Below are 72,089 nucleotides of genomic sequence, written 5' to 3'. Positions count from 1 at the left end.
GACTTCTTCTGTTGAAGCGACACATCGCCACTGCTTCACAGATCAGAAATAATGCATCACTCCTGCCGCATGGTTCAGAATTGGTGCATCGCCTCTGCTACGGGGATCGACACAGCACATCGCTGCTGCTGCTTTGATCTGACCTGATGCATCGCCTTGGGAACCACCACTTTGCAACACTCTTTCTGCTTCAGGGTCCTCCCTCGCCATTGATGGCAGCCTCGACGACAAACCACAGCATCACATCACCCCTTCTCAAGGGAGCCGACACATTATCGCTGCTGCACGGATAAGGACCATCGAATCACCATCGCTGTGTGGCTCTGCACCGGCACATTGCCTTTTCTGCACCATGCATCCTTAGTGTCAACTCAACTAGGATTAAGATACTTTTGTTCAGTGGGCCTCACTGGATCCCTGTAGCCAGCTCGTACTCCATTGTGGTTGGCCTGAACTTTTGATTTTATCTGATGCACTATCTTCACTTAAAAGGTTTGAAATTCAATATCTCAAGTTCAGCTATTGAGTTTCAAGTTGTATCACTGGACTTTTGTTGCTTTGGTCATGTTTTACTTGTTAAAAAACTCTTAATTTTTCTAAACTAGTGTGGGATCTTTTTGTGTGGTGTTTTCACTGTTGCTGTTTGCTCTGTTGCACAAATACTTCCCACTTTACCTTCCAGGTAAGCCTGACTGCACAGTGCCAAGATACTAGAGAGCGAGCACAGATTAATTTTGGGATTGCTGGTTCCTTACAATAACTAGGATTGTAGTTACTGCTTGACCAAGACTCCTACTCCAGTGAACCTGGAGCCTACAATCTAACAAGTCCCAAGTGCTTCAGTTGCTACTAGATTTTGGTTAAATAAAAAAATTAAAAAGTAGGGTTGTCAGTGGTCATAATACATTTCCAAATGACTTCCCATGGCCATATGTAAATCTAGGGACCATGCTTAAATTGTTTTTGAGGACAGAGTTGCAAAAACGTTTATCTGCTCTAAAGTAGTTTTTCGCTTGCACATCAGGCGTAGTACAACCATTACGGATAGAAGCCTACGTGCAGCCGTATTAGAGGAAAACTACATTCTCATGTTACTACCTCTACCCCCACTCCATATTAGCCTCAGATACCCACTAGCATACTTTCCCTGTGTTGTCACACTTGCTAGTGTCACTTTCACAAGGTTACATTTAAAATCAACAATACTACTATGATATGCCGGTGACATTCAAAAAATGAATCCTCAAGATCTCGATCCTCGAGCCTTGATGACACTGGACTTCCCCTTTACCACTTACACACATGTTGTCCACATGAATAATGTTAATCATATCCTCACCAAACTCTACCCCAGATAATCTAATCTGTAAGATGTTTTCAGGAAGGCACGGGATACTAACAGGCAGCATTATATAAGAACCAAATAAAGAATTCACCCATTGTTTAATATATGACCTGATACCCTTCAACCCTTCAACCCTCCACTGTTGCTGAATTTGTTTATGTTGGATTTATGACTCTGTGCTCTTTACCACTGCTAAACAGTGCTAAATGCTTTGACCTTTCTTTAAAAGTGGGAAGGGTATGCCCAGATATTGATCGCATGCTCACTGTGCGGATGGATTCAAGTAGGCCTGGCAGATGAGGGGTGATACCCCGAAACCATTTCCATGATGCTTGTTTCCAGTCCAGGGAGAACCTTGCTTTGGAGTTTGGGCTGGACTGTTCCCATGAGGAGCAGGGTCAAGACTGGTTTGCATGAGGCTGGGTGCAAACTGGGATTGCAGCGTGAGCAAACTAACGATAAATTAAACCCCGATCTTTGTGACTGGGGGTGAATGTTTGCATTGTTCAGCATTCCGTCCATCATTTGTTCTTTTTGCTTTCTTTAAAACAAGGCACAATTGCCCTACACGTAATTGGCACATTTAACTTACTGGCAAGTCCTTATTACATATTACTATATGTACCCAGGCCCGAAAATAATTGCTTGAGTAGGGCTTTCACCTCTCTCAACCAGTATAAGCCAATTTCTTACAGTTATGCTACACAATTTAGTGGGGGAAAAAGTGTTATGTCTATTTAACATGATTCCCAAGCTTCATGAACACAACATTTTTACATATTGCAACCTGTTATTGTTGCGTGAGCGCAAGACTCTACTACCATTTACCTATGACCATACATCCCATGCTTATCTAGGCTGATGGATCTTTAATGTTGGCAGAGATTTAGGGAGCTGAAATCAATATCAATCATTATGAATTGCCATTTCTTTTAGCTCAGTCAATAAAGAGAGTTAAGTTGAGTTAAATGGTTTTATTTTCAAATCTTTTAGTTTCTCATTCTTTTATAAAAGTATTTATTTTCCCGGTTTTGTCATTAAAGGTTAACATAATCAATAAATCAATTCTTGGTAATAAAGTAAGTCATTTTAGCATCCAAATAAACATTAATACAATTAAATGTAACAAGCACATTCGATTAATAAACTTTTGTATTCTAATCTATATCACGATAAATGTGTGAAGAATTAAAGGTATCAGTTAAGATTCCCATGAAGGGTTCTGATGAGTGAATCCATAATAAGCATGAAGCTTTAGCAGAATAAGCTGAAAATATTTCCGCTTCCAATAATAGCAGATCAATAAATAAGCTAAGACCTCTCATAAAGCGATAGCTAAGAAAATTCCGTAAGTAACCTCCTCCCTGGAACAGGGGACACATCTAATGTGCTCTGCCAAAAGAAGTTGTGGTAATATGCTAAGAACACAAACTAATATAAACACACTTTTTCTATGTTGCAACATTAAAATTCTTTCTTCTTCATGTTGATGAATACAATTTCAGCAAGCTCCTTGTAACAGGTCTACTCCTCATCTTTTCACCACAGTACAATTGTCTGTTAATCATGTGTCCTTGAATGTTGTGGCACAGCCTTTCTTGCTTCACAAATCTTCTTCCCAAAAATCATTCTCATTGTCATCCACATCTTTTACTGTGAGAACTTTATCAGTCATCTAATGCAACAAATTCATTAATTTCAGTCTATTCATGAATTAATGAACAGTAGCTTTCGAAATTGCAATGTCTGTAGCACAGAGAGGAAAAACATCTTGCACAACTGTCGTTTAAAATGAAAAGCAAGCATTCCAGTATTATTGGACCTTCATGTTAAATCATGAATTCTAAGGCAATATCAACGTAATAATAATACATGCTTTATTGTTATATAACAGGCCTATTATATTTAAGTATGGTCGCTTAGTAACATTTTTGCATTTAACACACTTCAATTTTAAAAATAAATTCTACATATTGAATTTCTAATAAAGCATTTTCTAAATAATAATATTAGCATTAGCAGTTTCTTCCAATATTTCTCGCAATAAAGCAATATCCACAATAATAATATGTAAGGAAGATGCATGCGAACTGTAGGACATGTTTATTAAGGTTTGGCATAGCCCTTGCTCTATGCAAGTGTATGCAAAGGTGATCCAAAACCTAAGTTTGATTATAAAGCCACACAAGGCCACCTTGCAGGGCCCTGCATGGCTTGATAAATTCAGAGTAATTCAAAGCAGCGCAAATTGCTGTATTGCGTTTCTCTGCCCCATGAAAGTGCTGCATTTGTAGAGCATGGGTGTTCTCTCGCATCTTCTCATGGATCTTGGTGCATTCCTAGATTTACCAACACTGGTAAACCTGGGAATGCATCAAAATGCTTCGCCGCCCCAGAGGAAGCATTACAAGGAGAAATATGTTCATTTTTCCTCATTATTTCCTGTTTCTGTATGTGCTGCATTCTGCAGCACACCTAAAGAGAGGGATATACCTTAGGGGATTGTTTTTGTGTAGAAGGTACCCTTCAAAGAGGTGGCATGATCTCAAGAGCAGGGGGAAAGAGCTTGCGAACAAGAACCATGAGCTGGCTACGAGGACTGGCGGTGGCCCTCACATTTCACCACTAGCATTCATCAAATGGGAGGAGAAGGTGCTTGCCATACTGCATCCAGAGAGTCTCACAGGAATACCTGAGAGAGTGGAGGCTGGTAAGTTCCAACAAATGTCTCCCATTACACTGCTATGTACTGTCTTGCACAACAAGAAAGCTACACTTCCTAGACCTGAATGCACTTGCATACAACACACTCTTCCCAACACATGTCTTACATATCTAACATTTCCTTCCTCTGAATTACCTCAAAGGTAGCTAGCAATATTCCCATGGGGACTTGTATACAGGCAGCCTGCGCTACAAATCTCACCAGGCCTTCTTGTCCCACAGCAAGCAGGATGGAAAACTCCCCCATCCAGAACCATATGGCAGCCATTTTATTGCCCTCATCAAACTTAGAGGTAGGTAGCCATCTTAAAAGGGAGGTGTGTTTGTGGGTAGGAAGCCAGCACTGCAACTCCCACTAGGCTCCCTTGTCGAACAGCTGAGCAGGATGGAGCACTCCCTCCACCCAGAAGCATGTGCCAGCCATTTCATTGCACTCTTCAACCTTACTGGTAGGTAGCCTTCTCATGCTCTCTTGTCTCACTGCTGAGCAGAATGGAGTGCTCCTCCGTCCATAACCACGTGGAACCATTTCATTGCTCTCATCAAACTTACAGGTAGGTAGCCATCTTAACAGGTAGGAAAGTTTGTAGGCAGTAAGCCAGCACTACAACTACCACCAGCCCCCCTTGTCCCACAGCTGAGCAGGATGGAGCACTCCCTCCACCCAGAACCACGTGGCAGCCATTTCTTTGCACTCCTCAAACTTGCAGGTAGGTAGCCTTCCCAATCAATCATTTAAAGTTCTTGTAAAGTGCACTACTTACCCGTGAGGGTCTCAAGGCGCTGAGGGTAGGGGGAGCTGCTACTCCTCGAAGAGCCAGGTCTTGAGGAGCCTTCTGAAGATGAGTAGGTCATGGGTCTGCCGTACGTGGGTCGGGAGGGTGTTCCAGGTCTTGACGGCGAGGTAGGACAAAGATCTGCTGAAGGTCTTTTGTTGGATGCAGAGGACAGCAGCGGTGGCGAGGTTGGCATAGCGGGGCTGGCGGGTGGGGGTGTAGAAGCTGACTCTGCTGTTCAGGTAGGCTGGTCCGGCGTTGTGGAGTGCTTTGTGTGCGTGGGTGAGGATATTGAAGGTTGTCGAAGGGGAGCCAGTGTAGGTCTCTTAGGTGGGGGGTGATGTGGCTGCGGTGGGGGAGGTTGAGGATCAGTCGGGCGGAGGTGTTTTAGATACGTTGTAGTCAACGCATTTGTTTGGCTGGGATTCCTCCGTAGAGAGCGTTGCCGTAGTCACCCTGCAGCTGACAAGGGCCTGTGTCACTGTTCTTCTTGTTTCGGTCAGGATCCACTTGTAGATCCTGCGGAGCATGCAGAGGGTGTTGTAGCAGGAGGAGGAGATGGTGCTGACCTGCTTTGACATGGAGAGGGAGGAGTTGAGGGCAAAACCTAGGTTGAGTGCGTGGTCGGTGAGTGTCGGTGTTGTTCCCAGCGTGGTCGGCCACCAGGTGTCATTCCAGGCCGAGGGGGTGGGTCCGAGGATGGGGTCCTCTGTCTTGTCCGAGTTCAGCTTCAGGTGGCTGTTCCTCATCCAATGGGCGATGCCTTTCATTCCCCCGTGGAGGTTGGTTTTGGCGGTGTGTGGGTCCTTGGTGAGGGAGAGGATGAGCTGGGTGTCGTCGGCGTAGGAGATGACATTGAGGTCGTGTTGGCGGGCCATTTGTGCGAGAGGGCCATGTAGACGTTGAACAGCATCGGGCTGAGGGATGAGCCCTGAGGGACACCACAGATGATGTCAGTGGATTCGGATTGGAAGGGTGGGAGGTGGATGCTCTGGGTTCTGCCAGAGAGGAAGGACGTGGTCCAGTCGAGGGCCTTCTTTTGGATTCTGGCTGTCTTTAGAGTGCGGTGGCAGACCGTGTCGAAGACGGCTGACAGGTCCGGGAGGATGAGGGCTGATGTTTCGCCATTGTCTAGTTAGCGCCTGATGTCGTCTGTGGCGGCGATGAGGGCTGTCTTGGTGCTGTGGTTTCGTCTGAATCCGGACTGGAAGGGGTCTGAGATGTTGTTGTCTTCGAGGTGGCGGGCCAGTTGCCTTTTGACAATTTTTTCGATGACCTTCGCCGGGAAAGGTAGTAGGGAGATGGGCCCGAAGTTCTTGAGGTCCTTGGGGTCTGCTTTGGGCTTCTTGAGGAGGGCGCTGATTTCGGCGTGCTTCCAGCTTTCTGGGAATCTGGCGGTTTCGAAGGAGATGTTGATGACCTTTCGTAGTTGGGGTGCGATGGCTGCGTCTTCTTTGTTGAATACGCGGTGAGGGCACGGGTCTGACAGGGATCCTGAGTGGATGGAGTTCCTGACCTTGTGTGTCTCATCGTCATTGACGTTGGCCCAGGAGGTCGGACGGCTGGTTTGGGTGGTGTTCGCAGGGGGGTGGAGTCTGGTGTAGTCGGGCGGTCGTGGTGTTGAAGCTGTCGTGGATGTCAGCGATCTTGCGGTGGAAGAAGGTGACCAGTAAGTCGCACAGTTCTAGTGAGGGCGGGATGTCATTGGTGTTGGTGCTGGGGTTGGAGAGTTCCTTCACAATGCTGAAGAGCTCTTTGCTGTTGTGTGTGTTGTTCTCCGGGCGGTCTTTGAAGGAGGATCTCTTGGCTAGTCTGATGAGGTGGTGATGTCTGTGGGTGGCGTCCTTGTGGGCTGCATGGCTGTCCGGTGTGCGTTTGTGGAGCCATTTCTTCTCCAGTGTCCAGCATGGGCGTTTGGAGGTCTGGAGCTCTTCCGTGAACCAGGTGGCTTTCTTGCTAGTGTGACTGTTGGAGGGTTTTTTGAGCGGTGCGAGGGTGTTGGAGCAGTCATTGATCTACTGCCTGAGGTTGCGGGCTGCAGCTTTAGGGTCGGTGGGAGGGTTCTGGGCGAGGGTGGAGGTCAGCTGGTCATTGGTGACTTTGCTCCAGCAGTGGTTGGGCAGCTGTTGGGTGCAGTGGTGCGTGGTTTGTTTCTTGAAGGTGAAGTGGATGCAGCGGTGGTCGGTCCAATGGAGCTCGGTGGTATGATGGTAGGTGACGTGGGTGCTAGTGGAGAAGATGGGGTCCAGTGTGTGTCCGGCAGCGTGGGCGGGTGCAGTGACAAATTGTTTGAGGCCGAGGTTGGCGGGGTTATCAATCAGAGTGGTGGAGTCAGTGTAGTTGTTGTTCTTGAGATGGAAGTTCAGGTCCCCGAGGAGGATGTAGTCCATGGAGGCGAGTGTGTGGGTGCTGGCCAGGTCAGCGATGGAGTCGCTGAACTGTGCCCGGGGTCCTGGAGCCTGTAGATGAGTGTTCCTCTAAGGGTGGTGTTGGGGTCGGTGTTGATCCGGAAGTGCAGATGTTTGGCGATGTTGAGGGTGTCATCCACATGGGTGGAGAACTTGAGGGTGGACTTGTGGACGATGGCTATTCCTCCTCCGAATCCATTGGCGAGATCCCTGCGGGTGATCCTGTAGCCGTCCAGGATGGCTATGGCAATGTCGGGCGCCGAGGAGTCGTTCCACCAGGTCTCGGTCAGGAAGGCGACATCTGGGGTGGTGGTATCGAGCAGGTCCCAGAGCTCGACGGCGTGTTTGCGTGCGGAGCGGGTGTTGAGGAGTATGCAGCGAAGGTGGTTGGGTCCGGTCCTAGGTGTATTGGTGGCTCTGTCGCAGGTGAAGCTGCAGGTGCGGAAGGAGAAAGGTCCGTGGGTGCGATTCGGGGCGGCCTATAAGCAGCGGTTGTTTCAGCCAGCATTGAGGTCGTGGAGGGTGCTGGAGTTGTAGCGGATCCTGGTGGCATGGTTGTTGCAGGGTCCAGGGGTTCTGCCACTGGGCGCGGTCCAGGTGCGAACAGGCGCAGACGGGCTTGCCTCTGGCATGCCTCCGGCGCGCCAGCGGCGTGCGGCCACGCAGCGGCTGCCATTAAAGGCGAGGTGGGAGGGAGGAGCAGCTGGGAGGTGGGAGAGGGGCGGCGAGTGGGAAACAGAAAGTGAAAAAGGGGCGTGGCCGCAGGGGAGCAGTGGCGGAAACGGGGCCAAAGCTTGGGGGTCCAGTAGCAAAGGGGGGGTGAGGCTGGAAAACAGGGGGCACAATGGAACAGACAAAGGGCAATGAACCAGAATACAGGAAAAATATAATACAGTACCACAAAACTACAAGTATGGCAGAGCCAGCAGGGGGGAAGGCGCGGGCACAACTGGTGGCGCTGTGCGGCGTGGGGAGCGACCTGACCAGGCCTCTCATGCTCTCTTACCTCACAGCTCAGCAGGATGGAGTACTCCTCCACCCATAACCATGTGGCAGACATTTCATTGCACTCCTTAAACTTACAGGTAGGTAGCCTTTTCAAACTCCCTTGTCCCACAGCTGGGCAGGATGGAGCACTACCCCACCCAGAACCATGTGGCAGCCATTTCCCTCCACTGTGTCACCGAACAGGTAGGTAGTCAGTGCATGCAGAAAAATACAAGCGTCGCCGCTTGTCCTAATGCACACTGTTGCGTTACCAGCTGGAGTGCTAAATTTATAATTCTAAACCAATTATACATGTCATTTCAACATTCAATAAAGATTATTTGATCCATGAATACGTTGATGCATAGTCATTTTACTTAATTCATTTTTTAGAAAAGCATATAGTTTAACCAATTGTACTTCTCATTGGATAATAGTTACACTTTCACAAATCATATAAATGCAGTTTGTACATTTCTTAGTGATGCCCTATGCATTTCGGGCCCCTTGGCCCTTCCGCAGGGGCGGTATCTGTGGAAATCAAAAAGATAAACGCTCTATTTGACACAGTTCTAGGAATGTGAGGGGTAAACAGTAAGAGTATGTTCAGTCATTAGGAACAAATATAGACAGTAGTTAAACTGTAGATAAACTGCAGTTTTAGTGGTATAGGACAGATTAAGATAGTGGTGAAAATCATTAGGAAAGAACCTCTGAGCCAAAAAGAATACCTAGTGGGAGTGTCTAAATCGACGAAGAAAAAGAAATGGGTCTTAAATGGTGTTTACACTACAAATGAATAGTGAGACCAATATACCACACCATGAAGTGCACGCGGCACCATAGAGAGTCACTAATCTTCAAGATACGTCAATATTATGTTGCATTGGAGGCGCACCTCTAAGAGTGATTTGTTCTATGAAGATATAAGGGGATCAGGTATAAGTATGGCGTTGGTCCGAATACTTGAAAAAAAGAAAAACAATGGAAAACATACCCTGGGTTAGCCGTGAAAGTCAGCTGTGTGCAGAGAGAAGTTGTAGCTGTTCAAAAAACGGGAAGGTCCTCGAACTAAAACGGTAATATGGGCGAAATTAGTAGGCAGCTCGATGCCAAAGGGGTTCTAAATACGAGATGACACGAGAGGACGCTCACCTGGATTGAGCTGGAAGACTCCGTGAAACTACGCGGAGTGGTGTCAGAATTGCTGCCGTGTCGGTGTAGTCGTGTGAACGTAGGACTACCGTTTAAGAGAATAAAACTAGAAGAAGGACTACAAAGACTCGAATCAGCTAGATACAGTGACGGCCATTGTGGAAGGGTGTAAGTGAGTGGAGAAAAGATACAAACAAACCGAACCAGGTGACAGAGAAAAGAGGCTGATAATGCAAAAAAATGAAAGAAACAATCTGCGGAAAATCTACATAAGAATACAGTAATATACAAGCAGTAACTCAGAAAAAATCGGTAACTCAGAAAAAATCATGTCAAGTACTGAACACAGGTCGCACGCAGGCGACGGATGATACAATATTAAAGATAACATCCTAGGTCTACTCTATCGTTGATCCCTTTGGGATCTTGAGAATCTAGTCTTTTTATCCAAAAGATTTCCCTTTGGAGTAATTTTTTTGTAGGGTCCTGACCAGGGGTGGGTTGAACTACCTCGAGCACCTGGAATTTAAGCTGTGCTATGGTGTGTCTTTTTTCATTCCAATGTCTGGCTAAGCTGCTGTTGGGATTACAGTTGCGGATAGTACTTTTATGCTCCGATATGCGAGTTTTGACTTTCCGTTCTGTTTTGCCTATGTATAAAAGCCCGCAGGGGCATTTTATAGCGTAAATCAAGTGTGTAGAATTACAGTTTGCATTATGCTTGGTTTGAATAGCTTCACCTGTGTGAGGGTGTTTAATGTTACTGCTTACTATAACGTTGTTACACTGCACACAGTTATGACATTTCGTGGTTCCTCGGTGGTTTTCTTGAGGGGTCCTGATGGGCGTCTTTAGCATCTCTTTGATGTTTCTGGATCTCTTGTAGGCAAAAATCGGTTTATCTTTGAATAACCCTTGGAAATCCTGTTCGTTGCTGAGAAGATCCCAGTGTTGGATGATACTTTTTTTGATTTCTCGGGAGCTAGTAGAGTACTTGGATACAAATACCTGGCGGCTTGTCTGGGATTTTGTAGTAGATGTAAGCAGTGAGTCTCGATCTTTACTGGCTACTCTTTGTTTGGTGTTCTCAAGTAGTGACTTAGGGTATTTTTTCTCAGTATACTTATCAATGATGGTTTCCAAATTGTGCTCCAGTATTTGTGTATCAGTGCATATTCTTTTAGCTCTTAACATCTGTGAGAATGGCAGGTTTTCAATGAGGTTCTTTGGGTGAAAGCTGTTGAACATTAAAGCTGTATTTCTGTCAGTAGCTTTGTGGTATATTTCCGTGCCGATTTCGTTGTCTTCTAGTTTTACTAGTACGTCTAGAAAAGAAATACTTGTACTCTCTATGGTGCTGGTAAACTGAAGATTTTCGTCTAGAGTGTTCAATTCAGTTATTTTTTGTTCAAGCATTTCTTTGGAGTTGTGCCATATCAGAAAGATATCGTCAATATACCGACAATACAGAGTTGTGTTCTCTTGCCATTCAGGGTCTGTTAGCAAATGCTCTTCTTCGAATCTTGCCATATAGGTGTTCGCGTAGGAAGGAGCTCCAGAAAATCCCATGGATGCTCCTTTGTTTTGTAAGAAAAACTCGGTCTTGTATGAGAAATAACCATGGTGAAGACAGAAATGTAGTAATTCAAGTAGAAAAACTTTGTCAGCTCTTAGTTCTTCCTGTTTTAGAAGAGCCCATTCAACTGCTTCGATTCCTCCATTGTGAGGAATGGATGTGTATAACGCTTTGACATCCAAGCAACACAATATAAGTCCTTCTTGAAATTGTACTGTAGCCAATTTTTGGAGAAAATGGGTAGTATCTTTAATGTACGAATACCAGGTTTGTACAAATGGTTGTAAAAAATGATCAAGATATTTTCCCAGGGGTTCGAAGATCGTGCCACACCCTGCAACAATAGGACGAAATGGTGGTCTGTGAAGGTCTTTGTGGAGCTTAGGTAGCATGTAGATGTTTGGTTGTTTTGGGTGCTGTACCGTTAGGAATTGTCTAGTTTTTGCAGAAATCCATTTCATGTTTTCCGCATGGTCAAGTAGCAAGTTCAGGGTCATTTTTAAATCCTCAATGGGGTCCTTGTCAAGTTTGATGTATATCTCTGTGTCATTTATATGTTCTATTACATTAGTTTCATAGAACTGTTGGTCCATAATGACAATAGCACCACCTTTCTCAGCTCTCTCGATGTGAATATTGGAATTATCCGCTAATTCTTTTAGTGTGTTTTTCTCATGTTTAGAAAGATTCGCGGATTTCTTTTTCCAAGTGTTAATTTTCTTGACATCATTGAGTACTAGATTTTCAAAAGCATCAAGGATCTTGTGAGATGTAGGTGCTAAGAATGAAGATTTAGGTTTAAATTCCTCAAGTTCAGGTTCAGTTGATACAATTCCAGGATCAAGAGTATTCTTGAAAAAGTGTTTTAAACGTAACACTCTCATGAACTTAAAGAAATCAATCTCGGTTTCCAGAAGATTAGTGTTGTAGGTGGGTACAAAGTTAAAGCCTTTATTGAGTACCTTTTCTTGTTGTTTGGTGATGACTTGAGTGGAAATGTTTATCACTATGTTTGTTTTGTACTCCTCAGGTTTGGTTTTGTTATTTCTTTGGCTTCGCCTGGTTTTCCTTTTTGTTTGCCTGGTGGTTGGCTTGAATCCCCGTCCTGTTGAGAAAAAGACGTTTTGCTACTTGTGGCTCCTCCTGTTGCTCTTCCGGTACTTGGTTCTCCTGATGTTCCTGCAGTTGTTTGTATTATTGGAGGTGCTCTAGTGGGGTTTGTTTCACTGTCTGAGGTTACACTTTCCTGAGATGAAGTGTTGGTGGTTTTTTTGAAGTATGTTCTCCTCTGGGCATACACCTCTGCCCATGTATATACCTCGTTCAACTTATAATCCATAGATCTATAGTCAGTGCATGCAACCTGCCATCCTTCTTAAAATGCATGGAGCCATATGCCCACACCAGCCCTCACATGTCGGGTAACTTAGCATAGATCCAAAAGCCACATCCAGTGTGCAGACAGCTAAGCACATGTAACTGTCACAGAAATAAGACTTTGACTCATCAAGTCACTTGTGAAAGAAATTTAAAGCCCAATTAGGCAGAGCACGTAAGGCAATGTGTAAGTGCAATGCTTTCAGAGCATGAAGGCCCATATGAACACAAAACATGCATGGTCAATCTGACAAACAAAGTAAAGTAAATGTTATGAAACAGGTATGTGTAACATTCCAATGGCTAGTTATTGCTTAGCTGAAATTGTTTCCATGAAGAGTAAACAAAAACAGATGCATTATCAAAAGTTAATGTGCATCAAGTTGGTAGATGATGACATGTCCTTATATTCACACAATCTGTATGTGGCACATGGTTTCAATTTACATGTCCCACCATGGACAAGTAATGTATGTACCTCAACATCATGTCATGATGCTCATTATCTTACATCCATACTAAGTGATTGCAATGAAATGTGTTTGGTGTATCAAATGTAACCTCCAAAAGTCTAACACTAAGCTTGTGGAGTGCACTTAAATGACCATTTAACCTCTGTTCAACAGGAGATCCACAAGCGACTGCAGCAGAAAACACAACCAACCTGCAGAGCCTGCCTCCCCTCGGGACGTGAATTTTCTGATGCAGACTCCCTACATTTTTCGGATGAGGAGCAACAACCTGTCCCCTCAGGGCAGCCAGGGTGCACTATGTCTCAGGGCCTCATTGTTCCCACCACCACCACAGCAATAACAACAGTGCTGACCTCGCTAAAACTACCTGTGCGGCAGACACCACCACTATCATCACAGCTGCCTGCAACACTCTCCCTGCCTCAGTGGTTACCAACACCACCACACAATCCGCGGAGGTCAGGGAGAGTGTGCGGGTACGTCGAGTCCCAACGCCATAGGTCCATGTCAGCAGTGCACGTGGGGAGGCAACTGGGGGACAATCACCGAAGGACATTGAGACAGAAGCCTTGGCCTGGGGCCATATGAACAGAACCACAGACAGATGGGCCAGGCTGTGGAAGAAGTGCGTGAGCTCTGTCTGCTGCTGAGGTCCATGGACACACGTATGGGTCAATTTGTGGACCTAATGGGCCAGCTTGTGGGTGTTCTGAGGGACAGACATGCGGCTCAAATGACGGCTTAACCCCCTTCCAATGGCACGCCTGATGATGCTCCCACCACCTCAGTTGCGGCCACAGAGAGGGGTGAGCTGCAGCAAAATGACTCCTCAGACACCACTGAGCCTGTAGCAGAGACCCCCCTGCCAAACGCAGGAGGGGACGTCCGAGAAACACCACAGGAGGATCATGTGGCAAAGCACCAACTAAAAGAAAGTCACTGAGCCAGCCATGATGGCACTTGTGTTGACCCTGACATTGACTTTGTTAACTATCCTTACCCACATTGTAATGTTGATTACAGGAGTCTGTTGGACTGTGTGACTACATCAATGCGGTGACTACTCTATTTGTCTCATTTACCATCACTGACAACTCATAAATTCACTTTGCACAATTTTATAAACAATCACTTCTTTTTCACAAAAATAAACACTCTATACACCCATGTCTTTGTGTCAGTTCTATGTTTATCACAGTATGTACAATGTCAACTCCGATTCTAATGTACCACAAGGTCTGATTGTGACGAGGCATTGTTAGGGTGAAGGAACCTAGAAAGACACAAGAGAATGACATTAACTTGTCAGGTGATGCCATAAGAGCTAAAAGATACACCACCAGCCCTCAACGTACAAAAAACAGCTCACATAACAATGAGCAACAACATCAACATGACGTACGTGGAAAACAATACCCAGTGCCACACACATCAGACATTAGCACAGAGACAACAACAGCCAGCAGTAAAAAAGATCATCCATGCCTTGCCACTACTATTAAAGCCAACAGACAATGTCACTGTTGTACAATGTCACTTACACTTAAGGGAAGTAGTTATCAATGAGCTGTAGATGCAGGTCAACACCTTCCTCTTCTCCACTATCATTGTCACTGGGCATGTGTGGATTTGCAGGGGGGGCATCTGCTGCTTATCATTGTCCAGGAGCAGGGGGGTCTCTTTCACAAAGCCAGGTTGTGGAGCATGCAGCATGCAACTATGATCTGACATACCTTTTGGGGAGAGTAGAGTAGTGCACCTCTGCTCTTTTCCAGACACCATAATCTAGACTTCAGAAACCCAAAAGCATGCTCCACTACACAACGTGTCCTCCCATGTCATCATTGTAGCGGACTTCAGCCGAGGTCCATGGATTCCTCAGTGGGCTCAGAACCTAGGTGCGAGATACACAGACCAATTGTGTAATATAAACAGTAGCTGAGGACACCATGTCACTCACACAGCACACTACTTCACTCTGTTTACTCTCCAACAAGCAATGTACGCTCCGGATGCAGATTTGCCTTTGATTGTGGAATGCTGTTACACAGTATGTAGGAGTCATGTGCTGGTCGGTGAAATTTAGCACAGACATGGGAGATAATCATATCTGCTTGACATACCACTTGCACATTAATAGAATGGAAATGCTTCCTGTTACGGTAGATGTGCTGACATTCGGTATGTGTCCAAGATCCTAAAATTCACCCTTCACATCTGCCAATTTATGTCTCCTTGGAAAGTGGATGTAACGGTCCTTGTAGGTTAACAATGTAGACAGGACATCATGTAGCAACATGCTGAACATAGCTTGAGACATCCCACCGGCGATGGCCACCATGGACTGAAACAAATCAGTGGCAAAGAAATGCAGGACCACCATTATCTTAACTATTGGCATCAAAGCAGTTGGATAGTTTATGTGAGGCCTTAGATGGGGCTCCGACTGACCAAATAGGTCTTGAAGGATAAGGCGATCCAGACGGAATTTCCTTATGATGTTCTCACCCTCCATGTAAATTTAGTGCCCCAGTGAGATGTGTCAAACATCTTACATATTGACTAAAACAGCACCGACATTCACTGGACTGTAACAACAGCTTAATGCACAAGTCACATGCAGAGACACCTTGAACTCATGTAGACGTACATGTGGTCAGTATGTACCTACTGTCTACTTCCAAATCAGAATCTGACTATGTGAATGGTAAATGGTACACTCCTACATTTTGAGTCACCAGCCCTGGGTGTAGGTGACACAGCACATGTGGCAAACAGCAACACTGCTGACTTCGAAGTAGCTGCTGTATCTGCCATGCCTTTTTGCTTAAGTCGCACAGAGCACAACTTTTCTACACAATGACACAGTGTGTGTAAGCTGAGCAATTATCAAAATGATAACAGCAATGTGCACAGTGAAATAGGCACATTATGTGGTCAGTCCATCATTACTGTGGGTTGATTAGTCATCTCACACATTGACATGTTCACGAATATGAGACTCCATTATACACCAAATCTGTGTACAAGCACACAAATATCATATGTGACACGCGAGGAAGTACATGATAATGCTTATAATCATGTTCACTGACGTGGCATCAGTAAGTTAAATGTCACACTTGCTTTTAACTTTGCAAACAGGTGCCAGAATACATGTAAAGGTACAGTGTTCAATGATGAAAATTGGCTAGTGCCAATGCAATAGCACAATGTGTCCATTGGTGCGGTAAGCGTGCTCCGCCACCACGATCATGGTCATTGGCCACAACTTAAAAATGCCAAATTGCGTTAGGGACCACCTGGCCCACGCGGTGTGACACTGCATTTGCCAATGCCATTGCAGCCAATGAGAACCGTGATCGCGGTAGTTCACTACAATTTTTAAACTCGCAGTAGGCATGCACCGCTACTGCAGGCCTCGTCATTGGATACAATTTAAACATGCAGGATTGTGGTAGAGACCGCCTGGACCCTGCGGTGTGACACCGCCAATGCCATTGCAACCAATGGGAAATGCGATTGCAGTAGTGCAATACAATTTTAAAACCCGCGGTAGGCGTGCTTCGCTACTGCGGTCCTGGTTATTGGATACAATTGAAAAATTCTAACTAGGCAGACCAATTGCAGCAGCAGAGTACAACTGAAAGAACTTCAGGGGCTTATACATGTGTATGAGAGAGCCACACATGTCACTTGCATTCAGACTCTGCTGCCTGCCATTTATCATCAGCAACTGCTGCTGTTCCTGCATTCTGGACCCAGTAATGGCGAGAACTAAGTACATGAGGGCCCGTCCATTCATCACAGAGGAGATGGAGGTTCTGGTGAACGAGGTCCTTTCACAGTGTGGGAGGCTATATGGTGACCCAGATTAACTAGTAAGTGTCTGAGTAAAGGCTTGAGAGTGCTCAGAATGCTCACATGAGGTTACTGCGCAGTAGTATGTGCCAGTGAGTGCAAGCCAATATGCATGCATCCATATTTTGCCTATAGCATGATCCACACATGGCCTATTAAGAATTGCATTTGAATATGTGGAGAGGATGGTAACATGGACCTATTTCCAGCTCTTCTTAAGCCAAAACAAACACACATTGGCCTTAGACTTAGTAATGTAAATGTGTGAATGTTTCCCTAGCATGCTGACTTCATGTCAATATCCATGATTCATTGAAGGATGGGAGTGACATGCTATGGTTTTGCAGTCATACAGGTACACTGCTGGTTTGAGACACTCGAAGTCTGAATAAACATTGCCTGTGCTATGTGATGTCATAGTCCATTAAGTCTTCATATGCTCATTTGTGACATTACAAATGCATTTTGTCCAGAGGGTACTGAATGATGTGTGTACAGTTTTCAAATTGACCCTATGGAAATGTGTGCATTATGCACAAGAGTACAATGCCTGAGTGTAACACTCTTGGTGGTAATTGACCTATGACACCTCAGATAAATGTGAGTTGGAGATGTTATCCTTCTATTGATTCCATGATATGTTCAGTCTTGCATGTATAGGCACTGTTTATCCTCTCATATTGTACATGCATGTGATTTCTCTGATGGCCAACGTTTAACCTTAATGTGAGGCCCAAACTGCCCAATGTAACAAGGAACCAGTACTAAAAGTACTGAGTGAAACATATGGTTGTCCACCACGCTATTTCACAATGAGCTATCTGAGGCCTGAGGGTTGCACAAGGCAGGACTACACCTTGTTAGAAGAGTGTGAGAATGTAAGATCATGGCCCTAAGTTTGACCACCATGACACATGTAGCCATGCACTGGTCAAAGACTTTAAGGGGTATGCAGTGTTGGACACAGTGAGGCTGCTGCCGGTTTTGGAAACAACAGATGAACACAAGAGAGCTTTCCAGTCCCATATCAAGCATTGAGATCCTGCTCACCTGGAACCGCCCCTATCGAGAGCGTGATACTCGATAGAACGGGCCGCCTCTCGTGGATCGCTTTCCATTCTGCGCGCCATTATAGCCCTGATATTGAACAAGAGTCTCCATTATCCATAGAGCAATATTTAAATATACGTGCCAAACATCACAGCTCTTAGATTTCCCTGCTTCTGTTGGCCAGCAATCTAATTCTGTACAGGGCATACAACGGCGCCACTATCCGAATGTCTACCTATCGTGCCTATCATCTGTAACATTTTTCGTTGAACCATCATCGCTCTACATACATGTGCTCTAGAGCTTGTTGATACCTATTTTAATCAGCATCCTCCTCTTCAAACCGGCAGTTAAAGCTCCATATAGCATTCCAGTCTCACGGACATTACAGATACCTTTACACTTATTTCAGTTTTTACATTGATGCCGTCTACACCTTGACTGGTCACTTTATCGTGATTTATGATCAACATTTATCACCCCTATCACTAATCAATCAACTGTGAGATTCTCTATCAGAGATGGTATTTTCCTGATGAAGACACGCCTGTGTCGAAACGCATAGAAGAAACCGTCTTGTCTCCCCACATTAATTGGGTTATCATCAATAGTGTTGATTAAGCTGTATTCAATCATCGATTTAAAGAATCTTTTAATTCTATGTATTTTTAAGTAAACACACGACAGAGTACTTTTATCATTTTATATCGAATTTAATAAATTGAATATTCTTGTTACCTTAAGTGCACAGTTTGTCTCTTTTGCCTACATTGCCGTTCCTTATATTTTGCCTGGGCTTGTTACTTCACATGAATTGTTTTACCCTGGCCCAGGAATTTGATCCATAATCAGGGGGTCCTTGTTATTTTCAAGTGGACAGAGTGAGTCTGCCACAACACATCATTTCCACTGTATTGTTTGTCATGCTCACTCACATACTACATCACAGATGAAGGCCATTATCACATTGTTTGCTGTGCTGGCACTCTGCGTCTGTATGAGATGGCTATGTAGTGTGTCCATCATCATACATGTACACATTTCTATGAGATGATTTGATCCAAGTGTACTATGTGTCATGCTGTATGGCCTTTGCTCTCCATTTATGTATTAGTGTGATATGTATTTTCATGCTCCTGTACTGACACACAGTGGTATACAACACAGTGTCAATGAAACTTCCTCTTTTTGTCTCCCATGCCTGTAGCTTAAGGCGATATGGAGGGCCATTGCACGCAGGGTGCCGTCACTGGTTGTCCCCAACCGACGAAATAGACACTGTTACAAGAGGTGAGATGACATCTGCCGGCTGAGCAAAAATGTGGCAGAGATGATGCTGGGCGTGCTCCCTCGGAGTGGCAGGTTGGCACGTAGGAGCATGAGACCACTAATGGCCAGCACCTTGGCAGTGACACAGGCAGAGCTGAATGGATGCTTGAGGGCCCATCAGCAGCAATTTGGGGGTGAGTATTGTGCAAAGTGTGACTTAGGGTGTGAGTTACTGCATGAATCCCAACTCTGAGCCGGTGTGGATCTCTGTGATGTCTCTAGCATGATGCAATGGCTTCTAAGTGGCTGTGTGTTGGGTGCCAGTGTTCTGCATTAGTACAGCATTTTGTTTCACATGTGTCAACATTCCAAGAACCTTGTCATATTTTATCATCTTGAAAGATTTAAAAGTCACATTGCATGAATGTTGTCTGCACTGAGACCCCCTACACAGGATTCTTCATTGTGTGAAGTGGGTAGCCCAGGACAATTGGCATGCTTGTGTGTGCTCTGTTGCTATATAAATAGTGTGCTCATGTGATGATGTGTTAGTGGCTACAGACATGCACAGATGTTGACCCTTTTTCCACAATGATAGAGGGGATAGCACATTTTAAAAGTATATTATCTCAATATCAGCTGCATGAAATTACAGAATGGAATTACCAGCCATAGTGACAGCAAGTGCACACTGGTGCTGAAAGGGTAGATGGTGATGATTGCAGTGATGCATTGACTAATTTACCTTTGCCATTTGTGCACATGGCAACATGACTGGGATGGTTAGACATTATTTTTCAAATGGAATGTAGCTGAACTGACCTGCTCAGCCACACTGACATTATATGTGACTTTTCTCATACATTGCTGTCACTTTAAACATTTTTGGGACAAGTATATAATGTGGTACGAAGAGTCATACATTCCCCTATAGGTGCTTTTGATGCCTACACACTGTGGGTTACTCCTCTGTGTGTTTTCGCACTGTAAACTCAGCACCTGTCCAATACTGATGTACACACTACTTCAGTATCATGTCTTCCACCCCATGCCTTGCCAGTGTGTGACCCTCACCACTATCTCATAGTGTGACACTATACTGTGGGGGAATGATCTGTGAACAAGACCAATGTGCCACTCAGGACATTATCACAATTTGTTATGTGGTATTTTCTTCTACTTGATTGCAGTCATGGTTGCTCATGTTTGACCAGCACAGTCCTCTAGTCATGTTGGATGCATCTGGGTTTTCCTGAGTTGTGCAGATGTGGGTGATGCTAAGGTATATGTCTGTTTGCTGCTTTTCCGCCAGCAGGCAATCATCATGACTGGGCGGAAAAGGCCCATAATATGGTGCTTTGCAGGCCCGCCATCCATATTATGATGTGCGGGGGAATGCCTTTCCATGGTGGAGACTCCGCCATGGAAAGGCATGTAGAGTTTACTTTGGGGGCCCATTGAGGAACCCCGGGGGCATGGGGGGTAGGGGGCTGCACTTGGGGGTTACCCACGGTACCCCCTACATTGGCTTGCACAGCGCAGTACCTGTGACATTGTGCACGCCAAAGCACAACATGCATTTTCAGCATTGTGGACGGTACTGCTTACAGCACCACCCATCACAATGTTGGATGTGAAGGATGCAACCGCCAGAGTAGCAGTCGCATCCTAATAGGCACAGCGGGACTGCCGCACCTCTGGCGTTAGTACCGTTTACCGTTACGGTAGCAGGCGGACTTTGTCCACCGGCCATCATAATGAGCCCCTTAGTGTTCATGATTGGCATTTGATAATGCAATTTTTAATTGGGTTTGGGTATGGTGTCTGTGCATTTGTCCAGATTGAAAATGTTGTGTATTCCTGTTCTGTCTAGGGTCACATTGCCTATCCACTGCTTGCCTGCACATGGCTGAGCTTGTTTGACTTCTTTGGATGTTGTTTGTGAGAATTGTGTTTGGATATTGGTTTTTGATCAACATTTGTTCAGACATCCCTGAGTGGGATTCTGACATTTGTAGATACACACCAGGGTGTGTCATTTGTTGTCAGGAAACTCACAGGACCTTATTTGCACCTTTATCTGTGTTTCTCACAGGTGATGAGTAATGCAGGAGTGACATGGGTAGATGTGGGGTATGTGTGAAGGTCCTACTTGGGTTTGAAAGTTCGGCAGTGTGACAATGAGCCATGTGGGTTGTGCTGGTGGCATACACGTCAAGGTAGTTGACACAGATGTGGGGCTGGTCACTGTATGGCTTCTGACACTTCCTATCATTCCTGCGCCAATGCGTAGCTTGCATTGCTGTATCCCAGAGATATTGCACAGATGTTACTTTGGTTTAATTTCAATCACTGTGCCACCTGTGTCTGATTTGATGGCCTAAGGGTAGTGTAATATGTTCCTCCTCTTGTATGTCATTTAAAAATGCTATGTGGCTTGCTGCATGGTTTTCCTGCACTGTGCACTCCACTTTGGGCTAGTCTAAATATTGTCATACATTTCTGCTGACTTATGGTATGTGTATCTGGTAGAGTTTCAGTGTGGGATCTGTCTGAGGAACTTGACATGCAGTGTGAACAGTTCCATGGTTGTTAATATGCAGAGTGACTCTACATTTCTTAATTTACTCACTTTGATTCACATGAGTGGAAGGCATGTGTGAGGAAGAGGGTTATCCCGCCCCTGACCTTCTGTGCAGGGTGTTAATCTTCACCCTCACCTTCAGAGTCAATCTACCTTAGCCTTAGGAGTGTGAGGTGCGAGGTTGAGCCACACCTGGCTGCTAAATAGTGCATGGAGGGGGGAACAAGAGGAGCACACAGCATGGGCAGAAATGGATGTGGGAAGTGTGCTGTGGGTTGTGACCAACTGATGCGGGCACCATGTGGGTAGGGTGAAGGTGGGCCCCTGGGCAGCTGCCCAAAATGCCCATGCCTGGCGCCGGCACTGGATACTACATTGTGCACAGGTTTTCCTGCAGCTTCACTGTGGGCGGTGACATGACCAGGATAGTGCAGTGATTTCTAGGTTGATGGGTGACGCCGATGCGGAGGTGTCAATTTCTAGCAACCAGGTCATGTGTAAGTAAACTAGGGGATATGTTCATGTCTCCACCTGGGTGTCTGATGTAGACTGGAAACGTATTTCAGTATAACAGTTGTTTGTTATGGTTGTATGTGGAGATGTGTTATTTACTTACCTGCAGTGTTGACTGCAGCAACGTCTTATCTGCTGGTAGTGGATCAGGTTCAGCAGCAGAAGGGCTTGAAGAGCTGGATCCATAGCGGTCAGGAACGTGTGGAGGTGCCCCGGATTCAAGCTTCCATCTCCGCAGTTGTGCTCCCGCCGTCTCTGAGTGGCTGGTTTCTCTGCTGCGTACTGATGGGCTGTTGGAGATTTCGTGATTTGTACGGCAGTCTTTCTATATTTGCTCCCTCCGCCACCGTTACGGAAGGAAATTTCTGGTGGTTCCTGAAACTCCCCAGCGGACGGGAAATGGGCTACCTCTGCCCACTGTAATATGGCGGACACGAGGACCGCCATAGGAGTGAGGAAATTGACGGTTTCCACCAGTACTGCGGATGTGCCAAACACCGCCATCCTAACGAGCCCCTAAATTACTACTCCAACTACAAAACTAACACAACTCAGGTAAAGTGCTGGATAATAAACCTAATTGGGGTGGTGATTATGATGGCGGGCAGACCTAAGTTCGTCTTCCATCATCACAGGGATTAGGACCAGCCGCCTATATGGCGACGGTTCTGTAAGTGAAATTACATTGCGGCGGGTGCTGCAATGGTAAAAATGCAAGTTTTGCATTTCCCTGCACTATGTAGCAGGCGCCCTGTGGTGCCTGTCACATGGTGCACGGAAATGTTGGGGGACACCATAGGTGCCCCCCTAGTGCAAATCTCTCATGCCCCTGCTTTAGGGGGGCCTGCAACGACCCCCAAAGTCGGCTGAACGGCCATACACAGGCTAGCGGGGATGAGGCATCCTAATCTGGCGGACGGTACCTGCTAGGCACCGCCACCATTCTAGGTATGCTTTCCTGATCCAACATACAGTGGTCCTAGTTCTAGAACTCTCTAATGTGTACTTTAACTAACTGAATGAACACTACCGTATATTATAAATGTGGCTAGGTTAGCCTGACAGGTGATTCACAACCTGTCTCGCTGTGAAAAAATATGTAAAGTGCCTCTCTTTAATTTTCCCTCATTACTTTTCCTTTTCACTTATTCACACTGAGCACCACTTACCTACGCATGTTCCCTCTCTGGAATAACCCTCTCTGTTCAAAAAATACTGAATGATTACTTTTGAAACAATATATATCACAATTTAAATACAAAATAAATTGAATGGTGAACTCGGTCCTGGTTTGTTGCACCTCATTTCATTTGAAGTATGAAAAATGTAGTAAGTACTGTGAACTTTACAAATTGTATTGTTTCTAAACATTCACTCACTCATTCAACCTAATTGAACCATCTGAATCAATCAAATACTCACACCCAGTCAAAAGATCTGGGTTTAATCCATCACCGTTCTTTAGCCCACTCCGCCACCCCAGTTCAGACATGGCTATATGCAAATCAGTCTGACCCTGTGCCTCCTGGGAACAGTCGAGCCTGAACTGCCAAGCCATGTCTTCCCTGGACCGGAAACAACCTCAGCAAGGGAATGTCTGGCAGGGTATGCTCAGACGTGAGTCCCTTGCTCACTTTGCCACTGGGTTCAAGCAAGCAGGGCTGAAGACGGCTGAAATGCCAGAAACCGGTCCTCGGTAGCTTGTTTCCGGTCCAGGGAAGACATGGCTTGGCAGTTCGGGCTGGACTGTTCCCATGAGGCACAGTGTCAGACTGATTTGCATATAGCCAACACAAATTACATTAATATTCCAACTCCAAAATTAACAAAACTCAGGGAAAGTGCGGGATAAAGACCTTATTAAATCACTATTCTAACTCCAAAACAAAATAACTCAGGGAAAGTGCTGGATAATAAATCTAATTAAATTATTATTCCAACTCCAACACCAACAAAACTCTGAGAAAGTGCGGGATAATAAACCTAGTTAAATTACTATTTCAACTCTAAAACAAAATAAACTCAGGGAAAGTGCTGGATAATAAACCTAATTAAATTACTATTCCTAGTCCAAAACAAAATAAACTCAGGGAAAGTGCTGGATAATAAAACATTCGAAATTACTATTCCAAATCCTAAACTAAAAAAAACGCTAAGAAAATGCTGAAGAATAAAATATAATTAATAACTATTACAACTCCAAATGTATAATCAATAAACTACATCTTTTAATAAAATTTATATTTATAATACATTTTTTATTTAAAAAAATGTATATTATCAGCCTGATTCATGTACATGCCGTTTTGCGTGTCCCTATTAGCGAATAATAGCGACTCGCAATTGAGGAAACGCAAAACGGCATTCATGTACTTTTCCGGGAAAAAATAGCGACTCGCACGCGGGCGCTAAACCCGTTAGCGACCTACAAAAATCGCAGAATAATCGCAATTTCCGGCCACCAGCGATCGGGATTGCGACACGCAATCCCGATCGCACGGGATTGCGACTCGCAATCCCGTGCGATCGGGATTGCGAGTCGCATTCTGGCGGGATCCGGAAATACGGGAAGACGCATTCCGAGCACCGTGATGACATCACAACCAGGAAGCAGCCAAATCCCACCCCCAAACACCACAGTGACGCTACCATACGAGTGAAGACGACGGAAAGCTGACGCTAAACCTCCGTAAGCGACTCTCGACCCGGGGCAAATAGCGACCGCCATGTCCGACGAACCTGAACCTCAGCCTGGCCCCAGCAACAGCGCTGGCCGCAAGCGCAAACTCAAGTTCTCCGAGCAGGAGCTGGAGAACCTGATAGAGGGGGTGGTGGCCAAACACGACCAGCTCTTTGGTGCCAACTCCAAGAGGGTCCCAGAACAGGAGAAGCGGAGGATCTGGGTAGGGATTGCCTCCAGCGTAAACTCTGTGGGCGTTGCGGACAGGTCGTTGGGGGAGCTTAAAAAGCGCTGGTACGACCTCCGAGGGCGTGCAAAGGAGAAGGTGGCGGCGCGCCTCGGTGAGACATCAGGCACTGGAGGTGGTGGACCGACTGTCCCACCCAACACCCCACTGGAGGACCAGGTAGAGGACACCTTGGAGAGGGAGGCGTGTGTTGGCGTGACCACTCTGGACTCCTCCCGCCCCACACAAGACACCCAAGGTAAGTGGTATGCGACTGCGACCCTGTCCCCTATGACCATCTCTGACCAAATAGGCTCACTCATTGGCCCTTAATCATGCCTATGTCGTGCATCAGGAAATGCCCTGAGGCATTGTGGGAGACGTAGTATGTCCACAATGTAGTAGTACCACAATGCGGCCAGAAAGGCTCCTAAGTGCGCACATCCACAGCCATCCAGGGAATGTCACCCAGCATGCATGTAACATCTGCACGTCTGACAGTCACATGCACCTAATGAGTATCCACTTACCCTCACAGGTGCGGATGACAGCAGTGACAGCGAGAGGCTGGTGATCAACGAGGAGGCCCAGGAGGAGGAATCCCTACCCGCTACTCAGCCACCAGCCCCTGCCGCAGCGCCAATAGCAGCAGCCAGGCCCCCCACCTTACCTGCTGCCAAATCTGCAGGCCCACCGGCTGCCAAGGCCAGGCGCCCCACCTTACCAGCTGCAAAATCTGCTGGACCACCGGCTGCCAGGGCCAGGCCCCCCACCAATGTGCCACCAGTGCCTGCCGCACCTGCTACACCAGCTGCAACAACACCTGCAGCTGGTCCTACACGATCTGGGCCAGCCGCATCCGCCACACAGCGGCGGCACAGCAGGAGGGGCAATGGGCATCGCTATGCCTGCATGAGCGTGGAGCGGCGAATGCTCCGTCTACACCACCGCCAGTCGCAGCAGCAAGGAGCCATCCACCTCCAGCTGCAGAAGATCGGCCGCAATGTGGCGGGAGTCGGCGAGCGGGTGGACCGCATGACGGCGGCCATGGACCGCATGACGGCGGCAATGGAGGCCAATACTGCAGCGCTGGGGAAGCAGCGCAGTGTTGCACGCAGGCGCCACCACCAGCTGGTGAGCCAGCTGTCGACCTATAGTCGATCAAATTATGTGGCAGCAAATGCCACCACCCAGCTGTCGCGACGCTCAATGACCCAGCAGCACCAACTGGTCCAGTGCTGCGAGGAGATAACCCGGGTGCTGGAGCACTTGACCACCGCCGTGATCCCACTGCTTGCACCTGTCCTACCGGCCATCGTAGGGGGAGATGATGCGAGTGAGGCTGCCTCCAGCGTGAGCAGCAACTCTGCCACGCAGGCCCCCCCACCTAGGCGCAGCACCAGGGCTACGCCTGGTCCAGCTGCCCAGGATGAGGAAGAGCCTCAGAGGCGCCTGGGAAATGTGCGCCGCAAGCACCAATGACAATGTGTCAGGGACACAGGCCCAGGCTGATGCTAAGCCTGCCATGAACCTTTCAAAGCAGTATGCTGGAATACTGGATTTTGTAAATAGTTTGTACCATGAGCCTTTTTTCTTGTGATTGAAACAAATACATTTATTTTGCAGCAGACATTCGCCTTGTGTAATCATTACATTCTGCATGCTATTGTGATATGTGGGGTGGGGGAAGGGGGTGGGCTAGAAACTGTTCACTGTGATGTGGTTGCGACGTCTGTGGCCTTCAGCTGGGTTCTCCCCGCGTGCATGGTGCGCATGTGCTGGTGGCCGGTCGTCCCCCTCAGATTCACTGCCTGAGATGTCAACTGGTATCCGGCGCTTGGTTGCGATGTTATGGAGCATTGCACAGACAGCCACAATGCGGCAGCACACTGCAGGACTGTAATACATGGCCCCACCTGTCTTGTGCAGTATACGGAACCTGCTCTTGAGCAGGCCAAATGTCCTTTCAATACAGTTCCTTGTCCGGATGTGCGCAACATTGTATCGCCGTTGCTGAGGTGTGGCAGGGTTGAGGTAAGGGGTCAGGAGGTATTCCCGTAGGGCGTAGCCACTGTCACCTGAATGAGAGGAGCAGATGTTGATTGCCTGTGCAGCGCAGTTACTTCATAGCAATGTGACATTGTCGACAAAGTGTACTTACCAAGTAGGTGTCCTTCCCCAAACTCTCCCCTGATCAGTCGTGTGTGGAGTCCGCTGTGCCTGAAGATGAAGGAGTCATGGGTACTCCCTGGGTACGGGGCCACAATGTCAGTGATGATGGTCTTGGCATTGCAGACCATCTGTATGTTGAGGGAGTGGTAGCACTTCCTGTTGCGGTACATATACTCCGTGCCAGCTGGTGGGCAGATGGCGACGTGGGTACAGTCTATGCAGCCGAGGACATGGGGAAAATGGGCAACATTATAAAATTGTAGTTTAGTGAGGTCCAATTCCTGTTGGCTCGTGGGGAATGTGATGTGCCGGTGGAGCTGGCTGAGCATGGCTTCAACAAAAGTGTGGAGGCAGCGTGACATGGTGGGCTGGGATATCCCCCCAGCAGCGGCTGCTATGCCCTGGAAACTGCCGGAGGCCAGGAGGTGCAGGCTGCACAATACCTGCACATGTGTGGGCACAGAATTGTTTCGCCTTGTTGGGTGCTGCATGATGGGGTGGAGTTCTTGTATCAGCCAGGTGATCATTTCCCCATTCAGCCTGTATTTTGCATAAATCTGTTCTCTGGTTTGGCCCAGCAAGGTGACCCGCTGCCGGTAAATCCTTGCCTGCCTCATGCGTCTCCTCCGTGCTGCTCGCTGTAGCCTTCGCCACCTCACCACCATGTACATCCCAGGCATTGTGGAACGCCTAATGCTGCTGCTGAATGTCCTTATGTGTGATTGGTCAGGCCTGGACCTGTTGGTGATTGGCTAACAGTTTTTCAAATTTGGCTTCATCATGGCTTTTATGGTTACCACCTGCTTTGAGTTGTCCTTAAATTGCGCCGCGCAAACGTGCAATTTTGCGCTTTTTCGCAAATGTATTTCTTTCATGAATGCCGATTGCGACAATATTGCGTTTCGCTAATCATTTCGCAGATTCCGTGGTTGGTCGCTATTTCCGTGTCGCTAATGCTCGCCTTCCCGGAGTCTGCGACTATTACTGCGTAATCGCTATTCCAATCGCTATTATTTTTTTGCGATTTCGCTATTTCGTACTGGAATGCCGATTCCGTGTTTTGCTACCGCAATAGCGTTGTCGCAGCCATTGCGGGCGCTATTTCGCTCCATGAATCGGGCGGCATGTTTCTACAATTTTTTTATTTTTGTAAATAAATTAAAATACAATTAAATATGTACTAAAAAATAAAGATAGCCCCAATATTTTAAATGTTTTTATTCAAATTTAAATTTTCAAATTGAAAAGATATTTTTAAATTTACAATTTGTACTCTGAAAGAAAAATGTTAAACAACATTTAAAAACTACTGACTACCCTTATTCCCTATAAAATAAACATCACACTACTGAATTTTTTCAACTTACAAAAATGTACAAATAAAATGTTTTAATTACTCCCCACCCCAATGCACTATAAACACATCAACCAACAACAAAAACTTTACAGATTTTTAAAAATATTTCTATTTTAATTTAATTTTCAAAATGCTCTACATACTTAAACCATAAAAATACAACATCTTACAACTAAATATTGAAAATATTTTTTATTTTTTTTAAAACTTGTTTTATTTTTTTACTTTACTCTCCACCCTTAAAAATAGTAATAATAATATTAATAATAATAATAATAATAATAATAATAATAATAATAATAATAATAATAATAATAATAATAATAATAATAAGTGAATTTATGAAGCACGTGGCCACCTTCAATAAAAGTGTCCCAAGGCTAAAATGCAGTTTCACAGTAAGGAGCAAAGGGTGGAGCTACGGAAGGATATCATACAAAGATGGACAGAAGACCCTCATACCCTATAAACCCAAAATCCCCATAATAAAATTTGACAAAATGTTTAAAATATTTAAATTTGAATCCTAAATTTTCAAATTACTCCCCACCCTTTTACCCTATACACCCAACACCCTGCTCCTAAAACAAAAATTTAAATATCTAAATTTTATTCCTACATTTTCAAATTACTCTCCACACGTATTTCCTATGAACCCAACATCCCGCTCCCTAAACTTAATTAACAAATAAGAGAAAAAACTTTTTAACATATTTTTTAATCTATAATTACAAGAAATTTGATATTTTTAACCACGAAAAAACGTACCTCGATATTTTAGACAATCGATATTCTTGACTTGATATTAATGCAAATCGATACTTCCACGCCAATATTCTGTCTCTGTACCAGTGGCGTACGGAGAGTGCTCACGTTTTCATACTCATTTCAACATACAGTAAACTTATTACAGTGCTTGAAATCCAAGGACATGGAGGATCGTGTATCGAACCAACTGTTCATCAAGAGTAAGATCACCATTGTTGGGAAAGTGCATCTTTATCACTAACTTCAACCCATATGTCACCAACAGAAACACATTTTGCAATAATACACAGCTAACTTTTGACGGCTGCAGACCAGATATGTGTTCTATGACCAGGGACAGACTGCTTAGAATAGCTAGGCCTCCTTATTTTGAAAGGCAAATTTTCACAAGCACCCACCAGCAGTGCTGCTGGAGTTAGGCAACAGCCCTCAATAGCTGCTGACTCTAAATGCAGCACTTTGCAGATGAGGCATAGCCAAATCGAGAAAGCCATAATGAACTTTATGCAGAATGTTTCCAGTCCAGGGAGGACCTGGACTAGCAGTCAGGCTGGACTGTTCCCATTAGGCGCAGGATCGAGACTGATTTGCATATGGCTTGGTTCAAAATGGAATGGCATGGGGAGCAAAAAAACTATGGATTTAGGCCCAGATCTCTGTATTGGGGTGAATGTATGCCATTGTTCTGCATTCTTTCCATCAAATTGTTGTTTTTGCATTTGTCACCCCGAGTGGGACGGGTATGCCCAGACGTGGGTCCCGTGCTCTCCATGCCACTGGAGTCAAGTTATCTTTGCTGATGAGAGGTGAAACCCTGAAACTGGTCCTAGGTTGATTGTTTCCAGTCCAGGGAGGACCTGGCGTAGCAGTTGGGCTGGACTGTTCCGATTGGGCGCAGGATCAAGACTGATTTGCATAAGGCTTGGTTCAAAATGGAATGGCTTGGGGAGCAAAAAACGATGGATTTAGGATTTAGGCCCAGATTTCTGTACCTGGGTGAATCTATGCCATTGTTCCTCATTCTGTCCATCAATTGTTGTTTCCGCATAGACCTCCAATGCAAGCTGAAAAAAACTAATATTTTACTTCAGTGCTCTGTCAATAATACTAATCCATCACTTTTCCTCAGTGCAAATTTGCCTGATGGTCAGTGTAATGCATTCTCCCCGAAACAAATGTGTCCTACCCTTTCTCTCTGGTAAGGAAATACGTTGACATCATTTATTTCAGTCACACCATAACACAGTAGCACTCTGTTGCTCACTTCCTATACTCTTTAGCCATTCCTCTCAATTTGCCTCCATTTTGTGTCACCTTCACTAACCTTTACTTCTCCATTACGCCACTCTTTTACACTGCTACTGTGTTCAGACTTCACTCATCCTTTTATATCTCTATGTAACTCGTGTCCCCCTGCACCCAAACTAAATAACGTGTGTTTTGTCCTCTTCTGCACCAAAGCATTCCCCTCCACCCCACTACAACTACCCCACCTTACTGTTAATCCTGATCCCACACCCTCTCAACCTCATTTTTACTTAATCATCATACCTCCTTACCCCTTCAGATTCCTTCTTTTTCATAGCATGTATCTTCATACACCTTCATCTCTGCGCAGTGCTTCTATAGGCTTTGTCCTTGTGCCTCCCTCTTTAACAGCACTCCGTCTAACCCTGTGTTTTTTCCTCAGAACACTTCCTCTTGTATTGCGTCTTTTACCCCATCACTTTCAAAACTGCCCCCTTTTGCCTCACATCGTCTCCAAAGTACAATAATTAGACCTCTCCCATGAACTCCCCCTTGTTTCGCACTGCTCATTCCCTAGCACCCTTCTTCCTCTTGCGACTGCTGCCTCACACTCAACCACACCAAATCCTCTAACTCCAAACATAATTCTGACTCTAACCACCTGAAGTGCATCCTGTTGAACACCCGCTCGGTCCACAGACACTCCATTGAACACTGGAACCTACTCGACACTACTTTACAGGACGTCGCCTTCCTTACAGAAACCTGGATTAACGCCTCTTCAGCACCCGACATCGCCATAGCCATCCCGGACGGCTACAAGATCATCCGAAAGGACCGCATCAACCAAACAGGAGGAGGCATCGCCATCGTCCATAAGAACACCATCCGCATCACAACCAGCTCCGACGATAACCTCGCTAACGCCGAACACCTTCACTTCCAGATCCACACCAACCCCAAGACCACAATTCAGTGAAGACATCACTGACTTCATCAGCCCACATGCCCTCACCTGCGAGAACTACATTCTACTAGGAGACCTCAACTTCCATTTGGAAAAAAAAATAACAGCAACACCACCTCCCTTGTGGACAACCTGAACAATCTCGGACTCAAACAACTTGTTGACACCCCCACCCACCTTGCTGGACACACGCTTGACCCTATCTTCACCTCCAGCAAGCACATCTCCTTCGATCACACCACAGCCCTCCATTGGACGGACCACAGCTGCGTTCACTTCAGCTACAAAAAGACCACGACCCACAACCCCCCACATCCTATTCCTCGAAGAAACTGGAACAAAATCACCACCGACCAGCTCTTCACTTCGCTCCACCAAAACCCCCCTGCCATATCATCGGACCCAAACCAAGCAGCCACCAACCTCACACAATGGATCACCCACAGCGCCGACGAACTAGCACCCTTGAAGAACCATCCTTTCAAGCAAAGTAGCAAAAAAGCCCCCTGGTTCAACGATGACCTTAAGAAATCCAAGAAGATCTGTTGGACTCACGAGAAAGCCTGGAGAAAAAACCCAACCTCTGACAACCTGGCCACCTTCAAGAACGCCACCCGCAAACACCACCAACTGATCCGATCCACCAAGAAATCAGCATTCAAGGACCGACTTGACAACAATGCCCATAACAGCAAGGAACTATTCAACATCGTCAAAGAATTTACCAACCCCACCGCCGGCACCAACAACATCACTCCCTCCCAAGACTTCTGCGACTCTCTATCCTCATTCTTCTACAACAAAATCGCCGATATACATAACAGCTTTGAAAACCAGTCCGAAGACCAGTCCACCCCACCCACCTCCGAACCAAAACCGCACTCTAACAACCTGTGCGCCTGGAACCCAATCACCACCGAAGACACCATCCGCCTTATGAACTCCATCCACTCAGGATCGCCAACCGACCCATGCCCCCACCACATTTTCAACAAAGCAGACTCCATCATCGCACCCCATCTCTGCAATGTCATCAACTGTTCCTTCAACTCCGCTACCTTCCCGGAAAGCTGGAAACATGCCGAACTCAGCGCCCTTCTGCAGAAACCCACAGTAGATCCCACTGAACTTAAGAACTACCGCCCCATCTCGCTCCTCCCATTCCCTGCCAAAGTCATTGAGAAAGCCGTCAACAGTCAACTCGCCGCCTTCCTCGAATCCAACAAATCCCTTGACCCTTCACAGTCCGGCTTCTGAGCCAAACACAGCACCAAAACCGCCCTCATCGCAGCAACAGACGACATTCGAACACTACTGGACAAAGGAGAAACAGTTGCCCTCATCCTACTCGACCTCTCCGCAGCCTTCGACACAGTCTGTCATAGCACCCTCATACAACGCCTCAGCAACATCGGAATACAAGGGAAAGCATTGGACTGGATCATCTCGTTCCTCGCCGGAAGAACCCAGAGAGTCCTCCTCCCCCTTTTTAGATCAGAGGCCACCGAAGTCATCTGCGGCGTACCACAAGGATCATCACTCAGTCCCACCCTCTTCAACGTATACATGAGTCCCCTCGCATCCATTGCACGCCAACACAACTTCAACATTATCTCCTACGCAGAAGACACTCAGCTGATCCTATCCCTCACCAAAGACCCAAACACTGCCAAAACCAACCTACACAAATGGATGAAAGACGTAGCCGAGTGGATGAAGAACAGCCGCCTAAAACTGAACTCGGACAAAACGGACGTCCTCATCTTAGGATCATCCCCCTCTGCCTGGGACGACTCTTGGTGGCCACCAGCCCTGGGAACCGCACCCAGACCTACGGATCACGCACGTAACCTTGGCTTCATCCTGGACTCCTCCCTCTCGATGACCAGACAAGCCAACCTGTCTCATCATCTTGCTTCAACATCCTCCGCATGCTCAAAAAATCTTCAGTTGGATCCCCACCGGAACAAGAAAGACGGTCACCCACTCACTGGTCACCAGCCGACTGGATTATGGAAACACCCTCTATGCCGGAACCACAGCCAAACTACAGAAAAAACTCCAACGAATCCAAAACGCCTCAGCCAGACTCATATTGGACATTCCTCGGCAAGCTCACATTTCTGACCACCTCAAAGACCTCCATTGGCTCCCCGTCAACAAGAGAATAACGTTCCGCCTCCTCACCCACGCACACAAAGCCCTCTACGACCAAGGACCCGATTGCCTCAACACGCGACTGTCTTTCTACTCCCCCTCCCGCCAACTACGATCGTCCAATCAAGCCCTCACTGCTATTCCGCGCATCCATAAATCCACCATGGGGGGAAGATCCTTCTCCTACTTAGCGGCCAAAACCTGGAATTCTCTCCCCACCCACCTCCGCCTTACACAGAACCACCTCGCCTTCAGAAAGCAACTAAAAACTTGGATATTCGACAAGTAAAGCACCCCCCCCTCCCTCATGCGCCTTGAGACCCTCTGGGTGAGTAGTGCGCTATACAAATCTCCGAACTTGAACTTGAACTCACTCTCTTACGTGCGTCAGGCTGAAGGCACTTCTGAATTCCTTCCCCCCACCTTTTATATTTTTCAGCTGTTCTATCTCTCCTTCCCATTCTGTCTGTCATTCGATCACTATCTTCAATTCGCTTAAAATAACAGATACTTGTGTGGTTTACCTTTCAAAATTCCACTATTGTGGCTCTGTCTTAGTTTAAAAGCACACACACACTTCTGCTAAATCAAACTCATTGTGTGTGCCTTGTATTCCATCACTCGTGCCCATCACCACTGTTCATATCACAGAACATTCCCTACACTGATTTATTTACTCTCTCACCCCCCACAGTGTAATGTAAGTTAGTCATTGTCAAAGTGCATACATACATGTATCTACTAACAGTCTAACGTGTTGCATTTTTGCCATCTGTGCATGTTAAAGTTCTCAGGTAAGGGAATGGCATATATGTAGTGTCATCCAATCACGGGCACACTTGTAGATATGTAGATGTAGAGTCCATTTATAACGCGCTAGCAATCGCTCCAAGGAGCATCTCGGCGCCAATATGAGGACAACCAGATGAAAAGGTTGCCTTACTGCTAAGGAGACCATAACCGGGATCACACTAGCGCTCTGGCCATTGGGTCTGGAAGATTGTAAATCCAGGTTTTCAATTGCTTGCGGAACTCAGACTCCTTGTCCAGTGCTCTTAATAGAGGGGGTAGGGCATTCCATGCTTTGGCACCCAACACCGCTAGGGATTTGCCCCCGCGGGTTTTGAGTCTGAATCTAGGGATGGTCAAAAGATTGGCATTGGAGGATCTTAGTGCGCGATTTGGACAGTATTTTACAAATTTATTTCTTAGGTAAGTGGGGCCTGAATTATGCACAGCGCGAAAAGTGATAGTTAGAACTTTGTGGAGGACCCTTTTAGTTATAGGCAGCCAGTGTAGTACATTGAGGGCTTTGGTTGCTGAGGATCTTCTTGGCCATTTCAGAACCAGCCTTGCAGCTGCATGCTGCACCATCTGGAGTTTATGAGTAACCATTTTATTGGTGCCAGCGTACAGGCTATTGCAGTAGTCAATGCGGGAGGTGACTAATGCAATCGTAACAGTTTTCCTTGCTTCGAGGGGCAGCAAGTCGAAGAACTTTCTAAGCATTTTTATTACCCCGAAACAAGTGCCTGCCACTTTTGACGCTTGATGTTTGAAGGATAGATCGGCGTCAAACTGTACCCCAAGGTTGCGAGCCGAGGAGGTAGTGTGGGGTGGAATGTCTGCCTTCTCAGGCCTCCACAGTCTGGGGATGAAATCATTATTTGAGCCTATGGGCATGATCTCGGTCTTTCCTGTGTTACATTTTAGGTGGTTTTTCCGCATCCACTCAAAGGTGGCCGTTAAGCAGCACTTAAGCTTTTCCTCCCAGGCCTGGTTGTCTTTGTCCATGACCAGGATTAGTTGGGTATCGTCGGCATATGCTATTACATCTATGCCGTAGGACGATATCAGCTGAATCAGGGGTGCGGTGTAAACACTTCTGATGCTCTGTGTACAATGACTGAGTATATATACATTGAGACATCAAACACACCTGCTAAAGCTACAGCAAACACTGTGTGCCAATGATGCTACAGTATAGATCAATACTAAAGAAAGCACTTTAGGTTACAGGTGACATCTTTCTGACTGTCTCAGTGCTCTCAAATGAAGCAAAATGGTGGAGTCAACACATTGCCGTGTAACTCTGTAGGGTGCTCTAAATTGAATGTCTTGATCGAGGAGAGATCTAAAGTTCTCCTAAATCAGGTGTGACGAGCTTAGCTACAGATTTCTTTGCCTTTGAATTTTAAATACTGTGACAGCAGTTTTACCAGCCTAGCCCATACAGTGAGACCCCTTCAGGCCAAACAGTGAATTACACAGAATACAATCCCTCATGCTGGTCAAGTGATACATTCTCTGCAGAGAAACAGACACAGAATCAAAGCATAAACATTTACTAAAGTGCAGTCTCTTATGAGTCCATGCAAGCCAGACTGTCAGGACGAGAGCATGGGCACGAGCAAACGTAATAGAGTGCCTACTCAAGGGGCGGACTTTGGCCATTTAAAATAATGTGTCCAATTAACGATCCTTTAAAGAGCTTGGCCTTAGTCTGCTACTGGAGTTTGTAAAAACAGAGATGCTTCAGTCTCCTACAAGTCAATGAGCAGGTCTGAGCAATCACGAACAAATGCATCAAGACTGAAAATGCTGCTTTGCATCAAGGGGCCAGAGTAAGGTAATAAGAAGGGAAGAGCCTTGTTGAGATGTGGCTCCCCATCACTGGGCTCTCAGCAATTTCAGCAAAAATGGGGAGAAAGGAGCTGCTCGAACACTTCTTTGCTTAGGTAGTGATAGAATTGAACTGTAATGTTTAGACTATGCAGGTCCGCAATTGCATCGCTAAAAAGCCCAACAGTGTATTCTAACAGAATCTTTTCAGAATGCTGCATTGTTCAAACTGCATTAATGTAGATGGCACATGTGCGGTGCACATTGAAACCTGGACTATTATGAATAGGATTGTTCATCTTGAATAAATGAATAAATGAGGGTTTGTATAGCGTGAAGGACTGCCCTGAAACTGGAGCACCTCGTTGTTGCAGACTAATGATAGGCAGCAGGAGGAAGCTACGTACAAGTTAGGTTTTCAGCTGTTTTGATAAGGTAAGCTCAGTGGGGTTGGAATCAATGTGTGGTTTTCAAAGTTTAGCTGCTTATAACCAAATGTGCAACTGTCAGTCCTGGGCGTTTGGACTATAAGAAGTGTTACTCCTTCACATTTTAGACCGGCTCAGGACGTATCACTATAGGACCTTCTCCAAATAGATGGTTCCTTTTTTGGCAAGAGCTTTAAAGTTAATACTTGGGGCATCATTTATGAGCCCTTGCGTCACTTTTACGCCGCCGGTGCGTCACTTATTGTGACGCACCAGTGGCGTAAAAAATGTGCCTTGTTGCGTCATATTTTCAAAGTGACACATCTAGGTAGATGCGTCACTTTGTAAACCCCTGCGCCACATTATACCTGCGCCAGGTTTAATGTATGCAAGGGGGGCGTATTGACGCAAGGAAGGGTCGTAGAAGTGACGCAGTGAAATCTATGAGATTTCACTGCTTCACTTTTAGAACACCGTTGCGTCAAAATCCTGCGCCTGCCTCACAGCAGGCGTAAGACTGACGCAGGCCCTTTCACATGGGGCTTACCCCATGTGAAAGGATGCATTGCTGGAGTTGCATCACTTTTGTGACACACTCCAGCAATGCGTCACTTTTGCGCTTACAGATACGTCAGAAATACTGACGTATCTGTAACTCCTTGCGACATGATGCGTCATACATTAAATATGACGCATCAGGAATGTTGCAAGGAGTGCGCTCTGAGAAGTGACGCATCACTGCTTTCACGCAGCGATGCGTCATTTCTCATAAATGAGGCCCTTGGAGTTTTAGATCTAATTTATTGTGACCAAAAATGCCAGTAAAGGATTCTGAGAGGAGAGAAGACTGATTGCTGGCTAGTCATTTTTTGAACGATTTTGGCTGACATGTTTTGAATAATCTGAAGATGTGGGATTAAACAATTGGGCAGTCTTAAATAAAGGCATTCTTGTAGTCGAGAGGTACTAAAGCAGTGAGCCATTGCCTTACAAGAGGAGCTATGCAGGAAACCCAGGATCATCTCCAGAGATTCATGGATGTTGAAGCAGGTGTCATATACAGGCACAATTTGATATTTAAAACCGACATCGCAGTCTAATTTGATCTTTAAGTTCTTCACTGTTTTGGCAGAGGTGGGGGCATGACTGAGTTCAGTGTATCAGCAGATTGAGGATCCAGAGAGGCAGACTTTCCAACTATTAGGATGGGTGTTTTAGCAGCATTAGGTTTGAGGCATATGAGCTGCATCCAGGCAGCTATTGCGGAGAAACAGGATTTAGATTTGTTCTGTATGGATTAAACAATGTCACAGATGGAGAAGTTACATAGGACAATGGAGATGCGGAAAGAACAAACTGGCTGTGGGAATCATGTATGCAATAAACAATTTTCAAGCGGGCAGGAGCTGAAATAAATGTTAATGGCGAGGGAGATCATTTGAGTGTGGTTTCAGTAAAGGGAAGCAAGCCAGAAGGACACAGATTCCCAGCCTAAAAAGATGTTCTAAGAGAATGCAATGGGAGACCGTATGGAAAGCTACTATGGCTAAATTGAGTAAGAAAAGTCACACCCCTTTGAGAATCTAAAGAGTGCATGCTTGCAACTGTTAATTCCTTGATCTGGTCCACAGCAGGAAAGTAGCGACAATAGATGGCAAAGCCACATGACAGAGTAGGTCTAGCGTCCAGTTAGTATTATTCAAGAGCATAATTTAACTAATGATTGCTTTGGTTATTTTGCGTAGCTCTTGTAACTCATTATCAATTGCCTGCATACATATGCAGCAGTCAACCATTTGTCTGAGCTCTGTATATAGAAAACCTACATGTATAAGACTATGCTGTTTTGAAAACCTGAGGCATTGACTAGGGAAGTGAGTCTAAGCTCAGATATTGGAATGTACCGATCTGTCAAAACATTTTGATGTAGTTACCAAAGAACTAGGCTCTCCCTGTAAGAATTTAGATTTTTTATCATTGGACAGAGCATTACAAAAACCTCAGAGGCCTAGAGAGACTTCAAGTACAGAGAACCAGACACTGAAAAATCAGTTATAGGGATTTACTTCTGAGGGGAAATATGCATGCCCAAATGAGACCATTGCTATCTTCTCTACCACATGAATCACAATCATGCGTCACCTTCCAAAACGTAAGAATTGATTTGAGTTTCTGTCCCCTTGTCAATAGATACTTCAATAACATCTTTTTGACTTAGTCAGGGCTTCACATTTTTCTGCCACCGGAGGGTCTCTTTTTTTTGATCATCAGTGTGTGGCTTTTCATGGCCTTGTAGATATGGTGTAAGGCAATGCAGCGCAAGTTGCTGTGTTGTCTCTAGCTGTGTCAGGGAGGCTTATCATGGCATTGCAGTAGCAAAGCCCATGGATTTTGACACATTCACAGATTTACAAAATCAGGTGGAGAACCATGGCTCAATGGTTAGAGCGGCAGACCCTGATGCAGAGGTGTGGCCCGGGACCAGGGTTCAATTCCCGCCTCGGCGGCTCTTGGACTCAATCTCCCGGACCTGATAATTCTCGCCTCTGTGCCAAGTCTAATCATGGGTCCCACTCTGTGACTCTGGGCAATAGCTTGCTTATTCTCCACAACGGCCCCAGCAGTGCTTGGATGCCTGGCTTCACCTTGGGGGTGCCCAGGAGTGGACATCTCACAGGAATGCCAGAAAGGGTTCCACAGCGGTATGAATACAGCGCTATGAGACCTCAGGGTAGAAGTGCGTTATATAAATACAAACAAATTTACAGGTCAACATGGAAATGTGTCAAAACTTTGTGCCTACCCAGGGGAGGTGTAACAAGGAGAAATATGTTTCTTTCTCCTCTTTCTATGTTTGCTGCATCATGCAGCACACATAGAGGAAAAAGCCTCAATTGATTGTGTTTGTGCAGGAAGGTATCCCTACTGCACAAAACCAACCTGACAACAACACAGACACCTTTGCACCATGATGCAAGGGTGCCTGTGTTGGCACTAGACACCAATTTGCGCTCTGGCGCACGAAGAAAGGACATACATACTGCACATTCCAGCTTGCTCCTTTTGACACAGGGCAGCACAGCATGAAGACTTGTGTCTCTGCCCCAATCCAAAAAGTCATAAATGAGGCCCTTTGTATTTTGAGCACCTTTTCCAACTCTAGAATATTTTGCAGACGTTGTTGCAATAATATGAAGTAGGCACTGCCTTGTCAAAATCCATGGTATCACAGAACAGCCCAGTATTGTATGACAAAGTTTTGTTCACAGCAGAATTTAGATATATTTTTAATCGCTACACAGTTACACAGACCATAGACAGTGGGTTAACAGAATGATACTAAAACCTTCTTTTCTATTGGACCCAATTTAAAAGACAGGCATTAGAGGGACTGTTTTTTCTCAGCGCTGTTTACATCAGAATTCATTAGTAATTTTGTGTTACATAATTAATGAGGAATTACTAAATTACTCCAATTCGCTGACGAAATTAGAAATTTGTCCCTCCTCTAAAATTAACATATCAGTATCATCTTGTACCACACAATTGGGCACCAGCTCGTGGAGCTTGCAGATTTTCACTTCTCCAGTGGACCCTGCAGGTACGCTGCCACCATTGTTTGCTGGATTCTGGGATCTGCCTGGCATTTAGGTCCAGCTCTTTTAGACCAGTTTCATGTACCAGCAAAAGCGTTTTCTCAGGCAAGGTTCTTTCTGCCTCAACCCTCATTTCCTCTGCTTTCAGCTCCATTTTGGCCAGAGAAAGTCTGAGCTCTCTCTCTGCTATTTCTGTCTTCCAGCTTTCTCTGGGGACAGATTCCTGGCAGACACATTGCTTCCTGTCCCATCCTGGGCACCATGGTCCTCCACTGAGATTGGATTGGGCTTTCCTTGCAGCTCAGCACACAGGGCTGGGTTCTCAATCTCCTCATCATCCTCCAAATGGGTTCCTGCCTCGCCATCGTCATCATCATCATCATCTTTTGTTGTGGGATGACACCTCTGTACTTCCACAAAGACTTTTAGGGCTATCTTTAGATCCAGTGTAGTAGCCTCCTTGTTTGCCTTCAGCCCATTCTCTCTGCAAAGCTTCAGTAGCTCAGTCCTGCTGATGGTGTCAAGGTTGAGCATATCCATCTCCGTGGTCAAAAAAGGTCAAAACAGCCAAAGGAAAACGAAGGGGAATTTAAAAAGAGGTTAACCCTGATATCAATTTATTCATCTGGGATTTGTTTGTAACACAAACCAGTATATGGTACTGTACAAACACAAGTCCTGATCCACACCACTGAACAACAATATGCAATCTTGGGTTGTTGGTGGACCGGGTAGTAACCATGGCAATCAACAGAAACAATCCCTAGCAGAGGAACAACAACAACTCATTAAATTAACCTGTGCTTTATCTTGGGCAGCTTTCCTCAAAACGCAGTAAGGCTTAACTGAAAGGCAATGTGAGAGAATGTAATTCACACAAAAAGTATCCAGGAGTCAAAAACACACTCTAATCACAGACAACCATTGACATGAAAAAAATGATTGTGAACTAAATATTAGATTAAACTAAGGCAACACGTGATATCATATAAACAAATGCACATGCGACACATACCCAAGGTGAGAATTTTCCCATCAGTTGTCGATCTGTTCCACCACTTTTACATCATTTGGGTACTCCTTACCCAGGAGTTAGTGTGCACACAGTCACACAAGTTGGAGAAAAAGGACTGTGAGAGAAGGAGACTCTACGCTTTATCTAGTGAGTGGTGTCAGTATGATGTTACAACTGAAAAAAGCAGTGCAAGTGAATTGATTAGTGAAGTGAATAAAATTAGGTAAGACTGAGAAGAAGTGAAGGCTTTAATAATTTCTCTCAGCTCCCTAAGCCTAAAAACAATTTTTAGGCTTAGGGAGCTGAGAGAAATATGTAGTATGTGTTGCGTGTGCATTTATTTATATGATATCACGTGCTGCCTTAGTTTAATCTAATATTTAGTTCACAATCATTTTTTTCAATGGTTGTCTGTGATTAGAGTGTGTTTTTGACTCCTGGATACTTTTTGTGTGAATTAGGTTACTGTGAGGGGCATGTATCCAGTTTGGAGTCGTTAAACTAGCCCTTGGACCCTTTTCTAAGTAGTGTGTGTTAAAATGTGAGAGAATGTCCTGCCATCCCTGCCCTGGCTCCAAGTTAGCTACAGAGACAATGCCGTGGTGACAAGCCCTTTGTGTAAAGGCAGAGCACAGTTGCAAGTGGGACCGTACCCAGCTCCACCTCCTCCATTCAACTGGCAGATGCCCCAATCAGACACACCTAAACCCTTTATTGTGTGACTGTCTGGAAAGAATTCACAAAGTCCTTATTACCAACTACACCCAGTCATGTGACCCAGAGGAGGCTGTAGGCACCAAATGACTATGGGCAAGAAAATGCCTTCTTTCTAAAAATATTAATATAACATTTGTCTTGTGGGACTTATTCAAAAGTGGTACCTTCTTATGTGGCTTATAAAGGACCCAGAGTTACTCATACTTATTAATTGGACCAAGAAGACAAAACACAGGACTGATACAGTTTACATCTTATAATGTTTTGACTCCAATCAAGTGTAACAATCAACAATATAAGTGATCATAGTACAGACAATGCAGTGCTTGAATGGTGATAATTTATGCAAAGAGCATAGAGAAATCACACAACAATTCCCAATGGTTACATGCATTGATCAATAACATTTATAATTGGGGTTGCATATGTTAGTGCGGAATGCCATGAAGTTAAACTACACATAACAGCCAGGAGGGACAGTTTGTCAAAGATTCAACACCACGTGACTGCTAGGGTCTCTTCAAGAGGTAGTCATCTGACTATCAGGCCTACACATAAGAGAAACAGAAATAAAAACATTTCTAAGTCCTGTGCTTTTACATACTGTAAACCTTCATTAAGGAATCAATGAGTAACTCACCACCTAATAGTGAGTTCACTTGTCTTACAGGAATAACTACCACATATTCAACCAATGCATAATAAAAGGCAATGAAAATCCTCATCCAAGTTAATCACAACTCAATACCCATATATTCATTGGTGGTTTATGAGCACAGGAAAAGACCATGCAGCATCAGTGGGCATACAGAGTGACTCAATCAGAAAGGGTGGGACAGTGTGACCTGAAGTTATGAAGGTGCAGCTTGTGACAACAATACACCTTGAAACTCCTCCTTTTATATGTGAAGTGTGCATACACACATACCATTGATGAGAGATCTAGCACAACTCACTACACGCTCATACATTACACAAGAGTGCAACAACCAGTGAAGCATCAACTGTGTACCTACTGAACAAATCACGTCTAGTATCAGAAACTGTGAGGGTTGATAAGATGGTAAGGCAACATGTTCTAATAGATTGAAAATTATCCTCTTTCTGAAACAATTGTCTGGTAGAGAGGGAGCCATAGCCTATCACCATCTGCTTCGAACAAAGCCAATCATGCTCCACCAGTTAGAAAAGTGCAGTAAAAACATCATACCTATCCCAGTCAAATGTTTCAGTGCTGGGACATATTCGTTAAGAACCAGTAACTATCCTCTTCTTACCAAACAGGGTGAAGCTGGTCCCATGCAGATCGAACCAGTACCAGTATCAAGGCAAAAGTGCCCAAACTGCAATTTCTATTTCTTCTAGGATAAATAAAACAGTATTGGAGTAGCTCATACAAATGGGCACAATGTAAAAATCTCTTATGATGTACAACCTTATCTTCAAAAAGAACGCAGTGGAGCTAATCTCAATCTGTTCCGCACCATTAAATTGTGGAGAGACAGAGGGAAGGCAGGGCAGAAGCTGCAGAAATATCTACTCTGTTGCCTCTGCAATTCTAGACCACTAACCACGGTCCACCATTTATGGTCAGCGAAATACCTAATACTAATGAGTTGCATGCATGTAACCCTTTGTTGCATGTGCACACCATTACCATATGCTTCAGTCCTCTTCCCCATTAATTGTACACATCAGCCACTTGTGCCTATAGGAAAACGATTGTTATGAGTCCAACCTGAAACCATGGACATCATCATACATGTTCCAAATGTGTACTTTTTACAAGTAGCATTTTCAAAACCTTAATATAAAATCTTATTTTACCATTAAAGAGGATTTTTAATCACAATTTCATAGATCCTAAACATGAAACATATATCTGTTCCCAATCAAAAGTTAGTACTTACTGAATGTAAAAAGGCAATCGAATGTTATCGTATGGGACAGGTAGGACTCACAGTGGTGAAAAAGGAATACAGGAGTCTATCACTTCTAGGACATGTAATACTTAAAAGTACATGCCCATCCTTTTCATTTAGATTGCATGCTACACTATGGGCTATCTCATGCCTATTTTGGAGGTGTATTTTATGTAATAAAAGGGAAGTTTAACCCCTTCGATGCTGATGACGAGCTCAGCTTTCAATAACTACATAAATACTCCTGCTTCTCAACAATGCACACATCCTCCTTAGTAAAGCACGTTATTATATCCCACCTGAATTATGCTATCAAGGACTGTTTGAACCAATCAGCAAAACGTATAAAGCAACTGATTTAGCGATTTGGAAAACATCTGCCAGTGTTGCATATCAATTGAAACCACCTGATCATATCTTTCCAAATAAAAAATACACCGATTTGCCAGTTTAGATTAAGTGCATTTTCAGAATCAAATGTATAATCAACCGAGAGCTGCACAAACTGGACACAAACTGTTTCAAGGCTAAACTTTTGTAATCTTCACAATCATTCATTTAGATACTAGCAACATTTAAGCTCTAACTACAACAGCCATGAATGGGAGCTAAGGTGGAAATATAAGCAAACGACAACACTCCACCCAAACATATGCTCAAAGGCAGTAAGCCCCAAACAACAACAGACAACCTACCAGGAAGGTAGGCAACAAAGGGGAAAGTCTCTTTGTTGTAACATGATGCGCAATATTACACTTGTGTTGCCCAGCTTGCTGGATACTTTCCAGTCGTAGATTGGGCTTTATGTTGCTTTGCATCAGTACGAGGTGCCTTGACTTGGCGAGTTTGTTCAAGGACATTTTACCTTTCCTGATACCCCCAGCCTTGGAATCACTTGGATGACAAACTCCAGATCCAATACTGCTGAGACTGGAGATAATCAGACATGGTCCTCTGCATGGAATGGTGGGGCCTGCTGGTGAGGCCTGCAAGCAGCTTCTGTGCTCGACCTCCATCCACAGTCTAAAGGTAGCATGAAGGCGCAGCGAACAATCACACCTGCTTTGCTGTGGCCCCACACCACTCAGACTGCGCCATGGGTTTGTAACATGCCCTTGAGTACATTTATCAAATGCTTAAGTAGTTGGTAAACATGTGTGGTTTTGAGCCCCTTAGTTTTAAGGACGAAAACATGTGGAATTGGCTTGGTACTCCTGGGCCTGCAAGTTATTTACTAGTCAGGGAAATTGCTTAATCGCCAATGCTACTTCAGAAGAACTGTGATTGATGATTTCCATGGAATGCTATTTCGCCATAACTGCAACATATTGTAGATGGGAGAAAGTTCATAAGAGCCATCACATTTTCCTTAACAAAATCGTGATAACGTATTGCTGTGTTCTAGCATCATGACAAGCAAAACGTGTGTTCAGGATTTTTCAAAATTAATTCAAGCTTTGACTTTGGTACATAAGAAATCTCTAACTAAATAATTACCTGCTTTGACAGGTGTAAATCCACCTTCTTCGGAAACAGAGAAAACCATGTGATTAATGTAATTCTGAAATATGTATTGATATTGTTCTAAGTAGCATTCCACAGGTTTATATTTTTTCTCCATGGTGCCATTATGTTGAGGGTTCTGCTAGCTATGTAAAATGGGCAGCTGAGTATGAACAACACCACATCTCCTCTTAAGAGGAACCTTAGCAACACCCAGATCGGTTTCAGCCTCATCATTGAGGTTAAGCTTGAGTAGCTGTGATATAGTGAGTGATGAGACTCACAACCGGGCATATTCTTGTCACCTTCGGTGTTATATAGAACGACTCACCGAGAAAAACAAGCATGTGATTAGTGGATTTTTTATCAGTGTTCTCTTACAACGAGCATTAGGCATTCAGGGGCAGATTTATTTTAACTTGCGCATCCCCAGGGATGCGCCAGTTAATGTGCGCCACAGTGCGCCACAGCTCCGCCACCCATGGTGCAAGGCAGGGAAGATGCGTGACGCATCTTTCGGCGTACAAGCGGCACATTGCTGGAGTCATGTCGCAAGTGCGACATGACTCCTGCAATGCACAGGGGCCACCCCTACATTGCATGGTGCATCACCCTTACGCCTGCTTCAAGCAGGCATAAGGAATTGACGTAGAAAGTGACTGAGTCACTTTTCAGGGGCGTTCCTGCGACGGAACGCCCCCCCCCCCCCTGCACCGGAACGCCTACATGAAACCTGACGCAGGTTTCATGTGGCGCAGGGCCTTACACCGTGACGCATCTCCATAGATGCGTCACGTTGTAAATGCCTCGTAGGGGTGCCCCACGTTTACGCCACCTTGCGTGACGCAACAGCGGCGTAAACATGGCGCAAGGGCCTCACAAATCTGCCTCTCAGAGTTTTAAAGTAAAAGTATATTTAACCCTCCAGTTATAGTGTTTTGAGTTTGCTTAAGTCAAGGTCATCGATTACTTGAACTTTCACAAACATTCCTCTAAAATATCGAAAAGTAAGTTATCAACATTAAAGAATATATTCTATGATAGAGAACTACCATTTAAATCAGCTTACTGGAGTATGGGGACAAGACAACACTTATATATCTGAACCAGTAACTGGAAAACGATTATGTTGCTGACAACAACGCTTACATCCCTGAAGATGTCTGGGCCACATATGTAGGCTCATCTCAGCTGCTGAGGGCTACTTATCCCCCAGCTGAGAAAGTCCATCAATACGCCCAAACCGTGCTACTGCCCCTCTGAACTGAGTACAAAATAGAGCATATTATCCACAAAAGCAGAGCTGATGGAGTGCCAGGCTCCAATGGCTTTGCTCAAGTGCGTCCATCTGGAGACAAATTCTAATGCCAGCCACGACAGATCAGACCTCAGGCTCATGGCAAGGAGCCATTATACACCGTATACACCCAAATCTGGAGAACTACTGGCAAATCTCTTTGTTGGATAAAGAAGGTAAATATTATGGGGGCCTACTTCCGGAAAAACTTGAGATCTGGGTATCGGAGACAACATTGAGCCAATAAAATAGACAGCATTCAGAAAAGTAATGGGCCCAATAACTAATCTAATGACCATTTCCCTCATGATTTTTAAAATCACTTCAAACATCTCCCTCCGTTGTCTTTGTTTCATAGACATTAAGGTGGCTTTTGATTCTGTTCCCAGATCACTCCCATGGGCAAAATTATAAGCACTAGGGATCCCACAACATCTACTTAGAGTAATCATGGAGCTGCACTTGAACATGTGGGTGCACATGAGGTGGGGGACGGGAGTAATATTTCCAGAAATATCCCATGCACAAATGTTCTGAAGCATGGGTTTGTCCTATCCCCTCTACTTTTCAACCTCTATTTGGCTGATGTGGCAACTTCTCTAAATGGCATCACAGCCCAACCCCCTGCAAACTAGGTGAAATGAATTTGGGCTCCCTGTTCTACACAGAGGACGTGCTACTTATGAGCCAGACCAAAGGAGGCCTTCAACGACTGCTAAATACACTTCTATCATACACCTTTAAGAGCTATCATGTGGTGAATCTACAACATATCAAAATGTTGATTATAGGAAACAAAATAAAAAAGGAGGGAGAATGTATTTTAAAAGAAACGAAAATCTTCAAAGATAACACCAATATGTACTTAGGAGCTCATTCCTCCACCACCACCAAACTTAGGGGCTGATTAGGATGGAGGATTTTCCGCATCCTCCGGGCCGGCGGAAGCCACCGCCGGCCCGGAGGATGCGGAAAATCCTCTGCGGACCCACCAAAGACCCACAGCCACATTAGGATGGCTGGTGGGTCCTGGTTTCAGTCCGCCGCTTTTCCACCGCGTTTGACTTCCAACCACGGCAGAAAAGCTGTAACATGGCTGGCGGTGTCTATCAGACACCGCCAGCCATATTAGGATAGAGTAAAAGAGATGCTTTTCCACAGCGGCTTTTCCGCGTGAAAAAGCATACGGAAATTGACTTCGGGGGCCCGTTGCGGGCCCCCTGGGTGAAGAGGGGTTGGGGGGTGCACATGGGGGTACCCATGGTACCCCCCTGCATTTGTATGCAGAAATCAGCAGGCACCGCGTGGCGCCTGCCGCTTTCTGCATACAAATGCAATGTATGCATTTTTAACATTGCGGCGGGTGCAGCTTGAAGCTGCACCCACCGCAATGTTAAAGATAGAGGATGTGACCGCCACCCTGGCGGTCACATCCTAATCTGCACGGAGGGAACGCCGCTGCCCATGCAGACGTTCCCTCCTACTCTGGGGTCGCGGACGGACTCAAGTCCGTCCGCGATCCTAATGAGCCCCTAAATCTGAAATAGGGCAGGAGCTCTCCAAAATGCCTTTGGAAAATTGGAAACACGCATGTCTGGGGCTCATCGAGGCCACTTAGAGATGTGATCCCAGCTATCTCATGTGGCTCTGAAGTCCTGCATGGCATGGGCGTGCAGCTTTGTGATAGCCTGGTTTCAAGCACATATAGGAAGGCCTTCAGCTTATTCCCATCTCAAATCAGAGTTTAGACTTACAATCCAAATTGTAATACTCCAAGGGTAGTATATAAGATTCTGCCACAAACAGTCCGGATCAGCACCTGACATCCTAAACCAGCTTTTATTGTCAAAAAATTCAGATCAAAGGACAATCATCTACAGCCTTCATTTACTTTGATCAGTCAATCACAACCTTACAACTAGGGTATCTTTGGCCTTCACGAGCTTCTTTATTAACTTTCACAATTGCAACCAATAAAGCCATGCACCGTCTCTCCTGCACGGATAAGAAGAACATGTTAGCAAGGCAATCTCATGCCCACCTTGTTATTAACAGCGACAGGGCACTGCACCCGCAACCCTATTTGGTAGCCAGCCTGTCTTCCACAGACAAATGGCATCTGATGAAGAATTGATTAGGCAAACTTTCCAACTTCAGACCTCGCTTCGAGCTGGCGCAACCTGGACAGCAGAAAACAGTGCAGGTTATGTTATCATCGACGGGAGACAAGTGAACATGTAACATGCAGCTGTCCAGCCCTTTAAATGGAATGTAGATATTGACTAAAACCGGTCTTTATACTAAGAGAAATCCACATGTGTGGAAGATTGATGATTGATGGCCCGATGTAGGTAGGCATTTACCGGTCGGTAACGGCCGAATTCGGCCGTTACCGACCGGTAAATGCCTTTTCCTATGTAGGAGGCATTTATTTACAGATTCAGTATTTTTACCGATTCTGTATTTACCGAATCGGTAAAATTACCGAATCGGTAAATACAGACTCGGCAAAAATACAGAATCTGTACATTCTAATGTAGGTAGCACTGTTGACAGTGCTAGAGGCCTCTAAGAATTCGTTATTTACCACCCAATACAATTGAGTGGTAAATAAGGATTTTCTGTGTACATGCCCATCTGTGCAAGTACACTGGTGCCATGTGGCACACATACATACCCTAAGGGCATGGATGTGTGTCACATTGCACACAAGCCAAAAACAGGGGTGCTACAGGGTGTCAAAGTGACACCCTGTTCCCCTTGGCAGGATTCGGTAATTACCGATTCGGTAATTACCGAATCGGTATTTGCCATTGATTCCTATGGGCTTCAAGGCCCATAGGAATCAATGGCAAATACAGATTCGGTAATTACCGAATCGGTAATTACCGATTCGGTAATTAATTCGGTAAAAATACCTACATCCCCATTGCCAGTTCTTAAATACCGAATCGATATGATTCGGTATTTAAGAAGTGGTAATCTGGGATTACCTACATCGGGCCCTGAGTCTCTACAACAGGCTAACTGCCCTTTTCATTACATTTATGACTTGTGCAATTAAGAAACTCAATGCCCCTCTGGCTGAGCCTCCTTAGAACATCTCATGAAAGACAGACAGCCAAATAAGTCTGTAATTGTTCAATCATTTTGCTATTTTTTTGACTCTCTGTTTTTCTAAAACAAATGAATATCTAACAAATTGATCACACAAAAAGTTTGCCAAAATCTGAAGTCTTTAATGATTAGTATTTTATGTGGATGAATCATTTTTATGATATTGTATGCAAAGGGTTTTAATAACTTAGCATTTACAAATAAATAAAATAAATAAGCAAAAATATTAGAAGCTCATCTACATTTGCAGGATGTAAACACAGTTAAAACTACCAGGAGATCCTACTCAAGAATTATCCAAACAGATGGATGAGTCTTAAAAAAAATAAAATAACAATTCATAGATTTCAGAGAAAACTAAAATAAATGGGTCAAAAACATCCAGTAACTTATCTCGTATATATATGGGCGCTCATTTACGAGAAGTGGTGCATCGCCGCGTGAATGCAGCGATGCGCCACTTCTCAGTGCACCCTCCTTGCAACACCAATGTTGCGTCATATTTATAATATGACGCATCATGTCGCAAGGAAGGACAGATACGTCAGTATAACTGATGTATCTGTCAGTGCAAAAAGTGGCGCATTGCTGGAGTTGTGTCGGAAGCCTGACACAACTCCAGCAATGTTCCTTTCACATAAGGGAAAGCCCCATGTGAAAGGGCCTGCATCACCCTTACGCTTTCCATGAGGCAGGCGTAAGGTTTTGATGCATTGGAGTCCTAGAAATGGCAAAACGAAATCTCATAGATTTTGCTGCGCCACTCCTATGACCCTTTCATGCGGGGGTATGCCCACCCTGCATACATTATACCTGGTGCAGGTATAATGTAGCGCAGGGGTTTGCGAAGTGACGCATCTACCTAGATGCGTCACTTTGTAAATATGGCGCAACAAGGCATATGTTTTACGCCACTGGTGCGTCACAAAAAGTGACGCACCTGTGGCGCAAAAGTGACGAAGGGGCTCATAAATGAGCGCCATGGTTTTCAAAAGTCAAAATCCGCTTGGGAAACCACTGTTAAGCTTATTATACAGGGATTAAGGTATAGTTTTTAACTTTTAACCTCTGTATCAAGTACTTTTTCAATCTCCGGGCAAACAGATTTCAAGGTACATCCTAAACACCGTTGATTTAATTAGACGATTTCAATCACTATAAGTATTGCCTGAAAAGTTAATTTTGTTTACAATGGGGACTTAAACAAGTTTTATGCATCGATACCAAATTGAAGGAAATTAACAATATGGAATGTTTAGTCCCACAGTAGTATGAATTAAGGGAGAAACATAATTTAATTATCCAGCAATTAGGATATTTTATGCCATAAATGTTTCTGATTTCAAGAAAAGTATGACCAACACATAGCTGTCATGTGAAACTATAGTATTGAAGTGCATTTATTTATTAATGTATTTATTAATTCATTCCACTTAATTCAAATATAAAGGAGACCTTACTAAGGTGGAAACAATAAGTGAACGCAGAGTTTTGAATATGGTGTAGAAGTCATCAAAACAAATGAATTTCAACAAAGTACTAAGCGAAATAAATCCTAGAATAAAATTGATCGACAGTAGAAAAAATTCAGCAGTGTATGTTTGGATACTCTGATGAAACATTTAATACATGTTTACACAAAACCAACAGCACAAAGCAGCTTACATAACTCTACAAGTTCTCGCCTGCCCATGCTAAACTAAGATTTCTATCCCATCACATTATTTGCAAAACAGGCGTCTTCAAATGAAGAAATGAATCAGGAAATTGATGAATTAAGAATATACAAAGATAAAGATAATACTATTAAAAAAAAGTCAAAAGTAGAGGACTTGCCTGAGAGCAATTACTACAGCCAACAAGCAAAGCTAAAACTTAACTCAAGAACAATATATCACTGATTATTTGGCCCTTCGTATTAGTTACAAACATGTATTAGTTTACAATTAGCATTAAAAAACATGCTCATACTTCGTAGTGACATGGAGTCTTTTCCTCACACAAATTTCACCATATAGTATAGTACATGGTGAGATTTTCGCAGTAAAACACCAAAAGATACCTCGAGTTGCAGCTCCAAGTTGGGGAAAATATGAGGTATGATCACGTTGTCCCTTATTGAGATTTGCAAACTAGTAATGTAAAGAATGCCAGTGCCACACCAGGGTAAATCCACCCTGCAGTACCGTTATTGTTTTCTCTGAGGAGTATTAACACACCAACCCAGACTCGGGTTCTTACTATGTATTACTACTAGCTAATGCTGTTTGATTTTCTTAATAGAACTTGATAACATTTTGGCAGTTGAACACCGTTAATGAGTCATACATGAATGTTAACTTACCAAATTAATAATTTTCAGTAGGTGGACTATTGACGAAGGAATTGGCATGTTCTAAAATGCAGTGAGAAATCCGGCGCTTGGCTAACGATTTTGTTGAAACTGTAGGGCCGTCTTACAACAAATATCAGCCAAACATATGTTTATTCAGAAACAAATAAAAGTAAAATAAAAATGAAAGTTTGTTTTTCTGAAATTACAAAGTAATAGATTTCTTTTTTCAATAACTGAATATTTTGAGGAAAAAGTACACGATGGAAGAAAATTATTCCAGTATAAAGTGAAGACATTAAACATTTCTTTCTAAATGTTACTGAAAGTCTTAAAGCAGGGAGAATGGAACGAAAGGTAGTGGAAATATTCACTGCACATGTCAAGGGGCAGTTGTGTTGATCATTTGACCAGGAACAGATATGCCCATTAATATATTTCCTTAATGTACATTTAAACAGGTGCAGAGTAAACAGAATACAAATGTGTGTCTAAATGGACCTCACAATGAAAACTCTAAACCAAAATACCCATATTTGAAACATATCAAGCAAAAGAGAATTTCCAAGCAAATGTATTTTCTTTTAGTTTGATTCAACCAATGGAAGGGTTCCATTGCCTACAAAAACATTGAATTTAATGGCAAAGAAAGACAATGTATTTCACATGTTTAGCTGCCTATTCTTAGATATAAAAACACAATACATGTTGCCTCCAGGTTTACCGCTGTTTTCCCAGAGTATTCTTGGTTCCTTTTAAACATTTATTTTTTGTAATTTCCCCGTTCCGCCAAAGGCCAAATGAATATTTGTGGGATATGGGAGAATCATGGACCCCTCACCACATTCTGTAGGGGGGTACTCATTTTGCGTTATGCCCCTGCTATGATTTGCATAACTGTCCAGCTACCCTGCATACAGAAAGGCAGAAAGTGCTACATATTCACTTGCAGAAATTAAAATGAAAAGTGCATTTTCAATTATTTAAAACCCCACCAGATTGGATGTGGGTCCCCTTTACCTAAATGCACTGGATATAAACTAATGCCTTCCCGTAACAAGAATACAACTCTGACCATATCCAGGCTAGAAAAGTACCTGCTAAAAAATGATGAGTACCTACATTCTTGAGGCTTTTGCAAGTTCACCAACTTTTACTGTTGTTTCTACATTATAATGGACACAATTCACACCTGTGAGCAGGAACGTCTGATTTAGAAGCAGAACATGTAAGTTTAATGAAATCAATATAAAAATCTATGCACAAGTGGATTAACACATTTTCTAATCAATTATGTTAACTGCGACTTGTAAATTATGGTATTTCACACTGTCAAGATACTTCACAAGTCTCTTGACAAGTTCAAGTTCAAGTTCATGAGCTCTGGATATATAAGGTCAGAAACAAAGGGGGGCAACCAGTGCTCCAGATTTCGGAGCTTTTCTCTCTCTGCAACAGATAAGAAACTTGTGGAGTTACTGCTGACATACAAGTACCTTACATTTGGGTGCAGGGCTCACTTCGGTGTCAGTGGGCAGGTAATACACCTGTGTGCGGGTTTCTTGGGCCTGGTAACCCAGTTTCTTAGGCAAGATGTCAAAGACTTTTCCCCATTGGTCGTATTAATCTTTGATATCTGACAGGAAGCATTGAAATGGGAGAAAACATCAGCAAAACAATTTAAAGTTGTGAAGCCCATTTGAATCCACAGTAACGACCAGGAATCGCTGAATATGATTAAAGGAATTAGCGAGGTCGATAAGGTCTTGGATGGGATTTTTCGGGCTAATCATGTTAATTTTGTATTCATCTGGGGTGGGGATTTTAATATTCCACTGTGTCCCTTTTCATTAACTAGGGTGTGCGGGATACATGATGACAGAGGAGAAGGATATACTCATTTAAAGCATAGTACCCACGGAGAGTCCTTGAATTCCGTCCTCGCAAAATTTGACCTAGTCGTGTTACAACCTGCAGGGGATGGTGATGGAAACCCTGTCCCTACTTTTACAGGGAGGAATACAGCCACAATCACTTGTTGGTCTCAGAAGATATTTGCAAGCATTGTGTCACTCTGGTCGTACTGGGTCTTGCGATCAGCGACCATAATTGTGTCACAGTAACATTGCTTGTTTGGGGTAACAAAGTATCAGCAGCCCAAACTGTTGTCACTGATATCGTCCCTTGTAGACCAAATGGCCATCGGATAAAATGGAAGGGTGATAAATCCGAAAAGTTATTGGTTAAAATCGTTGTTGCATGTTTGCCCAATTTGTATCTCTGCTTGGACGAAAGTACAGATTCCCGTGGTATATTAACCAGCTTTAACAGGATTAATAACATAGTTGAAAACACGTTGACCTCTACCAAGCATACCAACTGTAAACCTAGGATAGGTTGGTTTGACTCCCTGTGCACTGAGTCACTGCAGAAGCTTAAGAAGGCCCTATCTAGTAGGCCCAGAGAGAGGTCGAGTATTTTAATTCTTAGGGCAGCTTATAAGGGGCACTTAAATCGTCGAAATCTGGAATTGCAGGAGGAAGCATGGGATAATTTGACCAAGGCTGTCGAATTATCGGACAGCAAACTATTTTGGTATACGGTTAATTGTCCCTTCCTCAAGAGTGATGACACACCAGCTCTCACTGCTCAAGTTAGTGGCAATTGCTGGGTTACTCACTTTGCTAGCGGTGGATTCACCGTTGGCAGAGGATGACCCATGGCCAATTGTCCCCCTAAGTATCACAGTACCAGAGGTAGATCTTGCCATTAGGACTAGCAAGGGAGCGAAGGCCCCTGGTCCTGACGGGGTGCCTATAGACCCTTACAAGGCTGATAGATTACTGTGGGGTCCCGTCTTGACTAAGGTCTTTAACGCAGCAGTCATGGAAAGCACATAGCCTACCTGGGGTGAATCAGTAATCATTCCAATATATAACAAGGGGCATAGGTCGGATGCTAAAAACTACCACCCTATCTCCCTTTTAGACTCACCACTTAAAACCATGAGTCGGGTACTGTTGGCAAGGTTAGAAGAGTGGGCCGAGGGTAGTGGTATCCTTGCGCGGTCCCAATTTGGATTCCGAAAGGGTCTGGGTACCGTGGAGCAATGCATAAATTTAGACCTTCTAATAGGGAAATACACCCGTGCCAAGCAGGGATCGCTTTTTCTGTGCTTTGCTGACCTAAGCAGCGCGTTTGATCTTGTTGATCACGCGCTGCTTTGGTCAACCCTTTTAGAACAAGGTGATCCAGCGGAGATCATTTATTTCCTGGCCAGATTATATTCTGAACTCTCTGCCGGCATTAGATATGGCCAAGGGGGGGAATGCACTGATTGTATCAGTGTGAAGTTAGGTATCAGACAAGGTTGTGTCCTTGCGCCCCTTATTTTCTTCCTCTTTATCAATGCAATAGACATTGAGCTTAAGCAAGTTAATTCTGATGCCCCGTTAATAGATATTCAAGCTGTTCCCATCTTGCTTTATGCCGATGACTCTGTGCTCCTATCTAGAACCCCCCGTGGTTTACCGAAATTGATGGACAAGTTTGCGGATTTTATCAAGGAAAAGAAAACTAAAAATGTATATTACCAAAACCTTCATAATGCCATGTGGAAAGAAAATGAGGAAGTTGAAATCTTTCCACACGGAGGGAAAAAAAAAAGAAATTGTAAAAAAATGTTGTTATTTGGGCATAACTTTTAGCAGTAACGGAATGTGGACAGAGGAGATATCCAATGTAAAAGCCAAGATGTCTAGAAGCGCCCATGGGGTCTTTAAATTTGCAAACAAGCTTGGCGACCGCCGTATACACGACATGTTACAAATATATCGCTGTAGATGTGTTGCAATTGCGCTCAACGGATCCGGTGTTTGGGGGCATTGTCGACACGGGGATTTGCAAACAGAAGAAAACAGTTTTTTAAAAAGATTGTTATGCCTGCCCAAGTCTGCCTCCACTGTGATAATACACCAGGAATTGGGCCTGGAGTATTTATCAGATTTAATCTGTCTAAGACCACTGCTGGTGTGGAGAGCAATCTGGCATAAGAAAGAAACTGGCTTTACGAGGAGTATTATTGCTGATTGTCTCCGCCTAGATAAAAGCTCACAGATCCCATGGATAAATTATGTTGTGACAACTGCAAGGGATTTATTTAACCTCAATCTCCTGGATGATCAGGAGAGCTTCTCTGATATCCCTAAGAAAGAGCTTAAGTCTTCTTATTTGCACAAGAAAGCTCAAGTGCGTAGAGCCTCCACTAAGTTGTTAACTATTTCTCAGTATTACTACTCCAATAGGGACTCATCTGGCTTTTCCAAACATTTAAAGTTTGTCACCAGACCATCTCACCGTTTTGTCCCTATCAGATTAAGACTTGGAATTGTCCACCACTTGGTCGCGTTCCCAGTTATGAAAAAGTATCCATCTATACCATGTCCATGCAACGGGGTCACCAAACAGAGTACTGTGCATTTCCTGTTTTTGTGTGACCTTTATAAACACCTTCGCGTTGCCTATCTAAAACCATTATTTAAAAAACGGGCAACTACAACGTTAATTTGGCAATGAGGTTACTGTTTTCCTTAGGTGATCCCGATATTTGTTTCCGGACAGCCATCTATATTCTGAAATCTGTGGCCGCAAGGAATAGTATGTTTTTTTTAATTATTCTGTTTTATTGTATTACTGTGTTGTACCAAATCGGTCTTTTTTAATTCCTAATGATTTATCCCATGAATAATTTTTATGGGGTACCCCCATTCGAGTTTTATAATATGAATGTATATGTACTGTTGCTTTTATGATTGTTTTTAATAATCAAATAAAGCTTTGAAACTTGAACTTGAATAAAGGAATTATTTTCAAATTACCAATCAACCCAGTAAATAGACAAGACAAATGCAAATTCAATAAGTAAATTAGTACAACAGGCAAAATGAAATATTTCAGTTGGTTGAGAAGCAATAGAATGTGATACAGGATTGTGACAGCCACAAGTATACAATAACAGATAAAAGTGAAAAGGTGTTCCATAAAGAAAATGTTCCTTCTCTACTCTAAACATTGGTCAAGTATGGATTCATCTATCAAGGGCCTCTAATTCAGGAGCTTGGAAGAAAAAGGTGTCAGCATGATCAGACGTACGTAGAAGTCCAAAATAAAAAGGAAATATGGGGGTCATTGCGATGGCAGACAGGCTTTAGTCCATCTGCCGTAATTTCGTATTTGGGACCGCCCGCCTACAACGTGGTGGTCCCACAGGGTAAATTACAATGCAACCGCCACTGTGGCGGTCGAATTGCTCATGTTTTGCAGTGCGGCGGTGGCTACGCTCTGCAGGACGCGCCGCAAGACAAAACAGATACCCCACACATATTCCTGCACTACATGGCAGGCACCATGCAGTGCCTTTGACATGGTGTAGAGATATGTAGAGGCTTCCGCCTGCCATTTTGCTGCAGTTTGACCACCGCAGAACTGGTACAAAGAGATATTGTAATCCCTATGGCGGTGCCTGAAAGGCACCACCACCACAATTCTGAGATTACAGGGAGGGTTAACAGGTGGTCAGATACAGACCACCTCTTGGGACCGTGGCAGTTGGTGTTTCTGACCGCAACCCTTCAAAATGCCATTGCTATATGGTGGTCGGAGATCCATGTCAAGATGGCTGAAAGACCGCTACCGACTGCCTGTCGGTGGCTGTCTGTTGGCCATAATAATGAGGCTCCTAAGAGTTTAGCAAAAAGCTTCACATTTTCAAGAATAAGGCACACAGAGAGATCTGTACCTCCCTTAGTCTAAAGTGAATCTATCCTAACTCCAACTATGGGAACGCCAATTTAAAATTAACAGGAGGTTCAGAAATGTCTTAACTTCCTCCCACCACCAGGAACCAATGAGAGAACCACTACAGTGTTTCTGCAACAAAGCTCTGAATTCCCAATGTTTCAAATGAAGGCTGTAGTTCTCAACCTTGAACATCTTGCCATCCTTGTACACAATGAACAGAAAGCTGCTTTCGTTCATTGTTTCTCCACGTTCACTGCGAAGTTTCCCCCAGGTCTCTCTATCAGCAATCTAATACAGACAATAAGCCTTTATCTGGCTAATGAAATAATATAACTGCAAGAAAAGCATGCTGGCAAGCAAAATGTTTTTTCAACTGAGGGATGTAGTCAGGCTAACTTAAATGAGCATTTAGTGTGCACTTCAAATATATAGTTATACATGCCCACGTTTAACTTTAAAAGAACTCCAAATGTGAGTAAAAGAATGCATGTCTGAATATGCAAACACAGCATGAATTGTAAGTGCAAAACGTGATTAAAGAATAAGTGATCTATGTTCAAAGTAAACAATATAATATGAATCTCTAGTATCTACAGTTAATACACGTTGCTTCACACATGTTAATAAATGTATGGCAGACAATGAATATAATATCAGATGCACGTATATAACTTCATTTCAGTGAAGTAAATACATTCCAAAAATCAACAATACAAAAAAAAACCAACACATTAGCTTTGCCTAAATTCAGAAGCAAGTTTTTTTTATAAAAATTAGAGGGCATGCCATTTGAGATGGCAAAAAAGCGAATTATTGACTCATTAAGATGTAAGTAAGTGGCTCCATTGCACCCATCATTGCATCCTGGCATTTCAGGTTGAGCATTTGGTATTGATGAACCTTATCTCCTCAGTTGGATATACAAATGATCTGTGTCAGACATTGAGGTATTTGCTTTGGAGGGTGTGACCCCAACCAACTTAAAAAATGCACTCTGATTAGGTCAAAGCACATTTCAAACCCTGACAGCTATGCTACAAAAAATAGGCAATCCCCAGAGTAGCGCATGTTCATTTTAATCAGTACCACACATTTATGGTATAGAACTCAGTGTAATACAATTCCCAAACTAATTTAGAAAGTTGAAAAAAAAGTGAAATAAGCAAAAAATCAACAAGATGCTTAAAATTGAATATGAGGAAATTTCGTTTTTAACATATCTAATAAAATAGGTATCTAGGAAAAGTAAACTGCAATTGAATAAAAACAGTTCTCGAATGTTCAGACTTGGGTATGATTTCATGCTAGCCAGAAGTAGCAGGCGTAAGATCTATCAAGCAGGGCATCCTTGTAAATGATGCTATCCTCAGACGTAGGCCTTGGTGGACAGGAAACTCTTTTAAAAGATGGTGGTTTTTAAGTCCGCTATATAATACATGCCATAGGTATAATGCACTTGTAATATAGCAGACGGGATATGTGCCATGTTTGTAATGGTGTATCCAGTCTCTTAAATTCCACTTAAGGCCATTTGTCTCTGAAAGGGAATTCAAAATCTTTGAGCAAGGTACGGTAATGCAGTGGCCACTTGGTACCCATTTTCGAGCTTTCACAGAAGCCATTTGTTTCGGCACCTAAAGCTCCAAATGGGATGTAACCAGATTTTATGGCCGATCAGGTTGTTTTGTTTTGAGTTGCTACCGCAAACCTGTCAAGATTTCATCTTCAGACTTACTCAACTTTTTGGACATCAAAATCCTCAAGTGTGGCAAGACTGGGCAGAGCTACACGTAGCTGGACTTCGGTACAGGGAAATCCCACTAAACCTGTTTTCAGAGGTAGTGATAAGGTTTTTGTTTTTCCTGACAACAGTTCTTGTCCACTCCCAAATAATGAATCCTTGCTATGAGGACATCAGCTAACACCCATCTCCTCTTCCTTGGCTCAGAAGAAGGCTATTGCACCCTTTGCCAGAGTCATTAACTCTCCCTGCCAATTATATGCATTCCACCTATAGTGGTGTGATGAGTGGCTGAACTGATTTTAAGTTCTGGCTCAGGCTTCTTGAAGTACATTTTTATAAAGTTGACTCATGCTATCATTAGGCCTGTGTGTATCTGAGTAATTTCAGTAATTTTGCGTAATTTCAGTAATTTTGCATTACAAAAATTATGCGATAATGCCTGCTTTGATAAATTGGAGGAACATGCCTACCACAAGATCACAGGACTGCTGGCTGCTACTGTTCATGTTCTGTTGCATTTAGCATTATTTTTTTGGCGCAAAATGCATCCCTGTGTCAGTTTTGGATGCACAGGTGCATTTTGCGCTTAGACAATAGTGCTAAATGTAATTTAAGACTCCTCACATAGTTCTGCATAATTCACATAATTCTGCTGTATTTTTAGTTAATAACGCTACAGCAAATTATACAAGTTTTACCCACCCCTAATTATCATTAGCTGCATTTCATCACTACCAATGATTTTGAAAATTAAGTAGGAAATAACCTTGAAGGGCCTTGTAATAGAAGTTACACAATTGAATATTTTAATCACACTTTATCCTGTCCTATGAAAAACATAGTTGAACCAAAACAGTGAAATAGCTTTTAGACCTTCAGGCACTTTGAGGGCACAAGTTTAAATGTATAGGGCCATATTGCACAAAATGCCCTGGGGTTGCTATGGGCGTGTGCATCCAGTTTGTGCACCCCATTTTGGTATTACAGAGGGGACTGCAGATTTTTTTTATTTAAGAAATTATCTATAGCGCTGGCCTGACCCTAGGGTATCGGAGCGCTTTAAATCAAGTACATAGCAGATAATTACCAGATACACAATAGAGAGCGACGTATTAACAGAGGAACACAAAATAAAAGAGCAACACATTATAGTGCAGGACACTCTTTGTCTCAGGGATTCTACGGAGTCTTATAGTTGGAGCAGAGCGTGATGTCCGCTATCTGCCTGAGCTATCCACTCCTTAGGGAGTGATTGAGGAACAGGGTTTTGAGTTGACTTTTGAATTCTACAAAGGAGGGAATGGTTCTGATGTGAGGGGGGATAAAGTTCCAAATTTTAGGAGCGCTTCCGGCGAAGGATCGGTCCACAGTCTTTTTTCTTCTAGTTTTTGGTGGGATGAGTAGGAGGGAGTTTTCACTTCTCAGGTTCCTAGTCTGGCCGGCTTTTTTGAGTTGTTTTGCCAGATATTCGGGTTTGCCAGTGTGAAGGGCTTTATGGGTGTGACAGGCTGTTATGAAGCTAATCCGCATTTCGATTGCAAGACATTTTAGTTTCCTGAGTGCAAGGGAGATATGATCAAATTTCTTGATACCGGTGATCATTCTGGCAGCCGCTTGCAGCGTTGTTTTGATGGGAGCTAGATGCGATGTTGGAATTCCTGAGAGGGCTGCGTTCCCATAGTCCAGTCTTGAAAGTGCCAGAGATTGAGTGGCCTGTTTGAGATCACTGGGCGGAATGAAGGCTTTTATTTTGTTTAGTAGTCTGAGGTTAAGGAAAGCACTTTTGGCTGAATTCTTAATGTGTCTCGTCATGTTCAGTTTTGGGTCTAGAGTGATGCCTAGTAATTTGACAGAGTCTGCTAGAGTGAGTTTCCCGTTTAGCGCATCAATGGCCTTTAACCAATCAGCAATTTGGGGGTTATCCTACTTTTTCGAGATGAGGAGTGTCTCAGTCTTGTCCGGGTTTAGTTTGAGGTGGTTGCATGTAACCAATGTTGGACATCTCTCAGAACATAATTGAGTCTTTGAATGTCTTTGAGAGAGGTAGTTTCCAAATAAATCTGGGTATCATCAGCATAGAGATGGAAGCGGATGTTGAATTTTAGTTTGGAGAAAGGTTCCATGTAGATGTTAAAGAGTTGCAGTGATAGCAACGAGCCTTGCGGGACGCCCTTGTTGACTTGTTGGAGATCTGAAGTGAAGTTTTTAATTTTTATTTTTTGCGTGCGATTGTGTAGAAACGAGGAGAACCATTGGAGGACTACCTCGCCAAGACCAGCTCTTTCTTGAAGAGCCCTTATGAGTAGTTTATGATCTACCATGTCAAATGCTGCAGAGAGGTCAAGGAGAATGAGGAGGCAGTATTGGTCAGAGTCTAGTGGTCTGTGGATATCGTCGATGATGTTGAGGATCACAGTTTCAGTGCTACAGCCTTTTCTGAAGCCAGACTGGTGGGTGTCCAGGAGGTAATGTTGTCTAGGTGTTGGGTTTGTTGTTGTAATACTCATCTTTCTAGGGTTTTTGATAGAAGGGGGAGGTTTGACACAGGTCTAAAGTTGTTCAGCTCCGAAGCGTCTAGACCGGGTTTTTTCAACAGGGGTGTGACTTGTCCCATTGTAAGGCAGTCTGGAACTACGCCTGTATAGAGGAGGACACGGGCTTGGAGGTTTGTTGTCTGATGATGCTATAGAGCTCCTTGGGTCTGTTTTTTGCACTGTCCATCGCCGCACAGAAAAAGCTGGATTTCTTTTTTTGATGTGATTGTTGTACTTCCTACAGGCTGATTTGAGTTGATCATGGAGGATGGAGGTAGGGTTATTTCTCTACTTTCTTTCTTTGGCTCTTAGTTTTCTCCTTTCAGAATTGAGGTCAGAGTTGAACCATGATCTGGATGGAATGGCTCGGCTCTTTTTCAGCTTTAGGGGAGCTAGTTGGTCAAGCATGGACACTAGCTTTGCGTTGTAACACTCAGTGAGATCATTTGTGGAGAGGTGGTCGTTGGTGTTGGGAAGAAGTGAGCTTATCTGTTCTTCAAGGACTTCCATGGGGATCTGAGAGAAGTTTCTGAACCATTTGGAGGGAACTTGCAGATTAAGTTGTTGTCACAGAGGAGACTAGATAGCGATGGATTAGCGGCTGTTAGTTTCATTCCACCACAGGTTAAGGTTGCCAAGAATTACATTATTGCAATCTCTGAGAGCACCATGAGCTATCAGGTCAGATAAGTGTTCCCCGAATGCAGAGGTGTTGCCTGGTGGATGATAGGGAAGGTGAAAGAGGAAAGTTCCATTATCCTTGGTCTTAATGTTGGCTGAGAGACATTCAAATGAGTTGCAATTGCATGAATCTATTTCTGTGATGACCATGTTATCTGTATGGATGATAGCAACCCCTCCCCCTCGCTGATCTTTTCTGTCTTTGTTAATGATGGAAAAACCTGGGGTACTAGCATGTATAAGCATGGTGGGTAGAGCTTGTTGAGCCATGTCTCCATGATGAACGCAATGTCGATGTCATGCGAGAGGATGGCCTCTGCTGGTTCAGTTGCATGCAAAGAAGCCGACCTGCAGTTGATGAGCAAGCAGTTAGTGAAAAGCTCTTTGTTGCTGGGGGTCTTTTCTTTCGGCGCCCTAGGTAGGGTGGTGAGGTCGCTGGGGTTTTGTGCAGGGGGTACTTTTCGGAGACCCATGATCACTTGGATTTTGGCTTTAGGGGAGTTAAAGGGAGTTGTGTCATATGAGGAGGCTAGATCGGCTGCTTCATTGTCCGGCATTGCTGCTTCTTTCCTTGTGGTTCTTGAGGTCGGGGTTTGATATCGGTATTTGAACGTCTCTGGGCCCTGGTGGGAAGGACTGGGTTTCTTAAGTATTTTTGTGGCCAGGGTTTGGGTCCAATCTTGGGAGTCTCTTAAGCTGAGTTTCATGGGCTTTTTAGGGCCAGGAAGGGCTCTTGTGGCTGTTGGTGTAGGAAGTGGAGGGAACCCAGGGAGGAGATTGGTGGGGTCTGCGTACCGTTTCTAGGTTGGTGAGGATTTTAGACAGGCCACGGGTGATTGAGTCTATCGGTTTTCTAGTGACGCTAGACGCTGCGCCATGGAGATGTTGGGGGCATCTTGGGGGGATTCGCCTTGTGTGGTGTAGGACGGGTTTATGGAGTATTCTCTTTTGCTCATTATGTAGGACAAGTTGTCACCTTTTGGAATCCTTGGAGGGGGGTGAGTTGGGTCATGATAAGAATTTAAGTTTCTGCAATCTGTGTGGGAACTAGTGAGGTCAGGGGTAATTGTTGCCGGAGCTCGTCCGTGGGGTTGTGGTGGGAGGGTCCAATTAGGGAGTGGAATAGTGTTTTCCTTAGGGAGTTGTGGAGCATGTTTAGTAGGGGTGCTGTAGTGTGAGGTGACTCGGAGGAGGTGGACACTGGGGGCATGGGGTGGGGTGGATTGTGTTACCTGTTGGGGCCGAGTAGCTGTCAGAGGTAGCTGGGATAAGGCGGGTTGGGGCAGGTGGGGGAGAGCGGATCATAGTGTGGGGAAGAGGGAGTCGAAAGCCTCAAGGTGCTCATTGTTTGCCTGAATTAGGACAGTGCCCTTAGTGTAGATGGTCACGGATGTGATACCTCTTCTTGACAAGTGATTGGGGAGCAGGGATGTTAACTTGCAGCTGTATGGTGTGGATGCTATTTTGGCAATGTAAAGTTGTGCTCTGAGAGTGGAGATCCAATCGTCTGGTCTCTCCGTGTGGAAAATTAGGTCCATCTTAATCAGTCCTTTGGAAGAAGAGTGGTAGATGTCTGTAAATAGGGTTTCTCTGTGATGTCTGATTAGTTTGTGTTTGAAATTTCATCTCATTTTAGCAGAAAGGTGGGGGGAAGTTAATAGTGTATGTTTTCAGGCTTTGAGTTTTGAGATGGGTAGGTAGGGATTGGATGGGGTGAGTTGGCGTGTCAGGAGCCATAGTGTGAGTTCTGCACAGTGGAGGATCATGTCTTTGAAAGGGAGTTTAAGGGGGTTGGAGACAGAGACAGATCAGCAGTGAGTGAGATAGATGTTGAGGTAGAGGTTGTTGCTGGTGCAAGTCTTGGGGTACTGAATTCGGGAGTCCACCCTAATGGACCTCTGGGTCAGGAGAGGATAGGTCAGCCACTATTGATATGGGCGCAATAGTTCTAAACTTATGGGAAAGGGATGGACAACTTCCTCTTGCTTGGTGGCCCTTAAGGCAGATATGTTTCAGAGCCTGATTTTGGGGGAGGATGCGTTCACCAGGTCCTCATGGTTCTCCTCAAAAGTGGCTCCGATGGCTTTAGAGGTGCTCCTGTGGCCCGTCTGAGCTTCTGCAGCCTTGTCTGTGATACTGATAGTGCTGATGCACACATTGCGCCAGTGCTATTTTGAGAGGGCATTTGCTCATTTCATTCAGCCTTGACCTATGCAAATGTGGGAATCTCTTTGCCTCAGTGCCCAAGCTGTATCATTACGCAAGGGTAAAGAAGCTGCCAGCAGGCACATTAAAAGTGCGCCACAAAAATGTGATGAACTCTCAGTGTGCACCCTGATGGCAGCCCCCTGGAATGAGGACAAGGGGTTCTTGGACCTCCAGACATTCACTTGCTGAGGTTGCAGTCACCCACTGCACCTACCTTCCAAGAGGTCACTCTCCCTTCTTGAAAGTGCATGCAGTTTGCTTCCTGCACTGTGAAACAGGGAACAGCATCTTAACAGCCGCTCCATATTTCACTTGGAATCAATGCCCCCAGAGATGCGCATGTTCATTGCAGCCTTGAGGTCATTGCATTCAACATAATACTCTGCAACTTTCCTGTTTGCACCCAGTGCACCTTTTGAAAGGCAGTGCTCCCTGGACATAATACAGCACGTAGTGTGCCAGTTTTTATATATATTACCAAACTGGCCTTGAAGACTGATAAGACATACTTTCGGCTTTTCCATCATGGCTAAGGCACTATATCATGCCATGTGTTACTGCAGTGACTTCAAACTGCAACCAAACCAGAGCACAGTAGTGCTCCTGGCTGATATTTAACTCCTATGACATTTGAGTATTTTCAGCACCATCTACTATGTCCTAACAGTAAAGTTAACTAGACCAATTGGATGAACCAAGTTTTACTGATGCCATTTTAGAGCCAGAGCATATGCACTGTGGCAGTAAAAAGGAGTGTCAGAGTGCACAGAGTCCAAATTCTGGCAAAATAGAGTTCTGAAAAGGTAAAAAGTCGGGGGGTACCATGCAGTAAATGCCAGTTTATTGAAATATGCCGGCTGCGGTTGGATGTTTTCAAGTCTAGAGTGTTCCAACATATTATTCGAACTACATTTGCATTTAATGCTGAAATTAGAAGCTGTATTAGCTTGTAGATAACTTCACATGTGAGTATGGTTATCTTTAGTGGAATTTATGTAGGTAAATTGATTGGATTTATGTGACAGGAATAAAATTATTCAAGTGCATAGTGATCATAGTTTTTTTGCAGCGCATAGTTACTGGGGGTGAGTGTGTCTAAGAATTTTCAGTGCTCCGTCCATCATCTCCTTGTGTTTGCAAAGCAGTAAGCCACCTTACTGTGCTGCATGAAAGGGAAAGGACAGGAATGCACTGTATTATCATCATGCTGCACATTCCTGTCCTTTCCATGCCCTAGCGCACTTTTGACAGCCTAGAGCCAATGCACGCACCCTTGCACCATTATGCAAGGGTGCCTGCATTGTAAGCAGGATTGTTTTTGTGAAGGAAGGGACACCTTCCTGTACAAAAGCAATCCTTAGAGGCATTTTCCCCTTTCTATGTGAGATGCATTTTGCAGCACACATAGTGTTATGTTCCTGAGTTAGGCCCATGTTGCGAAGCAGATTATTTCTTACATTGCCCTAGAAAATACCATTTCAGCTGTAAACTTTTGCACATATTTGCATTCACAACAATGCTGGATTAGTTTCTCTGAAACTACTTTGTTCTCACAAAATTATCATGATGCCTTCAACATCATGTACTAGGCCTCTCTACACACTGGGGTCAAAAGTTGTCCTATCTTCATTCACAACACAAAAATGCTATCAACATATCCATACAAACAATCTTAGTGGTGGAGGGTCTGAGGAGTATTTTAAGACCCGCCTAGGTTAAACTCCTCTTAACCATTATATTAACAACACAACAAACCTAGGGGTCTAAAAAGAGGATGTTTAAGAACCTTTACATTGAGACCTGGGTGTCTAAGTTAGTACAACCAGAGCAAGCCTAGACTAGCTAATTCTCACTAAGGGCCTGAGAATTCACAAAAGTAAACCAACAGTGATTGTGGAGGAAACACATTCAGGATTCCCATCAAAAGATTGTATGATCAATATTATCATTTGGTCATCCTTCAAGGGTCTAATGTCTCTAGATCATTGAGACAAAGATCGTACCCTTGTCAGAGAGAAGGTATTCGAGCCCACAATCACTTTAGGACCAAATAATACAGATCTGATGAGATTAAGTGCAGTGCAAAAAAGAAAATGGGAAGGTGGTGAATCTAAAATAGGATAGAGAACCAACAATAGGAAATACTTTATTAATGAAGAGGTCTCTTCCTATTAAAACTAAGAACAGTGCAAAACTATATGCAGTTTAACCAAATACCTGCATTAGGGCCAACATGTTTCAGCCTCTTGGGAATAGTACCCTAGGCTTTCTTCAGGGCCTCTATTCTATCTATTAAATGCTATTGCCTGTAATGACTAACGTGTGAGAAAAAAATCATAATGACATTAAAGGATATGGTTTTCCATCAACTGTTCAGCACTTCTCCGTGTCAACTGGTGTTTCGTACATCTATAATAACAATCACAAGAAGGATACAATATTAGAAAACTCACTGTACCCAATTAACTCTCCAGTGGCATTAATAACGCCCTATAGACAGTATCTACTCACCCAGTATGTCCGGGGAACAGACCTCACCTCTCCTGGACCTAGCTCAGGAACTGTGAGACCCCGCTCTGTAAAGGCAAGAAGGACTAGGCTTTAACAACAACAGCAGGGAGACCATGTCTATCCTATTCTGTGTGGTGTTTTTCATGTAAGCCCAAATGCATTATTTCTCCCTTTAAAGAGAAACTCTCTCCTTTCATCCTGACTCCATAAAGTTCACCCACCATGGACAAAACCCCTTCATTCATCTCCAAATATTTCCAAAGTATAAGCTTGGAAAAATTAGCCTAAATGGCTAATCCAGCATCTTAGCTTGAAAAAGCCCCCAATCCGTCTATAAGTCATACTTAAACTAAGCATAGCTGTACATAACAAATGTAAAAAGAGAAATCATATCTCTAACTTTGTGGTGGCCTCGCATGAAGAGGCTTACCTGTCCGTCGTTGTCTCGAGCCAGTACTGTGACAGGGGGAGGCAACGAGCACGACCGGAATGGCCAAATTTAACTGATCGAGTGGGGGACCAATACGGTTCTCGCTACAGCATTTATGTGTTCGCTGTTCATGTTGTAATATAAATAACATTAGAAGACTCATACTGATCTTTTTGAGTGAATGCAAAAGAGTTTCGAGAGTAGTACAAAGAAAACACTTCTATAAACAATAGGGAGCACGTTTACGTGTGGACTAGACTAGTACCTTGTGGTGTTAATCAACATATCCATAACATCACTAATCTAGGGTGTGCATAGTAGGAGTACGCTAGATTAATGTTTTGTTATATTCCTGTATATACACAATTGTTTAGCACCTTGGTAGAACATTATCTACTATATACGCTCTTGGTGCTTGAAATCATGTTTATCTGCTTCTGTCTACTGATTATTGCAGCACACGTATTTTATGCAAGAAGAACATTGGTTCAAAAAATATTATTGAAAATGTCCAAATTTGTGCTCTCTGTATATTTCTCTGAGAATAAGTGAGCATGAGTAACTGAGCGAAAGGTTCTGTACCTTTTCAACGATTCCTGAGGAATCAGGATTGTCATGTTCAGTGGTTGTCAGACACCCTTTGCTCCCTGGTAGGTTAGGGGGGCTTATGGTGCCACTGTGAGCTAGCTGGTTTGTATGCCAACATATCCTGTGAAGGTGTCTTGAATCAGTTTAGACACCAAACCCTTAGTTTAAGTTGTCTGAACAATGAGCAGGTCCTACGGATTTGTAGGAACTACACGACATGGTGCAACCAACATCGGTTAAGCACTTATTAAATCATAAATTCTGAGTAGTTCAGTCATGCTTTCTCAGAGACACCTACTCACATTTTAACCGGAGACGTCCGTAGTGGGAAGGGAAACAAATTGGTCTCAGCTGAGTAGGCGTACACTATGTATTGGCTGTAGGTTAATCAAGCTTGGAGGATCAAAAGTTCCCACACTGTATACACCATATCTCTATAACAAATATGTTAAATACTATTACTCTAAAAATGACTGTTGGAAATGAGATTTCTATTTGGCTAGGGCTTGCACCTAAGCCAGGCAGAAACCACCACTCTAGTCCGGGCAAGGGAGTTACACCCTGAAGATAACCCCTGCTCACCCCCTTGGTAGCTTGGCAAGAGCAGTCAGGCTTAGCCCAGAGGCAATGTGTAAAGCGTTTGCGCAACACACACACAGCAGCAACACACTGGGCACACCACAAAAGGAACTCCACACAAGGTTATACATAAAAATAGCCTTTGAATCATCGAAAACACATTAGAATAGTAATCACACAATATACACTGTGCCATCTAACACTAGGCAATATTTACAGGGGATTATATACACATGAAAGGGCCAATTGGGCCACTGGCAGAACCATCACAAAGCACAAATAGTAAATGTAGAACGCAACCAGTAATTACCGGCAAAACACTGTAGTCAGCATTATAATCAGCACATTAATCTTATTATGCAATCAGCATCACATCAGGCGTAAAATACACTATGCGCCAACCTCATAAGCATAAATACATTATGCAATAAATCTCACCAGCATAAGCACGGTAAGCAATAACCCCATAATCATAGATCACATTATGCAATAACCTCACAAGCAGAAATCACAGTAGGCAATAACCTCATAAACCTAAACCTCAGATTAGGGAATAACCTCCTAAACATAAACATCAGAGGCATAAAGAAGGGTGCATAAATCACATTTATCATTGCACCACATAAATCACAGTAGGGCCTGGCGCCCTATCAACCTATCATTGTCCCCCTGGCAAACTGGCCTTCTCAGAGGGCTCAAATGCCCTATGTCCCAAATGTCAGGGGGTGATGCCAATGCAGCAGGATCAAAGTGCACTATTGCGCTGGTCTAAATGTTGCAGCTGCCGCTAATGGCAGTGCAGCTGTGCAGAGAAATGTGGGTACTGGCACTCAATGTGCCCTAGGTCCCCACTGGGACTTTCTAAAACAACATGTGCCCAATTGTTGCAGTTGCCCGCTACAGCGGCTCAACTGAGGAAAATGAATCAGCACTGACACTCCTCAAAATGCTCTCTGGGCCTCCACTGGGGCTCTACCAACAAATATGTGGCCCAACGTTGCAGCTGCCCACTGTCAGGCGGGCAGATGTGACAAAGACTGAGCACCGATAACGTGCCCCGATCAGCACTGGCACCTGCGGTGCCTTTAGTGCCCCACTCCAGGGTTCCTATTAACAAATTGCCCCCAAGAAGAAAAATAGGTGCATGCACTACACATGCCTCCGGGAGCCCTGAGACGGCTCTTCTGGTGCTCCCTTTTGGTCAGGGGGTGGCACCTACAATAGGTAAAGTGAAGCACCACTCAAGAGGGCTGTGGCGGTCATCTGTGGAGTCTCACCTCTCTTCTGGGGCCACCTCTAGGTATTTGCGGGGCTCTCCTCCTCTCGCGGCATGCATCAAAAGAACCCCCAGTCCTCGGGCACTCTGTCCTCCTCTAGGGGCGTATCAACACGCAGGGCTCTCTCTTCACAACAGGCTCCCCGCTGACCAGCTGCAGCACCTTTCCTCCCTGCCGGCGGGTGGAAGGGGCGGAAATGGAGCTTGCGAGGCTATCGCAATCATCAGCAGGCCCCGCCCACAGGGTTGTGCACTCGCTTGTTAATACATCAGAAATGCAGGGTGGGCACCCTCAAAATAAAAGGTGCATAAATGGGGTGGGCATCCGCCAACAAATAAAAGCAAAAAACGTATGGGTACCCGCTCGCCATGCAAAAAAGCGGGATGGGCACCCGCTCCACGAAGCATGGGGGAATCCCTATGACAGGGATTTACCCTGAAAATACAGGCAGCTCAGCGCTGTGAAGCGCACACGCTCCTCTCTTCTGGGAAATAAAAAAGAAAAGTGCTCACAGGGCTCAAGGGTCCCTCAGGGTCCATGGGGCATAGCGGAGCCCAGGGAGTCCAGCACACAGGGCCCTCCAGCAGGGCGGCAAGCCCCTGTGGCAGCTCCTTCAGGGCCTCCAGCAGCAGCAAGCCCCCAACAAGTCCAGGAACAGCACCAAATTTATGGGGTCACAACCCCTATATTTATACTACACATTCTTTTGTCTGCAGGACAGGGCTTGGGGGTACCAGCAAAAACTGTTTCAGGGGGGATTGGAGCACTCGGTTTACCAGGCTCCTCTTCCCCTTTGTCAGGTGGGGGCTAGGTGATCAGACATACCACAGGGGGCAAAGCCAGCATTGTACAGGTCAGGCACAATCCTATTCAGGGTCAGGGGGCTACTCCTCCCACTACTCCAAATGTCGATGTCTTATTCAGCCTAGTGCTGACTCACTCTGCCCCTCCTGGAGCCGCACACACCTCCCAGCCCCTGTCACTCAAAAGCCAGACATGCAATTCACATCAGGCAGGCCGACACATAGCACACAGATATGCCAACTTCTAAAAGTGGCATTTCTGAAATAGTTATAATTAATCTGTGCACACCATTGCACAGCATTTATTATTGCCATTCCAAATATACTAAACTTGACAATGCAGCTCCTCTCTTATCCGGAATTACCATTGAAACACTTATCAGGGAATATCCAATGCATTCCTATAGGAGGGCAGCCCCACAGTAGTGAGAAACCAAAATGGCTGTTTGTCATTATCAGGACATGTCACACACTTAAAGTACATGTCCTATCTTTCACCCACAACGCACCCTACCTATAGGGCTAGCTAGGAGCAACCTTAGGGGTGACTGACATGCAGGAAAAGGGGGGTCACAGACATGGCACACACTTTAGGTGTCCCGTCACAGCGGCAGAGGCCTGAGATATGTTTTCAAGGCTACTTTGGTGGGTGGCACAATCAGCGCTGCAAGCCCACCAGTAGCATTCAATTTACCAACCCTGGGTATATGACA

Source organism: Lissotriton vulgaris, chromosome 8 (genome assembly GCF_964263255.1).
Source record: "Lissotriton vulgaris chromosome 8, aLisVul1.2, whole genome shotgun sequence".
NCBI classification, from domain to species: Eukaryota; Metazoa; Chordata; class Amphibia; order Caudata; family Salamandridae; genus Lissotriton; species Lissotriton vulgaris.
Note: the sequence above shows the minus strand (reverse complement) of the source record.